We start from the raw sequence: 72,089 nt of genomic DNA, 5'->3' as shown, positions 1-72,089 counted from the left end.
GCACAGTTGTTACAAAGAAAAGTTAAAAAAGAGCACTCTTGGAATAAGTAATTGATTCTACTAGATTCCATGGTAATTTTAACATTTTCTTTTTATGAAACAATAACTATATATGAAAGCAGAAAAAAAATTACTTGCCCGAACTTGCCCCAATTTAATATAGGACTTTTTAACTTTTTTTTTTTTTTGTTTCGAAAATTTTTAAAATTTTTGTATAAAATAAAAAACAAGAGCTCATTGCTTATACTCATCATGAAAAGAATACATTTAACTCATATCATTCAAAAACTCATGCTCAAACAAGTAGTGCTAATTATAAAACCTAAAAAACCAAAATATGCATGGTTTTACAGCATATTGCATGAATTAAAAATGCAAATTCTAATAAAGTTAAAAGGATGGAGGTAAGTTTTCCAATAAAAATGAAAACCGAAGATGCTTTGAGCTTAAAAAGTTAGTGTGATATTTCTAATGAATAGTATCAAATTATTAAAAAACCATCCATATTACAGAATGCAGATACTTATTCTTCACTTCATAAAATAAAGAATGAAAGACAAAAACTTTAACATCTGCTTTAACTCCTCTACAGGGTACGTTTAATTATACTTTGTCAAAGGTACTAACTTTAACTGAATGTCAAGACTCTATGAGAATATTAGCTGAAAGTGGGGGAAAGTTTAAAGGAGTGCCTCACTTTATAAATGATTTTGATGTGCCTTCAGTCAAAGTGTGTATAAGCAAAAATATACTTAAGCAAATATTGGCGAGTCCCAAGTTAACGAGCACAAACAGCTATTGTTCTACTTGCATTAACTACCATGAAGGAAGAAGTATTATTAAATAAGAAGCCCTCTAGTGCACATAAATGTAGATCCAAACAAGTTATAAGTAGTAGAAAGCAAACCTGAAATGACTATCACATTTAAGTCAAACTAAATTTAACCATATTTGATGGTAAAGCGGTAAATGCTCTCACTAACATTCTGTCCTTCCAACCATGTAATGTTTATGGGGCTAAGCCCAGTGAGCTTTAATAATCCAACATTGGTCAGATCTAAACCAGTCAATAAAAAAGCTTTATCTTTGGGACTTTTTACGCTGCATTTCTGCTTCAGATCTTTTGAGTATATTTATATTTAGGATACATGAGGGTGATTTCAACTCTTCAATTCTTATTTCACATTTTGCACCCTGGTGCAAAATGTGAAATAAGAATTAAAGAGTGTCTGGTTAAAAAAGTATTAGATACCTGGTGTGGAGCAGGTTTTCAAAAAGACTTCAAAGTCTTTTTAAAAACCTGCTTCGCACTAGGTATCTAGTACTTTTTTCATCAAGATCTAAAAGATAAAAAGTTGGACCACCAGAGATAAGATTGAAAGGGTAAACAAAAAATGGAGAAAGCAAATAGACATTAAAATAAAAGCGACAAGTGAGATCACTGCTAGATTTCATCTTGATGTGAGGACAGCAAACCTTCAATTCTAAAGAAAATCTTAAAATAAAATTTCTTAGACACGCGATACTTGTTTGAAGATGTTGTTATTGTGTCATACACTGATACAGAAACTTGTTAAGTATCCCTATCCTGCGGATATTTCTTACTTTGAAATAAAGATATAAAGGTGGGAAAAGGAGAGCCTTTAACCCAATAGCCACGGCACTGCCTGGCAGACAGTCATATTGAAAACCAGAAATTTGATTATTAAAACAGCATCATGTATACCACTACTTTCATTCCCAAAAAAATTAAATCGCCTACCATACCTTTTATGTCAGTTTTGATAACTTTTTAGACTATCTATATTTAGAAATTTACATAGCAACGCCCTTATTTACGGTTCAAAATGATTATGGTCTAATATAATCTCTTCATGTAGTTCTTTTAACTCTTTTTTTTTTCCAGGTAAAACATCCACTTTGCTCTACTAAAATATAGTTCTAAAAAGTATATTTTAAAACTACAAACAACATGTGGAAGTTATATCGAAATTCATTACATAGTAGTTATACTTTTATAGCTTCATATATATGTTTACTATTTTATTTGGTGCATCCTTTACGTATTTATTAGTATATGCATGTGTGCCTTTATACATATAGATAATATTTTTTAGATTTTAAATAATAATAGAATGCCAAATAAACAAAATTCCATAGTTAAAAAAAAGAGAAAGTGGAATGGTGCAATTGCAAATAAAAAAAATATTGCGGATTTATCCGTTCTTGGTACTTGTTCAAGTCAAAGGAAATTAAATATGAATAATGAAATGTCTGCATCTATAGTAAAAAATCCTCTTGATAATGACTATTTTATGTTGGTACATTTTGCAATGCTTCAAATATATTTTGTGAATTAATGTGTCCGAATTGTGGTAGTAACATCATATTATATGACGAAAACTTAAAATGGCGAGGGTATTCACACTTTATTAGTGCCAAATGTTCCAATTGTGACTGGATTAAAGCCTCATATACATCTCCTGAAACAAAACCAAAGGAAATTAAAATGATTCAAGGTCGCAAAGCCTTTGACATAAATGTACGAGCTGCTGTTGCATTTCGTGAAGTTGGATGTGGTTTTAGTGCTATGGATACCTTTTCTTCGGTAATGAACTTAAAATGTTTAACTTAAGGTCCGTTCATCCAACTTTATAAAGTTTTTAAAGATTGTTACAAAAAAGTAGCTGAGTTTAGTGTGAAAACTGCTGCTGGAGAAGTTGTCCATATTGACATTGTTAGTGATATATCATGAACTCGTATTTCTGTTGATGGGACGTGGCAGAAACGCGGCCATTCTTCACCACACGGACTAGTAACAGCCATTTCAGGTGACAAGTGTCTAGATGTGGAAATAAATTCAAGGCATTGCTTTGGTTGCAAAATGTGGGAAAACAAACATGGTACCTCTGATTACCAAATTTGGAAACTTAACCACATATGCAAAATTAGTCATACAAAATCCTCAGGTGCAATGGAATCAGTTGGTGCTGTTGACATTTTTTCCCGATCATTACTAAATTATGGCCTGATTTATAAACAATACTTGGGAGATGGAGACACCAGTTCGTTTAATGATGTTTTAAAATCTAATCCATATAAAGATCATAATGTAACCCCAATCAAGCTCGAGTGTATTGGTCACGAACAGAAGCGCCTTGGGACTCCTTTGCGCAATCTTGTGAAATCATATAAAAACACTAAAACACCTATATCTGGTAAGGGAAAACTTACCAACAAGTGCATTGGCTCTATGCAAAATTATTATGGTCTGGCCATTCGTAATAATATTGGAAATTTCTATGCTATGAAGAAGGCAATATTATCGATCCTTTTTCATTTCACTGACCTACCAGATCCTTTCAATTGTCATAAGTTTTGCCCACGAGATGCTGGAAGTTGGCGCAAGTATTGGTCAAAAGAAAATAAGTCATATAGGTCACTAAATTCAATTCCTATGTGGATAAAAAATCTCATCTTTCTAACTTTTAAGGCTTTAATGGAAGATGAGCTATTGGAAAAGTGTATGCATGGCAAAACACAAAATGAAAACGAGGCTTTGAATGCAATCATATGGTCTCGTGTACCAAAATCTATATTTGTTGGAAGAATAACCATAGAAATGGGTACCTATTCAGCTGTCATACATTTTAATAATGGCAGGAACGGAATCATTGGCATATTAAAATATTTCGGAATGACAGGAATAGTTTCGCACCAAATTGCAAAGAAACTTGATATATTACGTGAAAAATGCATGTTCAAAAAAACAACTGACAATGTAAAAAAGCGAAAAAAATCCATCAGAGCAAAGCAGAAGGGTGACTGTGACATTTTAAAAGAAAAAGAACCCATAGACTCTTATGCAACAGGAAATTATTAAGATTTAAAAAAATATTTGTTGAGATTTTTACTTTTCAAACTTTCTTTTGTATTTTTCTCAGCTTCGCATTTTGAATGTTTCTTGAAAACTTAAAAGATGATAACTTATTATTGGATAGAGTATTTGCTTCAAATTTTAAGGATATGTTCACAACATATATACACTCCATTTAACCGTCAGAATTTTTATGAATCACTCTAAATATTGATTTATAGACCTAAACGTTTCAAATCATACCACAAAACTATTGAAAATCGATAGGTTCATCCAAAAAAGTTAATAACTTTTTTAATATGCTGATTTAGGAAAAATCTGACGGTTAAATGGAGCATCTAGGTGTACTGCAAAATGTTTTAGAATTTATTTGAAAACAGATAAAGACAAACTGACTTCGAGCATTTTGAATAGTGATCAATTTCGCTGATTTTATGACACTTATTCCCCCATTATGGATCAACCAAATGTAATTTTTTGTTTGTTTTTGTTTTGAATCAACTCAATTCTCTCCAAGAAACTCTTTAAACACTTAAATATGGTAGATTTCATTTTATTTGTCAAAATCACCTTTTTTATAGGGCTACCACCTTAACTGCCATCTTTACTATTCAGAAACTCCCAACATAAATAGCGGTTGTTTACAAAAGTTGATAGTAGGTCGGAAGTAAACTTGTTTTGATCGTAAAAAAATAATTTTTCTATATCTCAAAACTACACTTGTAAAGCTGTGTCTCTATATTGGAAAGGGGCGCAGGCGCTGGCAAGGGCCGTAACCGCACCCGCAAATTCCTCACAAACTGCGATCGCTAATTTTAAACTACAACGAAAACCCGCTTCGGTGTTAAAAGATCACACATCGTGTAGTGGAAAGGCTTCTTCGCACATGGACGGCAAAGCTGTTTCCGAAAAAATATCTGTACTTATTCAGAATTTGCATATTTAAAATCGCCAATAAAATCCGTCTGAAACCAAGAAATATTTTTTGTCTCGATTGTTTATTCATTTTATACTTAATTATAAGATGGCTTCGGGAAAAGAATTAGTTATATCTGATGATTGGGATGATGTACTTGGGGCTGAACCTGAAGACGTTGTTAAATCAAAAGAAGATATTCATAAAAATTCGTTCGGAGAGGAAAATGAGGATGATGACTGGGGAGATGCTATTGCAATTGAAGTTCTTGCAAATTACTGTTGTACCTTGATGAAGCAAATGGAGTTTTTTCGTAAACAAGGAATAATGTGCGATGGAACCATAGTTGTAGATGATATGGAATTGCCTGTGCATAAAAATATACTTTCTGCAACAAGCCCGTTTTTTAAAAATATTTTTTCTCAGTTAACAAACCCTGATGACAGTAAAATTACTTTAAGAAATTTAACCGGACAAATCATGGATGATATTTTACATTTTGCCTATACTGGTGAGATATGTATCCATGATGGCAATGTTCGCCAGCTTGTTGCAACAGCCAATTTTTTACAACTGCAAAGTTTGAAAGATATGACAGTTAATTATTTAGAACAAAAATTAAGTCCAGCAAGTGCCGCAGAAATATTAATTTTAGCTGATAAACACAATTGCAAAACATTAATTCAATCAGCCGAAAAGTTGATAATGGACAATTTTGTTATTGTTTCAAAAACTAGTGGCTTTAAAAATCTTTCATTTGAAATTGTACATCAGTTGGTTAAAAGTGAAGATATAAGGGTAATAAAAGAAGAAGAGGTTCTTGAAGCTGTACTGACTTGGGTTAAATCTGATAAAGGGAATGAAAAAGAAAAAGAAAGCCATTTAGCTAATCTACTGCATGAAATACGTTTTCTTTTAATTTCACCATCTTATCTCTCAGAGACAGAAAAAGATGAATTTGTTAGTAAAAGTTCATTATGCCTAAATATTATTAAAGAAGGAATAAATTATCACCTGTCTAATTCGAAACACAGCATTATAGATCCAAAACTAGCACATCCAAGAAAATTCATGGGAGTTGTTTGTGGTATTGTGTGTGTAGGTGGTTGGCAGGGTGATAAGCCAACCAAAGATGTCTTTGCTTATATTACTTCAAATTATAAATGGTTTCCATTAGCTCCATTACCAAAAGCAAGATATGGTCACTCTGTGGTATCTTGTAAAGAGTTTCTTTATGTAATTGGGGGTCGTAACGAATCTACTTTACTGCTATCATCAGTTTTAAAGTTTGATCCCACTTACAACACATGGGAAGAAGTTGCTCCACTTCCTTATCAAGTTACATCTTTAGGAGTTTGTATTTTTGAAGATCAGCTTTATTGTGTGGGTGGCTTATCGAGTGTTGGATCAATTGACATTGTTCTTAGATATAGCTCTTGTAATAATGTTTGGCAACGACTTGCAAGTCTTAATTGCCCCAGAGGGGCATTATCAGTAGTTGCTAGTGAAAAATATATGTTTGCGATTGGTGGAATACGAAAATCAGGTTCTGGTGTTAATACTCAGTGGGAATATCTTAATACCATGGAAATTTATCAGCGAGAATCTAACTTATGGGAATACAGTACAGAGTTATTAACAAAAAGAGCACATGCTTCTGCAGTGTATCTTAATCATATTATTTATTTAGTTGGTGGACAAAGTGAGTTATTAGGAGTAAGTAGAGGTATGGATTTATATAACACAGTTGCAAAAGAATGGTCGTCTGTTCAATATTCTGGTACCCCACGCACAATGAGTGGTATTGCTGTAAGTGAAACACGTTTCTATGTTGTTGGAGGCATGAGTAAAGAAGGCGAGTGTTTAAACACTTCTGAGGTTTATGATACAACCAAGGACCGCTGGACTAAAATTAGTCCTTTGCCAGTATCTACAAGTTCAATGCAATGTTGTGCAATAAATTTGCGTCTTGCAGTTTTGCAAGGTATGACAGCCTCTTTCTCTGAATAGGATAAAGATTTTGAATTAGATAAAGAGAATGAAAAAAACATTTTGTAGATTTCTTATAAATTCTTTTCTGATTTTTGTATTTTAACATTTGTACTTAGATGCCATTATCTTAAATTCTGCAATTATTAACTCAAAAAAATAAATTTTTTGAATTATCAAAAAAAAAAAAAAAAAAACTGAATATTAATTTTCAAGGAAAAAAAACTTTTTTTGTACTTTTTTCTATTCATTGTTTATATGATATTAGAGAAATTAAAGTATTAACCATACGTGGTGAATTATTTATACTATATATATATAAATATATTAAACATATTTTTTTTTATTTTTGTAGAATTTTTTATATTAGTTTTCACTTGTACAGTGTTTTTATTTTTTATTTAATTCTTTGGTAAGAATGGAGAAGTTATTATTGGCATTGGAGTTAATAGTTTTTTTTTTCATGATTAGTAAAAAAATCAAATATTTCCACTTGTGTTAATCTTTTAATCTGATTGCTCATTTAACAAACGAACAAATGAGCCAAACCTCATTTTAAAATTTAAAATGAGGTTTGGCTCTTAAATCTTATTATATAAAAAAAACATTTGCTTTGAATATGGCAATATGCCGAATATGGCAATATTGCCATATACTGCTTGCGCAATAAAAAATTACTTAGGGGTCATCCATAAATTGCATCACGCAGTTTCGACCGTTTTTACCCTTCTCGTCAAAACATCGTAACTCTTTAGTAACAACGCTTTTGTTCGAATCCGTCGCCAAACCACTAACCTCTTCACTAGAGTCTGACGTAATGGTGTGGCGGAATAGCGTCGCAAACTTTTTATTGTCGCAAATTAGTCGAAAATGTAAAAAAGGAATAGTGTCGCAAATTGTCGCATTATTGATTGTAGAATAACAGAATAAGAAATAAATGAATTTCTGAATAGTGTCACAAATGAATTTAATAAATAGTGTCGAAAATAAAAAAAAAGAATAATGTCGCAAATGAATTTAATGAATAGTGTCGAAAATAGAAAAAAGGAATATTGTTTTAAAGTTTAATGAAAAGTAACAAAAATGAAAAAATAATATCTATAAATGATAACATTAGATAACATGTCTGATGTCATACTAAAATAGCCTGCTGCCGGGGGCTTCAGTAAATATACTACAGCAGGTTATAATGTAACCACAGATAAATTAATCAAGAAACACTTTTTTTCTAATTTACTTTTATACTTTATATGAAAACTGTTATAAATGATTAATATATACTTTCTTAAAACTTTTTAAATGTGACTGCCGTTTTTTCCGGTGTACTCTTCATATATATATATATATATATATATATATATATATTATATATATATATATATATATATATATATATATATATATATATATATATACAGTATCAGACAAAACGAGTGCAACCAAATAATGCTAATTTAGTTTCTTTATATAAAAGTGCTGCATTTTTTCAATTTAGAGAAATAACTATGTAACTGTTTAGAGACAAAGTTCTTCAAGCTTTATTCATCACAAAGTTCATTATTTGTACACGAAAATTAATAAATTAGTCAAAAGTATTTAAAAAGTTGATTTCCATCTGGACAAAACAAGTGCAACTCGACAAAATGTTGACCAAGCTGTATTTTGCTATCAATATTTCGTGGCGAATCCTTTGTTGTCGATCACAGCCTTGCATCTTCGAGGCATAGATTTGATCAGGTGATCAATGAAACTTTGTGGAATCGCTACCCAGGCCTTTTGGATTGGTTCAAACAGTTGATACTTATTACGAACACCTTCACGATTAATTCTGCGGTTGACGATCTCCCACAGATTCTCGATAGGGTTGAGATCCGGAGATTGAGGCGGCCAATCCATCACCGATAGGTGGTTGTCTTGAAACCACTGCTTGACTACTTTTGCAGTGTGTTTCGGATTGTTGTCTTGCTGAAAAACCTATTTTATTGGCATATTCCATTCAACATGAGGTAACTTAACATCTTTCAGGATATTTTATACATGAAACAGTCCATTATTCCATCGTTTTGATGTATTAGACCTAGACCGTTAGCAGAAAAGCACCCCCAGACCATTACATTGCCTCCACCATGCCTCACGGTCTTATGGCAGTAACGTAAATCGAGGCGTTTTCCGGCCGGTCGACGTACACGGCATATGCCATCGCTCCCAATGACGTTGAACTTCGATTCATCACTGAACAGGACAGTTCGCCATTTCTGCACATTCCAGTCAATATGAGATGTAGCAAACAGGATTCTTTTCTTCTTGTTTTTTAGTGAAATCAGCGGTTTCTTTGCAGGGCGTCGAGAAAACAATCCGGCTTCAACAGCACGTCGTCTGATTGTTCGGTCCCATACAGGCAACTCTAATTGCTTTTGCATCTTGACTGACGATATTCAATAATCCTTCTTGACGGATCTAACGATCATAGAATCCTCTCTAGAAGTGGTGGAACGCGGTCTTCCACCTTTGTTATCTGCTGCCAACTTTCCCGTAGAACGTTATTTAGAACATAGTCTTGATACGGTCCAATTTTTCACGCGATATTTATCACAAATACTTTTTTGTGACATTCCACTTACGTAATCGCCAATAATTTTCTTTCTTAGTTCCAATCCAAAACTGTCGGGAGCCATTTTTGCACTTGAAGTCATAAAAATAATAAAAATAAATAATCACGCTTCTCAAGGCTTACCGTGTTACATTTACCTTGTGATGATACAATAATGCTCTTTGGAACACAACGTCTTGGTTGGATGTGGACTGTATTGATGTAATGAAACACTTGTTGTATTTGACTTCTTGTATTGATGTTCTTTGATAAAACACTTTGATAAAACTCACTTCAATAAACTGTCTTGATAATACTGACTGATTGACTTCCATATACTGACTGAATTACATGTCGATTTACATGTCTCTTATATAGTAAAATGAACCTGTGTGAACCTGTTCTGGAAGATTCTAGATGCTTCTTTTCGATGCTTCTGGAAGCTTCTGGATGCGTCTGGATGCTTCTGAATGTTTCTGGATACTTCTGGATGCTACTGGATGCTTCCAGATGCTTCTTCTGGAAACTTCTGGAAGCTTCTGCATGCTTCTGGAAACTTCTTGAAACTTCTGGATACTTCCTTTAATTATTAAAAAACTTCCGTGACGTTGATAAGGACCAGACTTAAGAAAATGAAACAAACCAAAAAAGTTACACTTGTTTTGTCCGCTGCAAAATGGCACTTGTCAACGAAATTCTGCCTGTGTGCTGTCAGCTGATTGCTCATGTCATGGCATGCTATGACTCCAGACTCCTGAACTGTTTGCTGTGGTAGTATAGTTGGTTTTGTTTTTAAGACATGTAAAATTAGTAACACTTTTTAGCATTGTCGATGTTGGTTGCAAATGTTTTGTCCAATACTGTATATATATATATATATATATATATATATATATATATATATATATATATATATATATATATATATATATATATATATATATATATATATATATATATATATATATATATAGTTCTATAATATATAGTTCTCACTATAAAGTTCTGAGTGCAAGCTATTCATAGTTTTAAAACCATTATATATACGCGTGATTAAAAAACCATTATATACGCGTGATTAAAAAACCATTATATATACGCGTGATTAAAAAACCATTATATGTACGCATGATTAAAAAGGAGAATAAGTTATAAAACCATTATATATACGCGTGATTAAAAAACCATTATATATATGTGTGATTAAAAAACCATTATATATATGCGTGATTAAAAAACCATTATATACATGTGTGATTAAAAAACCATTATATATACGCGTGATTAAAAAACCATTATATATACGCGTGATTAAAAAACCATTATATATACGCGTGATTAAAAAGGAGAATAGGTTTTCGAGTCAACAAATATGTACTATTATAATCGATTAAGACGTACGACCCTAAAAAGTTGTTAAAATTCATTTCAGAATTGCATAATAGAGCTAAAGTTGCATAAACATGTATTATTATCAAATTTTGATTTGTGCTGTTTTCAATGTTTTGAATGTTTACAAGATGTCTCAGTATACAAGTGCGTACAAGGAGTAGGAGGTCCTAAATCAGTGGTTTTATGCGTAGTTTAGCATACTTTATGAACAAATACCATACGAGCTAAAAAAGCAAAATATCAAAATTTAAAAATCAAGGAATTCGCAAATTTACTTTTTATGTTAAGTATTAGGTCAAAATAAATTTTTTTTATAGATACATAAGGAAAATTTTAATACTCACAACTTTTTAAAAAAATAAACAGACACACTAAAACAAAGCAAAGTACTTGGATGAGGCTATTTTATATTTTCTCATAAAATTCTTTTTACAACATGGCCACGTATCTGTATTTTTACAACAGTTTAACAAAAGTTATTAAGTATCTTTGAAATTGATCGAGTCAAAAAAAGAGTTACTATATAAAAAGCAGGAATATTAGAGAATTTTCATCTTGCTTTTTAAATTACCTGAAGCTTATAATAATTACTTCAACTATCATTGGTGAAGTAGAAATGACGTAAATTATTCACTTTTCTTAATTAGTTATAAATATAATTTAAATGTTAATATACCTTAAATAAATGCTTATTGAGACAATAAACAGGCAAACAAGTTTAGACCACCATGTTTAATTGTGTCAAGGATATTGCTTGCTTTATTAGCTTTATATGAATTACAAACTAAAAAATCGACTAATTTCAAGACTATTTCAAATGTTTTGCACATTAATTGCTACTACCACCATGGCTGCTATCACCATCTAGTTGAAACGGTTGATAGAAGTACCCGTGTATTCACTAGTTGAACAATTGTTGAGCATGTTGCTAATTTACAGTTGGTACCAAAAACCGTTATCTGATTATTTATAGTAATTATATACAGAACTTGCTCTCAAAATAATAAAACATTGATCATTTTTACAAAAAAAAACTTGGAACAAAAGTTGTTTAAACAGGTCTCAAAATAAAGAATTAAAAAAAAAAATTACTTTATCTTTTATTAAAGACAATGCTAATTGAAAAGTGTTTTTCTAAAAGTCGCTAAGTCACATTTTTATTATTTTAAGAAAAACACAAAACACTAATTGTCCGGCAAAGATTTTTCTAATACCTATAAATTTGTAATCGTAAATAAAGATGATCAACACATTTTTTATTGATACTAGCATCGTTAGAGTTGTACGTTTATTAATAAAAAATTCAAACGTTGAAAAAACTTAATTTAAAAAAAAAATGGACTTTGCGCCTTTTAGAAAAACGCTCTTCAATTGTGATCATGTACGCACAAGCTGGTATCTTTACTCACAAAAGATATTCCATATTCAGAATACTTACTACTAATTCTTCGCAATTTATAAGTATGCCATTGGTTTATTCTAAGAGAAAACTTTTTGTTTACATTTTTCGTAAATTTATCATTAAAGTTTTTTGGAATCAAGCTGTTGTTGCATTTATACATAAAAATTAACACTACGGAAATTTGTTTTTAAAAGTTACGTTTCAAATGTCTTTTAAACGTTTTTTAAACGTCTTTTAAACGTTCGTTACGGAAGAATGTCTAGAAAACGTTTAAAACACACTTAAAATACATTTAGAACGTAACTTTTAAAAACAAATGCCCGCTGGGAAGTATTGATTTCATATTTTTTTCGGCAAACATGGCGGCTGTAGAAGGTATGCTCTAGTTTTGCGAACGTTCTCATATATATCCATTTATATCTTTATAATATCTTTAAAATTTTTAAAATAAACCTACTTTAAAATAATGGGAAACAGATTCTCCGTCAAGTAAAGGATTTATTTGAAATTCATGAAAATACGATAATAAAAATCTTAAATGATCAAAAATTAGAAAATTAGAAAATTACAAAAATTAGAAAGCGAACTGATTATTATAAAAGATGAAAACAAAGAATTAAAACGTGAACTTAATGAGACAAATAAAACTATCTAGTTTGTTAGTAAACAATACGAAACAATAAAAGAAACATTAAATAATACTAAAAAAAATGCACAGTGTCAACTAAATCAAAAATATTTAAATGAAGAAAATGAACCACTAAAGAATAAAATTGCTAAGTTAGAAGATCGAAGTAGGAGAAATAACATAGGATTTGAGGGTATTGAGGAAACCGAAGGCGAAACATGGGAGAAAAGTGAAAAACTGATTAAGAATCTACTGAGATAAAAACTGGATATTAAAGAAGGTATACAAATTGAAAGAGCGAATCGTGCTAGAAGAAGACGAAGAAGGTAAGCGTAGAAAGCGAGCTAATATTGTCAAGTTTCTCAATTTTAAAGATTGTGAAAACATTCTTAAAAAACACAAAAAAATGAAATAGTGGAAGGAAAACATGTATATAAACGAAGATTTCAGCGAGCGGACAAGTATTATTCGCAAACAACTTTTCCGACAAGCAAAAGATCTATGAGCAGGAGGTAAATTCGCTAAAGTTATGTACAATAAAATAATTACTAAGCCATCTTAAAACAAAGTATATTCAGATTATTTATAACAGAATAAAAAATATAAATAATAATAAAAAATAAATTCGAAAAATAATAATAATTTTGAAAATGCTCTTAAATTTTTTTCAAACTAATGATTTTAAATCGAATGAAGAATCTGATCCAGATATAAATTACTTTAACGAAATTAATTTGCCTGAATTAGTATGCTCTTATTTTCAACCAATTTTTTTCGCGTATGATTTAATAAATAGTTAAGCTTTATCTCAGGTAGATCTTAACTCTGGTGAATGGGGTGTAAGACTTTAACTCTGGTGAATAGGGTGTAACTGAAAAAACTTTTTCTACTTGTCAACACAATCAAAAACATTAGTTTTAACTGATTTTAAGTTTATAAGAAAACCTAAAGATTTTTATTCACAATTAAAGTACATTTTTTTGCGTACAACACCTTAACCTTTACAAACTTGGAGAGATGATTATAGGTTAATTTGTTTCATTAATATATCATATATTACAATAGTTAATATGACATATTTATTAATAAATAGAGTAAATTTTTTAAACTTATTTTATTCAAAAGATGTTTTGTTTTGTCCTTAACCCACAGAGTTTTTGAAATCTTATTTTTAACTGACTTCATGTTTATTATTTGCTTTTACGCAGGTTACATGTTTATTTTCATAATAATGTAAAGAAAATAAACGCGTAAGCTACATTAAGAATACTTTAAATTGTGTAAATTGTATTATTCTTATAAAACAATATACAGTCTTTATTATATATGAAATACTATGTTAGATATTTCAAAAAATAAAAACAGTTGCACCAAAACTAAACCCGATTAAAATTACTGAAAGATGGGCAGATTAATCTGATCAGATTAATCTGCCCATCTTTCAGTAATTTTTATCAAAAGATACACATCTACACGTAAAAATAGCCGATTAGATAAAATACAATGGGGTATACCAAGATAAACACCATGGAAAGGACGAAAATTACATTTTAATTTAAAAAACTATATCCCACTAAAACTACCTAAACCCAGTAACGCTATAAAAACATTAGATTTCCGACTTAGTGACCCATCATTTATGAGTTCTCCTACAATTTTAAAATATAAACGAGAATATAATTACTTCAGAATTAAATGGGTTCACTTTAAATTATGGCGAACAAATGGACCACTATGGGCGCCACAATCATCTGATAAAACATCAAAAACAGTATACGAATACGCTTACAATGTTCCATCCGATTTAGAAAATGCTCAAGAATCACGTACTAATCAAACTTTTAACTATGGCGACGCAACACCAACTAAATTCACAGAATTTAAAAATTTAATTAGAACAAGAAGTTATGTTACATATGGTGACAAAGTAATATATATTTATTACAAATTCCCACTATATGTTCAAGACGAAGAATATAACAACAAAGAAACACCATGGATAAATTTACAAAATAGTGACGATTCACGTTTTAAACCTTTAAGTACTGGTTTATATATGATACAAAATGTAACAAGCAATAAAATTGTATATTTAGGGCCAACATTATGGTTTGACACAGACACTGAAGATAATTGGGATAGCGAAAGAACAGTGGGATTTGAGTTTAGTGGACCAAATATAATTGTAAAATAAAAACAAAAATTGTATAAATATATATTTAGGTAAAATATATATTCTTTACATTATTAATAAATGTTTCTTTATTTATCGTATCAACATGATCATTTATAGGATACTCAATTCCATCACGCATTGTACCATAATCTAAATCTATATACTTGATTATATCACCGTCAAATGATGATATAGCCATGTTATATTCCAATCGCCTTTCCAATGGAATACCCTAATCACCTGAATATAAATTCCATGACTTTTTATTACTAGTAAATATAATAACTTTAGAAACAAAATTAACAAAACCTCCTTTAACTTGAATACGATACTGATAACGATCACAAAGCTTTAACAATTCTTGAACTTCATAACAATCACCTCTAAAATCATCCCATACAACACAATCATTGCCAACATATCCATCCCACCAAATACTCTTAGTCTTGTAAAATGGTTCTAGACCGGGAAACAGCATATTACATATAACTGAAGCTAACCATGACTTACCAACACCCGGTGGACCATATAAATAAAAACATAAAGATTTAAAATTACGACTTCTCTGTTTAATACACATAAACTGGTTAAAAGCACGATTATAGGTACACCAAACACCAAATGTATCTTCATTATTCATAACATCAACTATAGACTTACCAGAGTCTAACATACGTTTAACAATTACCAGTTTTGGAACCTTAACAGGTTGAATCTCATCTTGTATATTGGTGCAATAAGTTTCAGATATACGACTTTCAGATTTACAACAACACTGCATAGCATTACGTCATCTCCTAGCCAATTGAACATGTGGATGAAAACCAATATTATTAACAAATATATCGATTAACTGACGCATATATATATATACGCTCGGTACGCAAAAATATTTGAAAATGTTCAGTACCGTTCTCTCCTCGCTCCAATTGAAATACATATTTCCATTTATTATTAGAAAAACACAACTCCAAATCATGCCCAGTAAATATAGGATTATTATATGTTAATAACCAATTAAAACCTCTAACACTAGCTCCAGCCATATCAATAGGCCATATCAATGTTTATACAGTTGTGTAAATATAATATATATTTAATTGATATATTTGTTTTGTTTGTACAGGTGTTTGTTTTAATATAAAGCCGCCTCAGTATTACATGCGGCTTCATTTATTTGTGCCTATTGATAGACAAGCTTCATAATAACGGTAAGGAGCGTCCTTTCAAATGCTCTTCCGCGGTGCTCTATGATAAAACCGTAAGGATATAAGTTTAAAAAAAATTGACTCATAGTAGTATTTGCATATAAGTGTACATCTTTATACTTGTTACATATTTATTTTAAATTTAAATGGCTGTACACTTATAACATATTTAAAAAAAAAACAAAAAACATATTCTAAATTTATTTTGTAATGAAAATTAACAGCTGTAACTTTAGAGCAACCGTAGTGCATCGGTTAGCGCGCGCCTAAAAAGCTAGAGATCCCTGGTTTAACTTCACCTCTAGACAAGTTTTATAAAAAGCTAGAGATCCTGGTTCAAGTTTTATAACATTGGTATGGAAGGAGGCGTGAACTTCCTTTCAAATGCTCTTCCGCGGTGCTCTGTGAACGTAAGAACTTTTTTGGGGCAATTAAAATACAAAAAAAAAAAAGTTGAGTAGATAAAAAATTAAAAAAAAATACATTATATGTAAATATTCATTATATAATTATCTAAATCTCTTTTTTATATTTTACCATTCATTACATATGCTAAATATAGAGGAAAGGGGGTAATTAGTACGCTGTGCAATTCGTACCAGCGTCATTGTTCTTTTTCTGATTCGTTGAAATTGGCGGAAACACGATAAAATCAAGCCAGCAAATGAAATATGGATAGTGACCAAAAATGGCGGAATCGAACGTTAAAGAAAGGAGGTAAGCCTGTTTCCCTTTTTTTACACTATTTGATGTAATAGTTACATTGTCCTACTAGTCGTACCTTGCAGGCGTGGATATACGTAACTTATTTATATTTTTTTATGGTGTTAGCCCATCCATTCTTCTTCATTAATAAATACGTTTTTTTCCGATTCCCTTTGCCCATTAAAACACTGAAGTAGAAAACTATGTTTAGTCATAGTCGGGTAAACCGTACCTGTGGTACTAATTACCCCAACCTCTAAAGATAACAAAGGGCAGCGTTGGTACTGCTTCATGTGTGATGAGGACATTGAGGAGGATATGATCCAGTGTTTAATTTGTGGATCATGGTTACATGTTGCATGCTCATCATCCAAGTCTCAAAATGGGTCACATGATAGTTATATATGTGAATTATGTCAATAAATATATTTTACAAGTGTAGAATGAACCAGTTATTGTTTTATTTATTACTTATTATTAGTGCTGAGCTTTTTTTTCTTCATACCCTTTGGTATTTATTAGCCTCACTAGTGGTACTGTTTGAACCTTCTTGTAGTTAATTAGTACCACCTTGTTTATTTTTAGTTTTTATTAGTGTGCTCTTTATTTTAATATTTACATCTTGAAATCATGATTGTTTGTTTTAGTTTCATCAATGCTTGTTTCTATCTAAAAATAAACTTTTTTCTACATTTAGTTTTATTTTTATTAATTTTTTTCCTTAGGGGGTATATTTAGCCCCCTTTCCCCTACAATAATTTATTGTTTACATTTTAAACAAGTTTGATAAAATGCTATACAAGACGGGGATTAACAAATGTCTCTAACTTTTTGTGTTCACAAAACTGAAGCACTGTCTTGATTTGTAAAAAACTATATTTTATCTACATAAATAATATAATTATAACATCAAAATGTATCACATCACTTTATAATAACATCAAAATGTCATTCAAATAGTTGCTGGTTGCTTTCAACTCCTCTATCAATAAATTTTAGTTTGAGTTTTACTTCCTTAAAACGCATCAAAAAACATAAACCCTGATATATTTTGATATTTAGGAATATATCATTTATTACGTGGGATCTCTTACAAACTTACTCCATTAATTCGATCATTTTTTCTGTTAAAAGATCATTTAAGCTAATACAATTTTTCATTAAAAAAAAAAACTATAGGTGAGCCACCATACCATTTTTTTTATCATTTTCTATTTCATTTTCTTATTTCTGTCAGGCTAGAAAGTAAATGTTTTTTTATAAACTTTCATTCCTAAATTCTTTTTTAACCAAACTTTTGATGGTTTTGGGATTGGTTCCAATCCCAAAATCCTTTAGCAATTCATCTTCATGATTAAACTAGATTCAATCTAATTTTTTCTAAAATGACCATTATGAGGTTTATGGTACCATTCACTCTTTTTTTCCCCTGGTCAGTTTCATTAAAACGTTTTATAATATAAAATATCAACCACTAGTTGATATATAAATATATCAACTTGCGACCACATCCATGGTATTTTAAATGATCAACAACTTCAATTTGTGCGAATTTTTTTTTATATAGACCAATGATCTCTTTTCTCATGAGTTCTGACTCTGAATTTTTTTTTGGTGCAATTATGAGTTTTTCGAAAAAAAAAATTGTGTGTTTCTGAAAACTGCTAAATACAGTTATTAGAAATGCAAAAAGAAGTTTTATAGTAATAGAGGTTTATTAATACAAATCTCTAAAAGAAGGGGATATTTGTAAATCCCCACCCTTTGATTGGTATAAACTAGTTTAGTGCAGTATAGTTGAATGGCAGGCATGACGCAGTAATTAGAGTTTTAAGACGTCCGAGGTTCAGTGCCAGCTGTGGTCACATTTGCAGCATTATTAGTGGCTTGAACTAGTTAAATGCTCTATAGCTAAAGTCCTAGTTAATTGCTCTTCCGCGTTGTATATATATAAGCTCTGTGATAAGACCTGTGATAAGACCAAAAATAGGCTCTGTGAAATAGCCAAAAACTTCTTGGAACTACAAAAAAAAAAAAATAAAAAAAAAAATAAAAAAAACATTTTTTAATTTTTATTCAATATTTTATTTTATTTTAAATTTAATTTTTGTTACTAAATATTACACCTTTGTGATTACATAAAAAAGATTCGTTAACAACAAATAAACATGCAAAAACAAAAAATCCCAAAAGAGATTTTACATAAATAATAAATAAACTTCCGTAACACTATAAAAAAAGGTGGGAAACTCGCAGAAGACCAAATGTTCATCATGATCAAGAACCGCTTTACATTGTCATAAATATAAAGGCGATATTTCATATGTTTATTCAAGTTTAGATTTTTGTCAATAAAAACACCTAAAAATTAAGAAGCACTGTCCCTACTTATTTTTTTATTTTTGATAAACAATTTCTTAGAAGAAGATTGAACTTCAAGAATGAAATTAAGAAAACTTCGTTTTATTTGAGATAATAGAGAGTTTATCTGCACTAAATTATTCGGAAATTTTTTTCTAACTCTGGATTCATATCTACGCATAGTTCGTTTATAAATTTTTACGGAGATGAAAAAATTGCTATCGTCAGTAATCATTATAGTTAAAATTCTTCTTGATGCCATACAGAGATTGTTTATATAGATTAAAAAAGCAAAAGGGCAAGTTTCGATATCTGAGGGACACTAAATTTTATTAAAAACGGATTAGAGAGTTTGTTGTCTCCATTATTTACATATTGCACACGTTTATCTAAATAGTTTTTCACATGTTTGAACTATCCCTTATGTCATACATGTTAAGATTTGATAACAATAGTGCAACCACAGGTGAAAAAGAGTAATATAAATCTCTGCATTAATGATCATACAAGTTACAGCTTGTTTGTAGCTTATCATTTTTTGCTTGCATATTAGTTGATGTTGCCCGAAATAACAATCAAACGTTGTTAACTTTTTGTAGAATTTTTTTGTGGTTGTTTATGGCGAGCCAGTAATTATGTAGTGAGGATTTCGTCGCAAGGAACATCAGATGGATCACTCTTTCAATTGTTATTCATCAAAATGTTTCTTTAAAACTTTAGCTTTGGTTCATTTAGTAAAAAACTCTGGTGCAACTTCTCGAATTGGTAAAAACTGAATTAAGAGCCCAACTATTAACTTTCATATATACTCTAATTTAGGCAAGTCATTTCCACGTCATTCCTATATTCGAAGAAACTTGCAGTGAATCTTGTTTGACATCGTCATATGATGGAGGCAATGCTATAAAATAAGTTTGTTAAAAAACAGAAATTTGCAATAAATATAGTAAAAATTTAATTCCTGAGTTCATTCAGCAATCATTTGTGAGAGAAGCACCATACAAAGTAATTAGAAAATGCTCTTCTTCTAAAGCAATGACTTTTTCTGAGGATCATTGATAATTAAATAAATCAACACTTATAAGCTATAAGTTGTGCCGAGTTTTTCAGTAATTTCAATATTTTCTTCTGGGTAATATTGCAACCAGTGACTGGACGAATAAAAAATTTTTTTTTTAGATTTCTAAAGTTTAAAAAGAAACAGTAAATTTTGGGTTTAACGTTATTACGTCTAGGGATTAGAAACATTTCTTTGTCTTGTTTGGGAAGAGAAAAGAAAAATAAATTAACGTTAATTCAAACTACAAACAAATCTTAATATGGATATAAGCGCATTGTATTAATTGCAACTGTTACCATTGATCTATAAGCATTACTATGATGACAGGTTTTATTCATAGTTTTCAAATAAGATTTTGTACAAATGATTTATTTGCAAGCGATACAATATTTCTTCAATTTTTATAATCCGAATTAATGAACAATCATTACCACAACTACCGCATTAGCACCGTATGTTTGCTAAACGTTTAAAACATATGTTTGGTACAAATTTATTACAACACAAGACAAGAAGATTTGGCAGATGCCAGTTGATACGATGCATTGATTCAATGTCTAATTCGCAGTTTACAGTAATTATCTTCTTTAATAATGTTCTTAATCAACTGATTTTTTCAAATATCTTTGTAACAACTAGGTTTTGAAAGAATTCTAGTAACAGTTTTTTATTAAACTTGTATTCTTTTTATAAAAGGTTGATTTTATCGCCTAATTTAACTGGGTCTGGTTAAATTAGGCGATCCAAAAAGGGAGCAAGGGAAACCAAAAGAGAGTGATGCTACAGCCTTACTCTAAACGACCCAATCTCTTCTAACTTTTTCTGCGTTTTTTTGTTCCTCTATGAAGATTTAACTAGAGAATTTACGTTTTTTTTATCTCTTAGAAAATTGCTAGGATTTGAAGGTCCCATCAAAATTATGGTCTTTCGATTTCCATTGTGCAGGATCGTTAGAGAATGGTCTAATTTGCATAGGAAGATCACTTTAAATTTTTGTTGATCATTGTGACAATCAACTACAAAATCCAACTGATCTTTTTTTTGAAGTGATAACGTTTTTTTGGACTCATCGATCTTATCCTCAAGAAAAGGTTTTTTCGGCAACTCATTAGAGTCATTGATACCGATCTCTATATCATAGAACTATAAAGAAATATTGATAAACAGAACTATTTTCATTATTCTTTCATGGATGCCACAAGATTTAAAAATGATTGAACTATTTGTTTGCATTTATCTTTTTTTTTGTCCAACGAAAGCAATCTAAAAGCGTTCGTTTGTTTATGTTTTCGTTTTCTTTCCTAATCATCGCTCTTTTTCTTCCAGCAGCTCTAGACAACTGGTTCAATCGTAGAAGTCTTTGATTATTCATACCATAACTTATGACGATGCAAAAAAAGTTAACTTTTTAAATTTTAGAAATTTAATAATTATTTTGGTGTTATCAATCGCAGAGCAGAAGTAAGTATTTACAATTAAAATATCCACTGAAGATAAATTTCTTGTCGAAATATAGTCGAAATGTATTTTATTTATTTGTTTACTTCGTTATCAAAATATTGTCGGAACAAAATGCAGGCGAGTCAAAAACATACAAACGCACAAAAATATCCACAAAGATGCAAAGTTTCCACAGAGATGCACAAAAATGTCCACAAAGATGCAAAGTTTAAGCAAAAATAAGTTAAATAACTAGATTTTTACAAACCGTTAAATAAGATTTTTTTACATGGAACTGATATGATAGACACTGGTATGTAATTAGTGGCATCAAGACGACTTCCTTTTTTAAACAACGGTGTGACGTGTGACTGTTTTCAAGCTGTAGGTGTTGAGACTTCGGACAATGCTTCATTGTTAAGTAAAGTAAGAGGGTAAGTCATTTGAGCTGCGCATTCTTTAAGTACCTTTGGACTAATGTTATCAGCACCAATAGATTTATTCAGGTTCAAACCTTTCAAATAAGCTAGTGTCGTTTCAAAATTAATAGTTGTATCGCATAAGTCCTCTTGATCATGCCTTCTCTCAAAAATAGGTAACTGACTACTTTTACTATCATCAACAAAAACTGATTTGAAGTGTTCGTTAAGTCTGTTTGCAACATGTATTCTCTCTGTTAACACTTCGCCTTTTGTATTAGATATAGCACTAATAGATACATAAACATTCTGTTGCGCCTTGCGGTAAGCGTACATCCTTTTAGGATTACTTTTATCTGATGCTAGTTGTGCTTCAAATACTCGAACATCGACGTTTACATGCTTTCTGCACTTGGCTTCTTAGTTTCCTATATTCACGAATCAGTGTTGCTGATCGCCAGTTAGTCACAGATATGTAATTGCCCAGTTGTTTTTTTTGCTTTGTCATAGCTAGTACCTCCTTATTCATCCATGGCACATTACGAGTGGTATGAACTTTTTTTAAAGGAATAAATTGCTTGCTGAGTTTATCATATTTATTGCAGAAAAGTTCATAGCTCTCATTAGTGTTTTTATTTTCAAATAATTGCTTCCAGTTAGTTTCCATAATCTTTTTACCGAAATTTATATAGTCACCTTTATTAAAGTCATATATTTTGCTTGAGAAATTAGTCTCATTTTTAGAAAGGATGACATAATCGCAACTCAATATGCAAAGACCTTGCGACGAATTACCTAACGGCAGAGAACTAGATAAGTTGATTACTCTAGTTGAAGAGTCTGTAATAATTAAATCCAAAATGTTTTTTGCTTTACCATTAGATGCTTCAAATGTTGTGAAATCAACTAATTGTTCTAGGTTATGACTAGCCAAAGTAGCAATAAAAACACTTGCCGCACTACTTTGACCACTTAGTAATTCGATCCTGTCATCATCGTGCTATTTGATATCCGTAAAGTTGAAATCACCTGCTAGTAACATACAACTATACGCTTTTCTATCAACAGCTTGCTTAGTCAATATAATTGTTATATTTATATCATTTATATGTGATAAAGGTGGTCTATAGACACAACCAATAAGAACAATTTTGTTACCGATTTTAATTTCACACCATATTTGCTCGGAGTTGCTATTGTTCAAGATCTCCCTTAGATGACGATTGGATACCTCATTCACGACTTGATCACACTTGATGTAGATAGCTACACCTCCACTGTGACCAATTCAATTTTTCTTTACTAGTGAGTAGTTGTTCAATTGAGATGCAAATATTTCAGTAAACCATGTCTTAAAAATAAAGATTAAATCATACATGTTTATGTCACAGAGTGCAGATAGTTTGTTCATTTTATCCGGATTAAGAGAAGTTGCGTTAGTATAAAAACATTTTAAAATTATAATTTTAGGGTTAGATTTTATTTTTGTATTTAATGCATTTAAGGTGGTACTAAAGCATTAAAATCATAAAAAAAGCGATTTTAGTATTTTTATTTCAATACATATAGAATTCAATTCTGGTTTCAAATATGTATAACTTTAATATGTTTTTTTAATAATATTAAGAGATAAAAGGTTTTTAATAAACCAGGTATAATTTTATTCGCTTAGCAACGCCTTAGCAACGCCAAGCAAAATTTGAATTTGCCCCAAAATCTAGTATTATAACCATGTTTTTAAACAGGGGGTCACATTAAATCTTGCAATTAAGTTTTTTTGATAAAATGTCTTAAATCCATAAGCTAAAACCACATTATTTTCATTAAATCACGACTGCAAGTTTCAAGTTCCTAAGTGAAAGAGACATTTAACTACAAATAAAATAATTGATTGTTCGCTGCTGTTCCATATTTATTTGTTTTATTTAGAATTATAAAAACATTTATTAAGTATGTTAGTTGGTTTTTAAAGATGCCAATGTCTTTAAAAGCAAAGAAAAAGATGAAGTTTAAAGGTAACAGATTCACAAAAAACAACAAGCTTGATGATAAAACCATGCAATTCGATAAACCTTGTTCAAGTGAAAGAAAACTTAAAAACAAAAAATGCAGTAGTTCATTTAGTAACAACGATGATTATAACATTCTTATAAACTTTTCGATTCTTCAGAATGAGCTTGTAAAATTTGTTTTTTGTCCTATATGTAGGAAAACAGTAGCTTTATCAAATAATTTCCAAAAAAGAAAGGGATTTTCGTATCTTCTATGTTTGAATTGCACAAATTGTGACTGGAAATATGAATTTGAAAGCTCACAGAAAACAAATAAACTTACTTTAGAACTCCTGCATATGAATATAATGAATATATCCTGAAAATTTCATTGTAATTGCACCTTTAGATCTTAAGATATTTAATTCTGCGTAATCGTGTATATTGAAAGTTTTCAAATGTAAAAAACACGTTTTAAAAACAATAAACTTTCCCAGTCAACTACCAACCACCAATAGAATAAGCTGGTTATTTTTCTGATTCATTTTCAATGTCTAAGTAACCTTTTCTTATATTTTTAAGAATTTTTCTTTGTTGTATTCCTTTTTTTGATAATTTTCTTCTCATATTTCTGATTCGTTCATTGTTTTTTTTAATAAATCTATTGTTCATAAATTGTCCGACAGGAATTTTTAAACGTTCAAAAACTTTGCAAATACCAGCAGCACCTTCATTAAACTGTAGTATTGCAGATGAAACTCTAATCTCCAAAACCTTTTTCCAACAAAAATATTTTTGGGGCATTTTTTCCATATTATAGAATTTAAAGCTTCATTAATGTTTTGGGTTTGTCCGTGTAAACATTTGGAAAGTGTTGGCCACGTTCAGAAGCGATTAGGTACACGATGCCGCAGTTTGCTTCAAAGTATGAAAGGAAAAACATTCAACTCTAACTATATTCACTGATTTACTTAAGGATGCCATAACCTTTTTGAATTCCGCGGTGTCGTCTTTAGCTATATCGCTTGGTTGAGTTTTTACAGATTCAGGTAGACCAAACACAACAATTCTCTTCTCTCTATTAGTCACGTCCCTATTATGTTTATTGAGCGAGCTCACTGCAGCTACGTTTGCTAATGTACCGGGTTTGCTGACTTGTTCAACTAATTTAGATAACAAAGGTTTTTCACCATTTTTGCTATCTTTCAGGGACTTTATTTCAACATCCTGCAAATCAATCATATTCGTAAGTTCGTCAATTCTGGCAGTAAGTGTTTTAATTACATGAAGAGCTGGTTTAAGCTCTTCTTTGGCAACTTTATCAGCGTATTCCAGAGCGTCTTTAAGCTGTTTTTGTGTTACCATTTTTTGCAATTACCAGAGGAAGCGATTTTAAGGTGTATATATATATATATATGAATTGCTTTTAACTCGACAAATACTCTTTGATATGGTTTACATCCGTGAAGTTTTAATTTTGGAAACTTTTTATTTATTTTTTTAATTCTTTTTTTTTTTTACGCAATTGTATTTTTTTTACGCAATTGTAAAGTTTAAATTTTTTTTTTTTTTTTGTATTCTTTTTTTTTTTTTTACATAATAATATTATTTTTTTTGTGTTATAACAATTTATTTATAATAGTAATAATTAGTTTTTTCTGAAAAAAATAAAAAAAAAAATAAATTATGAAGTATGTTTTTAAATATGTAATATATGAAGTATGTTTTTAAATTGTCAAAAGTGCAAAAGAGAAAGGAATAAGATATTAAAACGATCTGAAAAACTAATGTTCAAAATTATGAATAAACAAACAGATTAAAAATCAGGTGCAACGCAACTATTGATGGTAAGTTAAAAACTACTTGAAAAGAAAATATTTAAAATATTAGGTAACCAAAAAAGTTCGTGCGGTTTTTGGTAATTGAATTGTTTTTAGCATTTTTTTACAACACCCACATCGCACAAGGCAAGTAGCTTTGTTGCGTAATAGAACGCGTGTGTCACGCGCAGTTGCTGCATATATAGTGTAGGCTTGTAACGAGCTTACAGGAAAGGTTTTGTGTAAAGAAAGGATGGCAACCCAACCAACGATTATTCGATCTTGCTTACTTTACGAGTTCAAACTTGGAAGGAATGCAACACAAGCGGCCAAAAACATCTGCACAGCATTTGGAGAAGGTACAGTAAGTGAACGCACAGCACAGAGGTGGTTTCAGCGATTCTTTTCGGGAGATGAGTCCATCGAAGACCTGCCGCGTTCTGCCCAGTGAAAAAAAAAACGTCGTCCCACATGGGTTCCGCGTGGGTTCCGTGTGGGATTGATGGGATTTACGTGGGACGTATTTTCCCATGTGGTATCCGTATGGAAATTTGTCACCTTAAACCCATGTGGGTAATCCCACGTGGGTTACATGTGGGAACCATATGGTATTTACACACATGGGAAATCCCACGTGGGTTTCCTGTGGGATTTGCATGGGAATTAATTTGAAAGCTGGAAACTAAAAAAAAACTTTAAAATAAAAACTAAAAAAAATTTTTTTAAATTGCATTTGCGTTACGTTTACATTGTGTGAAAATATTTTATATTAGTATAGAGAATGACTAGCAAGTATGTAAGTACCACGAATAATGTTTATCTTTCTTTATAGAAATAAGATTAAGATTTGTGCAAATAGACGTATTATTAGGATAATATAATAGTTATTTGAATATAGATCTTGAGTAAATTATTTGCAAACAATTAACTGATGCAAGTTGAAATGTTGTCAAAAACCAATCTTGCATGCATGGGACATTGCAGTGTCCCACAAAGAAATGGAGGTTTGAAAGTCAAAGAAATTCCCAATTTTCTTTATTAAAAAAAGAAAAAAATAGAATGGAGATGGGTTTCTGTAACTTTTTTGATGCTCCAAAACTTTTAACTGTAGATATAATAAGGTCCTTAAGACTTAAGGGACTTACGAACTACATTGAGGAACAAAAACAGCATATTTACAGAAACTTTTCAATTTTTAATCTGGAGTACCACAGTGTAATTGGGAATAAAGTCTCTGGGTCTAGTATTCAAAGTAATATGATCTAAAGTAATATATAAATTAAATAAAATGCTTTAAAATGCATGCAGTTATACATATAACTCCTGATAGTTAACTGTATGTATAACTAGCTATACATAAAATTTATTATATGAACTTATTTTTTAAGGTTATGCTTGAACAAATTAGTACTAATTAATTCAAATTCAAGATTTAGTTCAAGTTCTTATTTGTTATTGTTTTTTCACTATTTTATATTTATTTGTGCAAATTTGTTAACTAGTACTAATTCTTACTACAGTAAGAATATTTATCATTGTTGAACATGATTTTATTAGTAACTTAATTTTACTTTTAACATATTTTGACAACACCCTTTACATTTTAAATGATGACGGCTTTACTTTTCTATTGATGTTAAACTTATTATGTTTCAATAACTCAGATTGGATTTTAACTAAATTATTGTAAGCTTTGTTAAGGTTAGTTGTATATCAAATGGTGTTGTAAATAAAGTAAAAATAATATATATATATATATATATATATATATATATATATATATATATATATATATATATATATATATTATTTTTACTTTATTTACAACACCATTTGATATACAACAAACCTTGTACAAAGCTTACAATAATTCAGTTAAGATTCAATCTGAGTTATTGAAACGTAATAAATTTAACATCAATAGAAAAATAAAACTGTCATCATTTAAAATATAAAGGGTGTTGTCAAAATATGTTGAAAATAAAATTAAGTTACTAATAAAATCACGTTCAACAATGATAAACATTCTTACTGTAGTAAAAAATAGTACTAACTGATAAATTTGAACAAATAAATATAAAATTACCAAAAATAATGAATAAATAAGAACTTGAACTTGAACACTAACTAAATCTTGAATTTGAATTAATTGGTGCTAATTTGTTCAAGCATAACCTTAAAAAATAAGCTTATATAACAAATTTTATGTATAACTAGTTATACATATAGTTAACTATCAGGAGTTATTTGTATAACTGCATGCATTTTAAAGCATTTTATTTAATTTATATATTACTTTAGATCATATTACTTTGAATACTAGACCCAGAGAACCTTATTGTATATAAAGTTAAAAGTTTTGGAGCCTAAAAAAAGTTACAGAAACCTCCATATCTCCCCCCTATTTTAATATTTTTTTTAATAAAGAAAATTTGACTTTTAAACCAGCATTTCTTTTTCATATAATAAATTTTATGTATAGCTAGTTATACATATAGTTAACTATCAGGAGTTATATGTATAAGTGCATGCATTTTAAAGCATTTTATTTAATTTATATATTACTTTAGATCACATTACTTTGAATACTGGACCCAGAGACTTTATTCCCAATTACACTGTGGTACTCCAGATTAAAAATTGAAAAGTTTCTGTAAATATCCTGTTTTTGTTCCTCAATGTACTTCGTAAGTCCCTTAAGTTTTATGAACCTCATTATATATAAAGTTAAAAGTTTTGAAGCCTAAAAAAAGTTGCAGAAACCTCCCTATCTCCCCCCTATTTTAATATTTTTTTTTAATAAAGAAAATTTGACTTTTAAACCAGCATTTCTTTGTAGGACACTGCAGTGTCCCATGCATGCATGCTTGGTTTTTGACAACATTTGAACTTGCATCAGTCAATTGTTTGCAGATAGTATACTCACGAACTATATTCAAATATCATATGAACATGTTAGAGAATGTTCATATGATATTTGAAATCACAAATTTAATAATATTGTTGTGATATGTTATTTAAATAATACCATAATAGATTATGATATGAAAATAAGATAGGATATGAAGGCAATGATCAAAGAATAAATTTTCTTATAGATATTTAGATGTTTGTTTATTAGTTTCAGAATATTATATTATGTGTGACAGCGACCTTCTATAATAACAGGCCTTGACATCGCACAACAAAGTTGTTAAACTGAAGGCCTATTCCTAATACTGTGTTTACATTTTCATCTTTTAAAATTAGACGAAAGTTTGTGTTTGCGCTTTTTTAATAAATCTTTAAAATTTAATTGGTTTATAAATTAGATAGCGCAACTTAAAGACAATAACATTGTAAGGTTCAAGGCATTACATTGTAAGATAATAATATTGTCAATCTAACGATAAGTTTTTTTAATAATTAAAATGCCTTTAAAATGCTGCGTATCTTTTTGCAAGTCTTCAACTACAACAAAAATATCAATACTCAACTACAACAAAAATATTAATTTATAATTTCCCGAAGAATCTAGAGGAGAGAAAAAGATGTAGTGAAGCTATCCCAAGAACTGGTTTTATTGTTACAGACTATACAGCAGTATGTCAACTTCATTGGCCAAATGAAGCACCTTTTGAAAGCAAATATGGGAAGCGACAACCTTTAAACCCACCGTCTGTTTTTAAAAATAATCCGCCTAGTTGTTTAGCCACACCAGCAAGTAAAGTTGAAAAAACTGTAACTTCAAGCGGTTTTCGAAGCATTTTACCAGATGAGTTAAAAGATTTTCTAAAAGAGGATGAACTTATATTTGACGATATTCAATCTTTGTTAAGTGATAATAACGATGTTATTGTTTTCCAGCTTAATAAAAAAAGTTTACACATACAATCAAAAATGTACGAACTTGGTGTTCCATTATTTATTTTAGTAATTTTCAATGATTATTCATTTGTAGCTAACCATAATGGCACAACTTGTAATATTTCATCTTTAGCTGTAAACAAATTAAAGTTAATAAAAACAAAATCAACTTTATTTGAAGCAGTTAGATTTTTAAAAAATAAAGAAAGTTCGCTTCAGTTAAATATTCTATTCGAACACCTTAATGCTGTGAGAAAAGTTAATGTTGGTGAAGTTTTATATACTTCAGATATTATATGTAGAGCATATGAGTATTTTGCTATGCGACGAAGTTTATATGATTGTTTGTGTATTGACTACAAGTTGCCAAGTATAAGGACTTTAACACGATTGACTTCAAAAATAAACTCAATGGAGGACCTAAGTTTCATAAATAGTATTTTTATGAATTTAAATCCATTGAAAAGAACTTCCATACTACTAATTGATGAGGTCTATGTCAAAGCTTTATTACTTTACCAAAGAGGTGCTTTGTTTGGTCAAGCAGTAAACTACCCTGAAAAGTTAGCTAAAATTTTATCATTTATGATTAAATGTCTTTTTGGAGGTCCAAAATTTATATGTAGAGCTCAACCTGTTGCAAATCTTTCCCCTGAATTTTAGTTTGCTCAAGTCAACAAACTGTTGATACGATAAATAATATTGAAAATAGTAAGACACTGGTAATATACATGCTCTTGAAAGCTCAGTTAATAAATCTACATTAGTGGCTATAGTTTACATAGCTAGCTATGTGCAAAAAAGCGAAATAAAAATTTATGATGATACCAATTATTATTATAAATATGAAAGTTATCTGCATAGCCTAAACAGAGGCAGACTTGAAATTCCTTCTGATACTCTTGTTTAATGGTCAATATTTTGCTTTTTTTTTCAAGGTGCTACTGACCCTTTATGCAGAACATTTTGTGTTACTTAGTTTCAGTTCATTGCTGCTAAATATAAATTTAAAATCACAAAAAAACAATGCAGAGTATATTCTAATATTCTGCTAAAGATTTACTCACTAATTACCACTCCCAAAATACTAAAGCTATCATAATTTGTGTGAAAATTAGTTTTGTAATTAATTATGCTATTTACTTGTTATGTTTTTTATTATCTCATTAGCCTATATGTCTCTCAATATGTTTGGATTTGTAAATATTTATCCTGTTGAGATATATTGATAAAACTTTTTTTTGCTTGAGTCAACTTTTGTTGGTGTTTTTTATTGTTGGGGATTTTATCGTTACCATTTTTAGCAAAAAAAAATTAAAAATACAGTTATCTTTCTAATATATAGATATATACTTTGTTATGGTTCTGCTTGTTATTGATACTATTTAATATTACATAAATATTCTTAATGAAATTTGAAGTACGAAAAATAAGATTATCTTTTAACCATTTTTTGGTTTTCTTTTTATATTTCCGTCTTTACTAGAGATTATTATTAGAAAGCATAGACTGCCATTACACCCTACCTAATATAAAAATATATCAATATAAGTAAAAGTGAAAGTTTAATCGGCCTTCAGTTTTTACGGCATTTTGCGCGATGTCAAGGCCTGTTATTATAGAAGGCCGTGTGTGTGATGAAAAAGTAAAGATACTTTTGCATCCAGTGGCTATTGCACCCAACGTCTACATCATTGAAAAAGTAGGTTTTTACATTTTTGTTTTTGTTTTTCTGTTTAACTACTTATCCTAATTGATCACTTTTTTTCAGGATTCTCCTCATGGGTTCAAGCTCCTTACGCATAATATGTGTTTAATTACCCATAATACGTTAGTCATTGTAAGTAATAAATTAGGAAATAATTTTTTGTGAAATATTGTAGTCATTAATGACTTCAACCTGGCTAATAATTAAATTGCTCGACTAATAAGGTTCCTTATTAAAATTGCTCTCTCTCTCTCTCTCTCTCTCTCTCTCTCTCTCTCTCTCTCTCTCTCTCTCTCTCTCTCTCTCTCTCTCTCTCTCTCTCTCTCTCTCTCTGTGTCTCTCTCTGTCTTTCTCTCTCTCTCTCTCTCTCTCTCTCTATATATATATATATTTTTATTTATATATATTTGTATTATTTTTTTTTTTAGAAAATGTTTGAAGAAAGTTAGAAGATACTAAAAACCTTGGTATTATGCAAGCCGAAGCGATTTAGTTAATTCAATCGACAAAAAAACGGCGTGTAAATCGCAAAAGAAAAAAAATAATATTTTTAATATTCATTTTTTATGTATTGATTAATAGCATTTATTTTTAAATAAATTCATTTTGCAACACGTTTTTTAATTTTATAAAATTTCGTCATAATAGTTTGAGGTAAATCCCACATAGGTTATAGGTGGAAAACATCACATGTAAAAGATCAAAAATGCTACACATTTTGAATACCAAATGGGATAAAGTAGCAAATACCAGATTAAGTTAAGCCTCTCTGAAAGCTTTAATGATTAATTTTAAATTACTATTTAAGTAAATTTTAAATTAAAAGAATTTTAAAAATTATCATAGAAGCATTCGGACTTTCATTTGTCTAGTATTGACTACTTTTATACCATTTGAATTAAAATATGTGGCATTTAAGATCTATAACATGTAGTATTTTCCACCTATATCCCATGTAGGATTTACCACATAAAACCCATGTGGGATTTACCATATGAAACCCACATGGGACAAAATAATAATCCCCATATGGGTTACATATGGTAAAAACCCACGCGTATCCCATATGGGATTTACCATATGGAATCCATGTGGGATTTGCCATATGAAACCCACATGGGACAAAATAATAATCCCCACATGGGTTACATGTGGAAAAAATCCACGCGTATCCCATGTGCGCTTTTTCACTGGGTGGACGCCCATTGTTGGTTGATGAGGATGAACTGAAGGACGCTGTCGAGTCTGACTCCAGCCAAACTTGCCAAGAACTTGCAGTGAGGTTTGCTGTGAGTGTTGAAACCATCCGCCTGCATCTGCATGCGATTGGGAAAGCGTGGAAGCTGAGTCGGTGGGTTCCGCACAAATTGTCGATCGACAACAAGAAGCAACGGCTTACGATCTGCACATCACTCTTATCAGGCCACAATGTTGAGCCTTTTCTTGATCGTTTATTGACATGCGACGAAAAAAGGATTGTGTACAACAATACCAAGCGTTGCTACCATTGGTTGTCCCCCGATGACCCCATCCCGAAGACACCCAAGCCCAATCTCCACGAGCGGAAGGTTTTGCTCTGCATTTGGTGGACTACAGCTGGTGTGGTGCATTACGAGCTGCTCCCAACAGGCCAAACCATTACTGGACTGGTCTACTCAGCACAGCTGCAACGAGTTCACGAACTGTTGCTTGTAAAGCAGCCTGCACTGGTGCATAGGAGAGGAGTTCTGCTTCTCCACGACAACGCGAGACCGCACACCGCTCGCGTGACTCAGGACAACCCAGTGAAAAATAAAACCGCGTCCCACATGGGTTACGCGTGGGTTCCGTGTGGGATTGATGGGATTTACGTGGGACGGTTTTCCCCATGTGGTATCCGTATGGAAATTTGTCACCTTAAACCCATGTGGGTAATCCCACATGGGTTACATTTGGGAACCATATGGTATTTACACATATGGGAAATCCCACGTGGGTTTCATGTGGGATCTGCATGGGAATTAATTTGAAAGCTGGAAACTAAAAAAAAAAACTTTTTAAAAAAAACTAAATAAAAATTTTTAAATCGACATTGCATTGCGTTACGTTTATATTGTGTGAAAATATTTTATATTAATATAGAGAATGGCAAGCAAGTATGTAAGTACCACCAAAAATTTTTATCTTTCTTTATAGAAGTAAAATAAAGATTTGTGCAAATAGACGTATTATTAGGATAATCTAATAGTTATTTGAATTTAAATTTTGAGTAAATTATTTGCAAACAATCAACTGATGCAAGTTGAAATGTTGTCAAAAACCAATCTTGCATGCATGGGACACTGCAGTGTCCCTCAAAGAAATGCAGGTTTGAAAGTCAAAGAATTCCCAATTTTTTTTATAAAAAAAAGAAAAAAATAGGATGGAGATGGGTTTCTGTAACTTTTTTTATGCTCCAAAACTTTTAACTTTAGATATAATAAGGTCCTTAAGACTTAAGGGACTTACGAACTACATTGAGGAACAAAATCAGGATATTTACAGAAACTTTTCAATTTTTAATTTGGAGTACCAGTGTTATTGGGAATAAAGCCTCTGGGTCCAGTTTTCAAAGTAATATGATCTAAAGTGATGTTTAAATAAAATAATATGCTTTAAAATGCATATAGTTATACATATAACTCCTGATAGTTAACTATATGTATAACTAGTTATACATATAATTTGTTATAAAAACTTATTTTTTAAGGTTATGCTTAAACAAATTAGTACCAATCAATTAAAATTCAAGATTCAGTTAAAGTTCAAGTTAAAGTTCTTATTTATTCATTGTTTTTGTTAATTTTATATTTATTTGTTCAAATTTAGCAGTTAGTACTATTTTTTACTACAGTAAGAATGTTTATCATTGTTGAACGTGATTTTATTAGTAACTTAATTTTATTTTCAACATATTTTGACAACACCCTTTATATTTTAAATGATGACAGCTTTACTTTTCTAATGATAATAAATTTATTATGTTTCAATAACTCAGATTGAATCTTAACTGAATTAAATCTTAACTGTTAGCTTTGTAGGGGTTTGTTGTATATCAAATGGTGTTGTAAATAAAGTAAAAATAATATATATATAATATATATATATATATATATATATATATATATATATATATATATATATATATATATATATATAAATATATATTTATATATATAACATTAAAACAATAAAATTGTTACAAAATTTCACTTTAAAACGAATACCATTAACATTGTGATGATAATAGCATTAGGAAACTAGTATTTATGTATTATTGTTATACTATAAATAAATAGTTTTTTAATTCATTTTATAAAATAGAGACTGACAACTGATAATTAATGGAAATAAATTCAAGTTATAAAAATCATCTAAACTTCATTTATTATTTCTAAATACTATATTAATGTTAGTCTACAAAGTTAAAATCAATTTAGAGCATTGTTATTTGTTCTTTTGCGAATCGCACTTCCACTTCTGTCTCTCAAATTTATTAAATAGGTGGTCAAAGCTTGCTCAATAGGTAGGTTCTCAGCATAACAATGCTTTTTTCTTACACTTTTTAAAGAGAAATAAGGCAAATTGATTACTTATTTTACCTAAATCGTAGGGTCATCTATGCATAATGATGTCAGATGATGACCTGTTTATTGAACACCTTCACCCTTAATCAAACTCAGTCAATTTTTTGCCATTTCTATTGAAAATGATGTCAGTTTTTGTTATCATATTATGATGGTATATCTGAATTGTTAATATAATATAAAAAATGCATATACCACCAATTTTTTTCTTGTTCAATTTTAGATTTATTCTCAACAGTACTAAAAGTAATGAAAAAAAAAAACATAAATTGTTCTTTCAGATAAGCAAGCTAATTTCTGAATTTAAATTGTTTTTCCTAGATCCTCTACAGTTTTAAGCAACAAAAGCAAGAAGTTTTTAGACTACATTGTTGGTGTAAATACCTCTAAAACCTGCTCATAGCTAGCATAAATTGTTTTACTTTTTTTTTAAATAAAATATGTTACTTTTTTTTTCAATTCAATTTTTTAATTGACATTATTTTGGTCTCAACATCCCCTCCCCATTGTCAATTATTGTTAAACTCACACTGCCCCTCTATCTACTGCATCATTTATGGATGATCCCATAGCCTAAATACTATATATATATATATATATATATATATATATATATATATATATATATATATATATATATATATTATTTTTACTTTATTTACAACACCTTTTTATATACAACAAACCCTTACAAAGCTTACAATAATTCAGTTAAAATTCAATCTGAGTTATTGAAATGTAATAAATTTAACATCAATAGAAAAGTAAAGCCGTCATCATTTAAAATGTAAAAGGTGTTGTCAAAATATGTTGAAAGTAAAATTAAGTTACTAATAAAATCATGTTCAACAATGATGAATATTCTTACTGTAGTTAGAATTAGTACTAGTTAACAAATTTGAACAAATAAATATAAAATTGTGAAAAACAATGAACAAATAAGAACTCGAACTTGAACTAAATCTTGAATTTGAATTAATTGGTACTAATTTGTTCAAGCATAAACTTAAAAAATAAGTTTATATAATAAATTTTATGTATAACTAGTTATACATATAGTTAACTATCAGGAGTTATATGTATAACTGCATGCATTTTAAAGCATTTAATTTAATTTATATATTACTTTAGATCATATTACTTTGAATACTGGGCCCAGAGACTTTTTTCCCAATTACACTGTGGTACTCCAGATTAAAAATTGAAAAGTTTCTGTAAATATCCTGTTTTTGTTCCTCAATGTAGTTCGTAAGTCCCTTGAGTTTTATGAACCTTATTATATATAAAGTTAAAAGTTTTGGAGCCTAAAAAAAGTTACAGAAACCTCCCTATCTTCCCCCTATTTTAATATTTTTTTTAATAAAGAAAATTTGACTTTTAAACCAGCATTTCTTTGTGGGACACTGCAGTGTCCCATGCATGCATGCTTGGTTTTTGACAACATTTGAACTTGCATCAGTCAATTGTTTGCAGATAATATTCTCAAGAACTATATTCAAATATTATATGAACATGTTAGAGAATGTTCATATGATATTTGAACATCACAAGTTTAATAATATTGTTGTGATATGTTATATAAATAATACCATAATAGATTATGATATGAAAATAAGATAGGATATGAAGGCAATGATCAAAGAATAAATTTACTTATAGAAATTTAGATGTTTGTTTATTAGTTTCAGAATATTGTATTATGTGTGACCACGGCCTTCTATAATAACAGGCCTTGACATCGCGCAACAAAGTTGTTAAACTGAAGGCCAATTCCTAATACTGTGTTTACATTTTCATCTTTTATTATTAGACGAAAGTTTGTGTTCACGCTTTTTAAATAAATCTTTAAAATTTGATTGGTTTATAAATTAGATAGCGCAACTTTAAGACGATAACGTTGTAAGGTTTAAGGCGTTACATTGTAAGGTAATAATATTGTCAAACTAACGGTAAGTTTTTTTAATAATTAAAATGCCTTTAAAATGCTGTGTATCTCTTTGCAAGTCGAACTATCTCAACTACAACAAAAATATCAATTTATACAACTACAATATCAATTACAACTACAACAAAAATATCAATACTCAACTACAACAAAAATATCAATTTATAAGTTCCCGAAGAATCTAGAGGAGAGAAAAAGATGTAGTGAAGCTATCCCAAGAACTGGTTTTATTGTTACAGACTATACAGCAGTATGTCAACTTCATTGGCCAAATGAAGCACCTTTTGAAAGCAAGTATGGTAAGCAATGACCTTTAAACCCACCATCTGTTTTTAAAAATCATTCCGCCTAGTTGTTTAACCACACCAGCAAGTAAAGTTAGAAAAACTGTAACTTCAAGCGGTTTTCGAAGCATTTTACCAAATGATTTTCTAAAAGAGGATGAACTTATATTTGTTGATATTCAATCTTTGTTAAGTGATAATAACGATGTTATTGTTTTCCAGCTTAATAAAAAAAGTTTACACATACAATCAAAAATGTACAAACTTGGTGTTCCATTATTTATTCGAACACCTTAATGCTATGAGAAAAGTTAATGTTGGTGAATTTTTATATACTTCAGATATTATATGTAGAGCATATGAGTATTTTGCTATGCAACGAAGTTTATATGATTGTTTGTGTATTGACTACAAGTTGCCAAGTATAAGGACTTTAACACGATTGACTTCAAAAATAAGCTCAATGGAGGACCTAAGTTTCATAAATAGTATTTTTATGAATTTAAATCCATTGAAAAGAACTTCCATTATACTAATTGATGAGATCTATGTCAAAGCTTCATTACTTAACCAAAGAGGTGCTTTGTTTGGTCAAGCAGTAAAATACCCTGAAAAGTTAGCTAAAACAATTTTATCATTTATGATTAAATGTCTTTTTGGAGGTCCATAATTTATATGTAGAGCTCAACCTGTTGCAAATTGTTCCTCTGAATTTCAGTTTGCTCAATGTCAACAAATTGTTGATATGATAATTAATATTGAAAATAGTAAGACACTGGTAATAATTACTGATGGTAACCGTGTAAATCAAAGATTTTTTGGAATGTTTAAAACAGTTGATAGTAAACCATGGTTAACAACATCAGGTATATATTTATTGTATGATTATGTGCATCTCTTAAAATCTATACGAAACAATTGGTTTACAGAAAAGACTGACGAACTTCAATTTCTGAACAATAAATAACTGGCTTTGGCTAAGTGGAGTGATTTAGAAACTTTATATAAAACTGAGTGCAATAGTCTTTTTAAACTCTCTAAACTTACAGCTAAATCAGTTTATCCAAAACCAATAGAAAGACAATCTGTAAAGTTTTGTTTGTCTGTTTTTTGCGAAGAAACAGTAGCTGCATTAAGAACGCATCCAGAGATTGAAAATAAAGCATTTGAAGGTACTGCTGTATTTATTGAAAAAATAACTTTTTTTCGAATGTTGTTAATGTCAAAGCACCTGGTGCTGGCATTCCCTTTAGAAATGAATTATGCGGAGAAATCAACTCAGTTGGTTATCAACAGTTACAACTGCTACAAGATATTGCTGAACTGTCAAATTTTATGAAACCTACAGGTAAGCGTGTAAAACAGCTTACGCTAGATACTAGCAATGCAATAGCGCATTCATGTTATGACTTTATTGATCTCGTAGAAACTTTGTTGAGTAATGAAGCAAAGTATGTCTTAATAGGTTGGTTTTCAACAGATCCACTTGAAAAAGCTTTTTCTAAGCTTTGACAGGGATCTGGAGGTACTTACTTTATAAACGCTAAATCTGTAATTGAAAAAATTAATATTCGACATACTAAATTGATATTACAACTTGACATTCCTGTTGATGGTATCGATGGTCATACTTGTGACATATGTTTTAGAGATATTTCTACTGATGAAAAAGAACTTCTGGATAATATACATGATCTTGAAAGCTCATTTAATAAATCTACATTAGTGGCTATAGTTTACATAGCTGGCTTTGTGCAAAAAAGCGAAATAAAAATTTATGATGATTCTACCAATTATTATTATAAATATGGAAGTATATTCTAATATTCTGCTAAAGAATTACTCACTAATTATCACTCCCAAAATACTAAAGCTATCATAATTTATGTGAAAATTAGTTTTGTAAATTATTATGCTATTTACTTGTTATGTTTTTTATTTTCTCATTAGCCTATATGTCTCTCAATATGTTTGGATTTTTAAATATTTCTCCTGTTGAGATATATTGATAAAAATTTTTTTTTGCTTGAATCAACTTTTGTTGGTGTTTTTTATTGTTGGTGATTTTTATTGTTACCATTTTTAGCAAAAAAAACTGAAAATACAGTTATCTTTCTAATATATAGATATATACTTTGTTATAGTTCTGCTTGTTATTGATACTATTTAATATTACATAAATATTCTTAATGAAATTTGAAATACGAAAAATATGATTATCTTTTAACAATTTTTTGGTTTTCTTTTTATATTTCCGTCTTTACTAGAGATTATTATTAGAAACCATAGACTGCCATTACACCCTACCTAATATAAAAATATATCAATATAAGTAAAAGTGAAAGTTAAATCGGCCTTCAGTTTTTACGGCATTTTGCGCGATGTCAAGGCCTGTTATCATAGAAGGCCGTGTGTGTGACGAAAAAGTAAAAATACTTTTGCATCCAACGTCTACATCATTGAAAAAGTCGGTTTTTACATTTTTGTTTTTGTTTTTTTGTTTAACTACTTATCCTAATTGATCACTTTTTTTCAGAATTCTCCTCATGGGTTCAAGCTCATTACGCATAATATGTGTTCAATTAACCATAATACGTTAGTCATTGTAAGTAATAAATTAGGAAATAATTATTTGTGAAATATTGTAGTCATTAATGACTTCAACCTGGTTAATAATTAAAATTGCTCGACTAACAAGGTTCCTTATTAAAATTGCTCTCTCTCTCTCTCTCTCTCTCTCTCTCTCTCTCTCTCTCTCTCTCTCTCTCTCTCTCTCTCTCTCTCTCTCTCTCTCTCTCTCTCTGTCTCTCTGTCTCTCTGTCTGTCTCTCTCTCTCTCTCTTTCTCTCTCTCTCTGTCTCTCTCTCTCTATATATATATATATATATAAATATATATATATATATATATATATATATATATATATATATATATATATATATATATATATATTTATATTTATGTATATTTGTATTTATTTATTTTTTTTAGAAAATGTTTGAAGAAAGTTAGAAGATACTAAAAACCTTGGTATTATGCAAGCCGAAGCGATTTAATTAATTCAATCGACAAAAAACGGCGCGTAAATCGCAAAAGAAAAAATAATATTTTTAATATTCATTTTGGATGTATTGATTAATAGCATTTATTTTAAAATAAATTCATTTTGCAAAAGGTTTTTAATTTTATAAAATTTCGTCATAATAGTTTAAGGTAAATCCCACATAGGTTATAGGTGGAAAACATCACATGTTAAAGATCAAAAATGCTACACATTTTGAATACCAAATGGGATAAAGTAGCAAATACCAGATTAAATTAGGCCTCTCTGAAAGCTTCGATGATTAATTTTAAATTACTATTTAAGTAATTTTTAAATTAAAAGAATTTTAAAAATTATCATAGAAGCATTCGGACTTTCATTTGTCTAGTATTGACTACTTTTATACCATTTGGATTAAAATACGTGGCATTTAAGATCTATAACATGTAGTATTTTCCACCTATATCCCATGTAGGATTTACCACATAAAACCCATGTGGGATTTACCATATGAAACCCACATGGGACAAAATAATAATCCCCATATGGGTTACATATGGTAGAATCCCACGCGTATCCCATATGGGATTTACCATATGGGATCCATGTGGGATTTACCATATGAAACCCACATGGGACAAAATAATAATCCCCACATGGGTTACATATGGAAAAAACCCACGCGTATCCCATGTGCGCTTTTTCACTGGGAAGCTCCAAAGCCTTGGTTGGGAGAGTTTGCCTCATCCACCGTACTCGCCAGACCTCTCCCCTACTGATTTCCATTTTTTCCTTTCCCTGGGAAATCATTTAAAAGGACAGCAGTTCCGAGACCAGGACGCGGTTGAAATGGAGTTGAAAGCTTTTATAGACTCAAAGGACCGAGAATTTTTTAGAAGTGGAATAAATAAGCTTGTTTTACGTTGGGAAAAGGTTTTAGATGCTAATGGTGACTATTTTGATGAATAAATGAACTTACTTTTGTCGTTTTGTGTGTTTTTATTATATACGGAAAAACCGCACGAACTTTTTTGGTTACCTGATAACTCGTTTGAAAAGATTTTAAAACTTGTCAAAACTCTATAAAAATATAAGCGAACTGAAGCATAAATATGTGCTTATTTATATATTTTATAATAATAGTAATTTATAATGTTATATAGTTATAATAATTTATAAAGTTAATATATAAAAATAATATATAAATAATAATATATAAATATGCATATATAGTTAAAACAAACAAACTATATTTGAATAAATTAAGACACGCCGAATCGGATAAAATAATATATGTATTATAATTAATTTTAAAGTAGAAAAGTAAAGGATAGTAAATAACCTTATAAGATGAAGCGAATTGTAGTAGAAAGTATATGTAGATAATAAAATAAATGGAATAAACGGAAAAAAAACTACGAAAAAAATCACGGAAAAATTACGCTTTTATAAACACGTCTTATCTACTCAAAAGCACGACTCAAAAAAAAAAAAAAAATGATAAAATAAAAAAAAGAAAAGAAAATTTCACTAATATTAGAAATTTTTGAAGTAATTTGAGTGAGCATTAAAATAGACGGAAGTTAATAATCGTTTCTTAAGTGATTATATAATGCCTTTGATGTAGAAAAATATTTAAAAGAGCGTATAACTATTTCAGGTGTATAAATCTCCGATTGCTTTTTGTCCCATAACTGAAATATGTTGTATAATTACTTTTTTTTTTATTGCCCATTTTCAAGGAGCCTAAAAACGAAGTATCTCTTCAAACTTAAACCAGGTGTCAACAGTTATGATTCGATTTACTGTAAAGCTAGAAATGTGACACTTAATCCCATAATGAAATGTTTCAAAGGTAAGATTTTTATAAATTTTAAGTACAAAAAAAAGGTATTCCACTAAAAAATGCAAATATTGTATAACAACATAGCCATCAACCATAAACGATATAATTAGATATTGGTGATCACTGTTATTGATAAACTTGTTTTTAATGTCACAAAAAGTAGCTTTATTCTTTTTAAGAAATATGTCTAGCTCTTCATCTAATATACTTCTAATACCACTTAAAGATCTTTTGGTAGTTATTTCAGTTGGATTAGCAGTTGGAATCTGAGATAAAGGTATTCCCAGCCAAACAGATGGAAGATTTTTTGATCGACGTATTCCTCTACACACTATAACTGTATCAAAATTTGGAAGTCAGTGTAACTCACAGATAACAGTATACTTGGTAACAACCAAATTGGAGTTTGGAAATGCTTTTATTCATTTTTCTTGCTCAACGTTATCACTTGGAAATGATACACTGATATTTTATTAACACACGATATTTTGTTTTTTCACTTTGATAGTTGGTGTGACAAGCACCCACACAACATTTATTTGGCGTAATAATGTAATCTAAATCTTATAAATATATTATTCGCTTTGAATTAAATCTGAAACTCCATGTTTAAATTATACAAGTTTACTAACATTGTATTATACTCCATTATTTTATTATATATCATAAATGACATGACATTTTATCTGGTCTGAACGTGGAGAAAAAATTTTTTTTACCGTAAAAAAGTAGGCCCCACAAAAAAATCCCGTTGGGCGACGCGTAGGCCTGTAGTAGAGAACTATGTTTATTATGCAAACAAAAGGCCAATGAAAACGCGTGCGTTCAAATGGAAAATGAAAACCTTGTAAAGTATCAATTATCTTATTTTAAATGTAAACAAAGTTTAAAAGGAGAACGAAGATAATACACAAAAATTGCTTAATCTTTAAGTATGTTATCAGCTAAATTTTTTATCACTACAATAATTTTTTTAAGGCATATGTGATGCCCCATAGACTGTGATGTCCGGAGCAAACTACTTCAATTTAAGCACAAGCGTTACCGCAATTCGATAAATTTCGGTAATGAGGTAAATTGCGATAATTAGATAAGAAATCGGGGGCGCTCAGTTACAAATACGATATTTAGTAAGGTAACCGCGGTGCTATCATTTTTCTTCTAACTGCTTACGCGGTAACGCCAGTTCTTACTTCTTTTGCCTCCCCCTTCCCTCTTGGCGGCCCTGGTCGCCAAGAGAGAAAGGTATATACGTATACTTTATTGCCTGGTATACGTATATTTTAGTGTTGTTATTGACTTTGACATAATCGACTAAAAATCGACTAGTCTAACTAATCGATTTAGTCGAGTGAAAATTCTAAAAACCTATTATCTTTTTATTCGATTTAGCTTTCCGATCTTTTATTTTTGTTTTTTCTTTTAAAAACAAAAGTTTGTACTACTGTAACTAGATATGTCATGAATAGTGGTTTGCCGAATACAAAATATTCGGCTGTCGAATATTCGGTGACACTTTCTTATTTTGAGGGTTCGACCTGGTTCATTAAAGTGCATATCGTGGGTATACTGGCAAAGACGTTACAGACAGTTTTGACTTAATGATGCAGTATTGTAAAGCTTACAACGTTTTACAAACTACACAAAGTACAAAGTACACAAAGTCGAATAAAACATATTTTCTCTGGTTATAAAAATACATTTGACGTCAAAACAAGTGTTGTATTTAGGTTAAAAGCTTTTAATCTAAAAAAAATAATAAAAACTAAAAATATTTTCTTAAATGAACATTTAACATTATGGTGAATTTAAATGTCAACACCAAATGCAGTTTAATATGATTATAAAAGTTTCAAGTTGGAAGAAAACTTAAATGATTGGTTTCTCTTAACAGGGATTTTTCAGTTAACGTTTTAGGCCAGAATACCTACAAAATGTTGTTTAATTTATGACTTGTCTGTGCAATAGCACACATTATTTGTTGACTGTTACATCAATTTTTTTAACCATAGTTTTGTATAAACGTATCATACTCTTCAAACCACTCAAAAAGATTATAAAAACAACCCGCTCTGGTATTTGCATTTCAGAAGTTGATAAAGATAGATCTTCACTACAACTTGAACTTAAAACATGGTTTAACTTTAATGGCAATGTCAATTATACGGTTGCGATAAAACAATGCGATAAATCCTTTTTAGTGAAAGGCTGCTAGACACCGATGAACCATCACCGGTAACTAGTAGTACCGGTGATGATTCTGCTCTACTTCGTAAAAAAAAGATCTCTCATCTTCACACATATGAAGGTGTGAGAAAAAATAATTTTAATTATTTTTTCTCACATCTTCATATGTGTGAAGATATTCGTTTTTACATGAAACCGTTCGTTTAAATTGAACAACAAACCCTTACAAGTGTTGGTCAACAAGCGCAAATTATTATCCTAACAGAACTTGCTAAAAATAAATGATAATTTTATTATTTGCCGGTGGCAGTGTACATAGTAAATGACTATTTTAGGAAGTATAACATCTCTAATTATAACTATTACCTATTTTTTGTTTACTCTCTTAAAGTTTTATCTATTTCATAGCATTATTTAGGCTTATTCCGGTGCTTTGTAATAAGATCCGTAAAGACTTCTAGGAGCACCTTAGAAAGCTTTTTAATACCTTATTATCGTATAAACCTTATTAGGCACCTTATTAGGCTTAATAACGACAAAAAAGAATAAAAATGTATACCTTATTAAACTATCAGTTATGTATTTCATTTTCTTTTTCTTTTATTTACTCGATGCTTTTGGTTTTCATAAAATACTTTCATACAGGGCCGCTTCAAGGCTCGGGGCCCTGGAGCAAAATTAAGTTGTGAAATTCCAAAATCTAAATGTCATCTATATGATCACATTGTAAATGTGATTGTAAAGACTTTGATATATAGCAAGTATTTAAAGTAGCTCCTAAATCATTGTGGTCTGGGAGTAAATTGTTCAGTTGTTGGAGCCGTCGTTCTCTCATATTTTTTTTTGCTCCTTTAACATTTAAATGATATGATGTTAAAAAATAGAAATCGAAAATAAATTACTTTATTATTTTTATGACAATTTATTTGAGTAAAATAAATTATTATGAAGAAAATAAATTATTAATTAGTTGATTTCAAAAATGCATCAGTCGATTTTAGTCGACTATAGGAAAAATATTAGTCGATTTAGTCGACAGTCGAGTTCTTTAATAGTCGTAACAACACCAGTATATTTAGTATAGTAAATATAATAGACCAGTGACGGATCCAAGCGTTACATATAATAGGAAATACTTATATATAATATACAATAAGTATTTTCTACATTATGTAAAGCAAACTCGAACTTGGGATTCATCCGGTTAATGAAGTAACTCGGGTTTCTCAAACGAGATCCCGGGATCCCGGAGGTAAAAAACCATCCCGTTATCCCAGGATTTCAATGAATTTCCCCGGAAAACCCGGTAATATTTTTAAACATATTTAAATATTTGTGAAGGTATTAATACCTTCACAAATGTTTAAAAAATGTTTAAAAAAATTACCGGATTTTCCGGGGAAATTCATTGAAATCCTGGGATAACGGGATGGTTTTTTACCTCCGGGATCCCGGGATCTCGTTTGAGAAACCCTAGTTACTTCATTAACCAATATTTTGCAGTTTTGGTTTGTGTCTAAGATAGATAAAATATTATTATTGAATTTGATTTATAAATAGATTTAATTTACTTATCTAAATTTTATATGTTGTAATTTACAGTTTATAAAGCTTATATAAACAAACCAAATCAATTTATAAATCAAATTCAATAATAATATTTTATCTATCTTAGACGCAAACCTAAACTGCAAAAAATTGGTGACTAATCTAATAAATAATTACAATTACAAGAAATTACAATGAATAAAGGGTAGTCCCTGATATGTTAAATATAAAACCACGGACAAAATACAATCACTTGTAGGTGCAAAAACAGTAATTAGTTACGCATGAAAGTTGGTAGTTAGTAAGTAAAGTAATTGATTACGTTAAAAAAGTATGTGGAAAGTAAAATAAGTGAAAAACCACTTAAGTGAAGTATAAAATTTATGTTTAATAATTACAACTAATTTAAAATAATTTATGTAAATCTACTATTCGCACACTATTTCGGGATTTAATTGAAGGTAATAAAGTTTTATATTTATATTTTAGTATATTTTAATCTATTTAATTAATAGGATAAATATACCGCATCATGTCAAATGATCTAAGGCATGGCAAAATTTTACAAAAGAAAAAAATACAGAATCTGCCACTTGTAATACATGTAAAACAACAATAATGTGTAAAGGATTTTCAACAAGTGGTCTTCTTCGTCATTCAAAAAATCTTTGCAAGAAAGTCGAAATTGAAGTAACGAAAAAAAGGCCAAACGAAGACACAAACTTTAAAGTTAGAAATGCTCAACCTAAAATTACATCATTTATAAAAAAGGAATCTATAGAAGAAATTGTTTCAAAATTGGCGGCTGTAGATGGCTTTTCTATTAATGCCATTGCAAAATCTGAATTTATAAGAAAATCTTTATCTGATAAAGGAATGATATTGCCAAAAAACCCTTAACATGTAATGAATTTGGTAAAAATTCAATACCATCTAACAAAACAAGGAGTGGTTAGGGAAATGGTTATGCAAATAAAAAAAAGGTAGCTTATGATTCGCTATTTCAATGGAAGAATGCACATCTTTGAAAAAAATTCGCTATTTGAATTTAAATGTGATTTCATTAACTAGGCTTTGGAACTTGGACATGATTCGAATAGTCGGGTCGCTTCCAGCTGAAAAAATTATTTATATGGTTGAAAATAAATTATCCGAACTTAATTTATCTACAAAGAAGCATATAATTTCTAGTGTAACTGACGGTGCATCAGTTATGAAAAAATATGGAAGATTAAGCGGGATGGAACATTAGCTTTGTTATGCACATGGGCTACATTTAGCAGTTTGTGATGTTCTCTACAAAAGTCAGAATTCTGATAAAAACAATAGTGAAGATGACGAACCTAAAGAAATCGATTTTACAACTTTAGTAGATTTACAGTCAAGCCAAAACAACGATTTAATAAATTTACGAGACGTTGAGATCACTGACGAATTATTATAAGTATTGCACAAACAACTCAAAATGTCCGGAGATTTGTTCGAATGTTTCGTGAATCACTACTCAAAAATGAAATTTTACAAAAATACATAAAAATTACATACAATAAAGAACTCAAGTTAATACTGGATGTAAAGACAAAGTGGAATAGTCTTTTTGCAATGTTGGAGCGATTTATTGCATTAAAAACATGTATATTAAAAGCATTAATAGATTTTAAACACAACAATATTAACAATATTTCGGAGGATAAATATTTAGTGGTGCAGACTGTAGTAACGGCATTACAACAAATTACATTGGGAATTTAAAGACTTGGCCGACGCAACGCGTCCCTACTTGATGCAGAATGTGTATTAGTGTTTATATTAGATGTTTTGCGCAAAAATAAAAATTGTTTTTTAGTTAAAATGCTGCAGTATATGCAACAGAGAATTGTTGAAAGACGGAATAAAAATTTAGTTGGTTTGCCAAAACATTTAAATAATCCATCAAATTATAAACAAGAATCGGACATGGATTCTGTATTATTATTACCTTCCAAATCAGTCCTTCAAGCTACGGCTAAAAAATTATTTTCTAAGCTTTTTGTTGAGGATATTGATGGTGGTGGAAATTCAACTGAAATTGAAGAATTAGATTTCAGTAATGGTGAGACTGAAACGTCATTTATAACCGAATCAAGTTTGAAGGCAACATCTGAACTAATACTGCATCGAAAATTGGATGCTGCTATTACGAACGTTAGTCGAATTGAGAGTCCAGAAGATGTATTATATGACGTTAAAAATATGTGACGTTAAAAATTTGTGCGGCCGTGGCGCAGTGGTTCGAGCGCTTGCTTTATAAGCAGGAGATCCTGGTTCGAAACGAGCTCAGGACATATTTTCGTCTCACGGTAAGCAAGGAGGCGTGAACTTCCTGGTTAAATGCACCTCCGCTGTAACAAGACTTCTTGGGGCACCTAAAAAACAAAAAACAAAAATATATATATATTACGAAAGAAATGAATATTTTTGATGCAACGAAAAAAGCGTACAAATAATTTAGAAAAATTATATAGGGTAGATTAGGGTAATATGAGCACCTTAAGCAAAAATTGAAATAATTTCAAAAATAATTAAGCTGGATCCAAAATTTTTGCGAATAAACAATATTTAGGGATCTCTTCTCATGACCCACTTAGATGTTTGGGCATCCGAAATTTTTTCTTAAAAACATAGAGGTTTTAAAAAAGTAACAAAAATGCTCATATTACCCAGACCACTTGGTAATATGAGCACCTTAAATTAGCTCACAAAAAACCATCAATTTTGTAAAAAAAATACCAACCTGACTATTAGAACTAATTTTTGGAATATAATGATTCGTTATTAACAAAACTTTTCATTAAAAGATCAAATTTTAAGCCACTATTTGTTGAAACAATACTACTATGTTTTCCGCAAGAAAAAAGAAAAAAAATTAGTTCGTTATTTTTTCAATTTTATGAACTCAAACCTTTGAACTATAAAAATTCAATTTTTTTGAATTTAAATTACAGAAAAGTATTTAGTATTGATAAAATATTAAGGTGGTAGGCCTATGAAAAACATTTTTCAAGCATCAAAGTTATATTTACAAAAAAACTAAGCAGTTGTTAACAATAATTATGAAACTAAACATAAAATCAAAAAATATATTAAAAAAGTGCCTCGCTTGCCTCGAAATTTTATTAAAAAGTGTGAAAAAAACGAAAACTTCAAAACACAATTTCTTAAAAATGACAATAAATCAAAACTCCAAATTTGGTATGGTAGTTCAACATATGTATAAAATTCATTTGTAATAGGGTTTTTAAATTTGCCTCCCTAGTCCAGATTATATTGACTTTTAAACTTGAATATATATTTTTATGAAAAAACTCTGGCAGATATAGCCACATTGTAGCGCCCCAAAATAAGAAATTTTAAAAATCTTATGACAAATGAATTCTTCATGTATGAAGAACATATCCTGAAAATTTCAGCTTAATTGCTGAATTTAAACTGGAGATATCATGTTTTAAAATTAAAAAAAAAACTAAAAATCTCAAAATGAGAAAAATCAAGTCAAAAATTAAAAATCAAAATTTATGTCTATAAACACTCCTTAAAAGCTACCAGAGCTATATGAATCTGTTTTTTCAGTATCTAAGTATCCCTTATGAAGAGATCTAAGTTTTTTATTTTTGCTTTTTGCATATTGAAGTTGATTTACGACTCTTGTTTACAATTCTCTTTTGGTCCTGGAATAGTCACTGATCATAACAATCCGAAGTAACTTAAAACAGATTTTACCCCATCTCCACCATCATTATAATGAACTATTGCAGAGTTTATACAAAGTTCAAATGTTCTTCTACTTACAAAAATGTTTTTAGGACAACGACTTCATAAAATTGAATGAAATGCTTCATTTGAATATTTGGGTTTGACCATGTAAACATTTTCTAATCAAATCGTCATCAGATAAATCTTTAAAAATAGGTTTTATTATATTATGAATAAAGATAGGTAAGTTAATTTTGTTAGTGTGAGTATTTGTACCTTTAAGCTTGTCTAGTTGCCACTTGCACCAGGAATATTCATCCCTAGGACACATAGAATGACGAATGCTATTATCACTGAAATTTGAGCTGTGCCACAAAACTACTCCTACTGCTTTTTTGATTGCATAAATGTTGTTAGTGTTATTTCTAATTGCAATACCATAATAATTCTGCATTGAGTTAATTGCACTATTAGTCAAATTTCTTTTTCCGTGTGGGGGTTTTTCTGTTCCTAAGTTGCTTCTGCACATGCCTAATGCATTCTAATTTGATTGGTTGAATATTATAATTTTTATATGGATTAGATTCTTCAACTTCTTTAAAAGAGGAAGTATCACCATCCTCTAGGTATTCATGATAAATCAAATTGTATTCTTCAACTGATTGAGAAAAGATTTCCAATGCACCAGCTGCTTCCATTGCACCAGATGACTTTGTATGGTTAATGTGACATGTGTGACCTCCTTTCCATCTGTTGTGGGCTGGTGATCCTCTATATTTTTTCCACATTGAACAACTTTTACAATGCTTAGAAAAAGCTTTAGTATCTATAGTTTTGTTATTGACGATAGCGGTTACAACACCATTTAGTGATGTGAAACCCTGCTTTTGCCAAGATCCATCAATTGTTACTCTTTGTTTTGTTGGAATATTTAATGTTTTGTCTTGAGCTTCTTCAGCAGCTTTTTTCATACTACTAAAAGCAGCCTTCTCATATGCTGTATAAATTTCATTGTCATTAAGGTTAGAGAATGGTGTTCTAGATAAAGAAAACATATTCATGCATTGGGAAAATGTTTCCATTGCAGTAAAACCTTTACCGATTTCACGAAAACCAATTACTGCTCTTGCATTCGCTTCGTAGATTTTAGAACCTTGACCATGGTTTTGTTTAATACGTTCTTTTGATGTATAAATAGATTTATACCATTCGCATGACTCGCATAAAAGTTCTAAATTATGGGCGAATTCCTTTCTCTTCTTTCTATTATCACTGACAGTTATTTTTTTATGGCCACATTCAGGACATACTAACAAAGGTTGAAATAAACTCTTAAGTTAGGTATGTTACATCCCGCGTTTTACGGAACCGATTTTTGTGCTAAAAAACTGTTCCCCGTTTTTAAAACTTGGCGTTTAGGCAGTATGGTAGGATCATGTTTTGTAGCATATTTTTTTAGAATTTTATATTAACTTAGAAGTTTTTTTAAAAGTAGAATGGTTGAACTTTTTTAAAGAGTATTTTTTTATTATATTAACGAAAGTTAAAGTGTTATTTATTGATATCAAAAAGTGTGTTGTACTTCTTGTGCTTAGTAAATGTTGAAGATATTATCTTTTTTTTTTCTATCCTATTCTTTTTTTTAAGTTTATACGTTTTCTATGCACATGCCAAATTTTAAGAATTTATTTTAACTAGCAGATACCCTATTTTTACCCTCACTTTTGGTACCTAAATTTTGTTTTTCCGTCTTTCTTCTGGGGGAGAAGGGGGGGTACTGAAGGATATTGAATATTCCTTTTTAAAAGCCAATAATAAAAATTATTAAAAAAATTTATGTGATTTTTCTATAAAGTGATTTTGTGATATAAGTACTAATATTACATTTATAAAGTATCACTGTCAAAATAGCATTTATTATATATTAAATCAATAATACATGTTTTTTACTCAGTCCAATCATACATTTTTAAAAAGCTTTATATCATATAATAATATAATATATTGCTTTTTTACGTATTTAGAATATATCATATATTAGTAATATACTAATATTTGTCTAAAAATATATAGACATATATAATATATTTATTGTATATTAAATTTAATATACTATTTATAGTATATTATATTTATACTATATTATATACTTAATATATACTATAATATAGTATATATTAAAAATATACTATAATATAATATATATATATAATTAATACATACTATATCAATAATAATTATGAATGATATGATTCCGATAGAGCAATGACAGTCTTGCACAATAGCAGAATACTAAAACTTAAAAAAAAACATAGAAAGGCTATTACTATTTCTTACTGGACTAGAAAAGAAAATGATTCTGAAGCTGTTGATTATTATATGAAAAAGTTCCAGCTGGTTGCTGACATTGTAGTTGATGTTTTCATTGAGTTGATGTTTCCTAATGTGAATATGTTGCCATTATTTTTTGATAATTGGACATGCATTTTATTATCTTACTACATGATTTTACTATTTTTCGACTATATATATATATATATATATATATATATATATATATATATATATATATATATATATATATATATATATATATATATATATATATATATATATATATATATAAATATATATATATATATATATATATATATATATATATATATATATAAAATATATATATATATATATATATATATATATATATATATATATATATATATATATATATATATATATATATATGTATGTAAATTATGTTAGTGTATTTTACAAATAGAGTGCTCAATGTTCTTAAAGAGCAGAGCAATAATAAATTAGTAAAAAATACTTGTCTAAATTTTTCTTCAACTTGAAGTTTCACCATTGCTGGATCATCAGGAAGAGTTCTCAGGAACTCCTCCTGATGATCCAGCAATGGTGAAACTTCAAGTTGAAGAAAAAGTTAGATAAGTGTTTTTTACTAATTTATATATATATATATATATATATATATATATATATATATATATATATATATATATATATATATATATATATATATATATATATATATATATATATATATATATATATATATATATATATATATATATATAGTATGCAGCAAGTAGTGGAACTTGCAAAAAAAATATACAGCGAGTAGTCAAACTTGCAAAAAATATGTACAGCGACTCGTGGAACTAGCAAAAAAATTTTACAGCGACTCGTGGAACTAGCACAAAAAAAATTACTGCGAGTAGTGGAACTTGTAAAAATATAAAGTGAGTAGTGGAACTTTTTTTTGATAGATGGATCTAGCTTACATTCACGTCGTGTCTATTGTTAACAATGATTATTATATAGTTTCATTAATGGAATTTAATATCTTAATCATTAACTAAAAGCCAAGATGTAAACTAATTAAAATAATATTATAAAACATTTTTTAATTTTCAAAATTTTTTCAGGTCAGAGGGGGAACCATCTATAACTATCACTAAGCATTATGTGATGTATTTTGAATTTTGGTAAAAGATGTTTTTATATTAAAGTTTATTATTTTAATTACATTTAAATATTTTTTCGAATCTCATTAAAAATATAATTTTTTTTTAGCTTGTAAAAGAGGGGGGGGGGGGGGGGGGCGATGATACGCCCCTTCCCCATCTACACCCCTTGAAACAAAGGGTGCACTGCTAGTGATGTGAAGTAGTAAAATATAATTTTTGATTTGATACTAGATTTCTTTTTAATTATAAAGATTAATATTTATTAAAAAATTCATTTTTGACAATAGGGTGTTTGAAACCATCACCCTTACATCCACCCAAAGACAATGATAAAACTTCTATATTTGACTGTGGTCGGATAGCTAATTACAAAACATCTTGTATATAAAAATTTATATTTTCATTAAAAAAAAACCACTTTTTTACGAATACTGTTAGTCTTTATTGCCGGTATTGATGATGGTTTTGTGCCCCCTCTTGCCCCCGTAATCTAGAAACCTTTATAAATTTGTAGATAACTCTTGTATCCATCTTTTGATACCAAGATGTAAACTTTTGGATAAGAATTGATTAAGTTATAATAGTTTTAGTTAATAAAAACTTTATTTTGACCACAGTTTCTTCAACAAATCCCCAGTGAAAAAGCGCACATGGGATACGCGTGGATTTTTTCCATATGTAACCCATGTGGGGATTATTATTTTGTCCCATGTGGGTTTCATATGGTAAATCCCACATGGGTTTTATGTGGTAAATCCTACATGGGATATAGGTAGAAAATACTACATGTTATAGATCTTAAATGCCACATATTTTAATCCAAATGGTATAAAAGTAGTCAATACTAGACAAATGAAAGTCCGAATGCTTCTATGATTAAAATTCTTTTGATTTAAAAATTACTTAACTAGTAATTTAAAATTAATCATCGAAGCTTTCAGAGAGGTTTAACTTAATCTGGTATTTGCTACTTTATCCCATTTGGTATTCAAAATGTGTAGCATTTTTGATCTTTTACATGTGATGTTTTTCACATATAACCTATGTGGGATTTACATAAACTATTATGACGAAATTTTATAAAATTAAAAAACGTGTTGCAAAATGAATTTATTTTAAAATAAATGCTATTAATCAATACATCCAAAATGAATATTACAAAAATTATTTTTCTTTTGCGATTTACACGCCGTTTTTTGTCGATTGAATTAATTAAATCGCTTCGGCTTGCATAATACCAAGGTTTTTAGTATCTTCTAACTTTCTTCAAACATTTTCTAAAAAAAAAAAAATAAATACAAATATATATATATATATATATATATATATATATATATATATATATATATATATATATATATATAAATTTATATATATATATATATATATATATATATATATATATATATATATATATATGAGAGAGAGAGAGAGAGAGAGAGAGAGAGAGAGAGAGAGAGAGAGAGAGATTTTAATAATGAAAAATATTAGTCTAGCAATTTTAATTATTATACAGGTTTAAGTCATTAATGACAACAATATATAACAAATAATTATTTCCTAATTTATTACTTACAATGACTAACGTATTATGGGTAATTTTACACATATTATGCGTAATGAGCTTGAACCCATGAGGAGAATCCTGAAAAAAAGTGATCAATTAGGATAAGTAGTTAAACAAAAAAACAAAAACAAAAATGTAAAAACCTACTTTTTCAATGATGTAGACGTTGGGTGCAATAGCCACTGGATGCAAAAGTATCTTTACTTTTTCGTCACACAGACGGCCTTCTATAATAACAGGCCTTGACATCGCGCAAAATGCCGTAAAAACTGAAGGCCGATTAAACTTTCACTTTTACTTATATTGATATATTTTTATATTAGGTAGGGTGTAATGGCAGTCTATTTTTTCTAATAATAATCTCTAGTAAAGACGGAAATATAAAAAGAAAACCAAAAAGATGTTAAAAGATAATCATATTTTTCGTATTTCAAATTTCATTAAGAATATTTATGTAATATTAAATAGTATCAATAACAAGCAGAACCATAACAAAGTATATATCTATATATTAAAAAGATAACTATTTTTAATTTTTTTTGCTAAAAATGGTAACAATAAAAATCACCAACAATAAAAAACACCAACAAAAGTTGATTCAAGCAAAAAAAAAGTTTTATCAATATATCTCAACAGGGTAAATATTTACAAATCCAAACATATTGAAAGACATATAGGCTAATGAGAAAATAAAAACATAACAAGTAAATAGCATAATTAATTACAAAACTAATTTTCACATAAATTATGATAGCTTTAGTATTTTGGGAGTGGTAATTAGTGAGTAATTCTTTAGCAGAATATTAGAATATACTCTGCATTGTTTTTTTGTGATTTTAAATTAATATTTAGCAGCAATGAACTAAAACTGAGTAACACAAAATGTTCTGTATAAAGGGTCAGTAGCACCTTGAAAAAAAAAAGCAAAATAAAGACCATTAGAAAAGAGCATCAGAAGGAATTTCAAGTCTGCCTCTGTTAAGGCTATACAGATAACTTCCATATTTATAATAATAATTGGTAGAATCATCATAAATTTTTATTTCGCTTTTTTGCACATAGCCAGCTATGTAAACTATAGCCACTAATGTAGATTTATTAACTGAGCTTTCAAGTTCATGTATATTATCCAGAAGTTCTTTTTCATCAGTAGAAATATCTCTAAAACATTTGTCACGAGTATGACCATCGATACCATCAACAGGAATGTCAAGTTGTAATATCAATTTAGTATGTTGAATATCAATTTTTTCAATTACAGATTTAGCGTTTATAAAGTAAGTACCTCCAGATCCCTGTCGAAGCTTAGAAAAAGCTTTTTCAAGTGGATCTGTTGAAAACCAACCTAATAAGACATACTTTGCTCCATTACTCAACAAAGTTTCTACAAGATCAATAAAGCCATAACATAAATGCGCTATTGCATTGCTAGTATCTAGCGTAAGCTGTTTTACACGCTTACCTGTAGGTTTCATAAAATTTGACAGTTCAGCAATATCTGGTAGCAGTTGTAACTGTTGATCACCAACTGAGTGGATTTCTTTGCATAATTCATTTCTAAACCGAATGCCAGCACCAGGTGCTTTGACATTAACAACATTCGAAAAAAAATTATTTTTTCAATAAATACAGCAGTACCTTCAAATGCTTTATTTTCAATCTCTGGATGCGTTCTTAATACAGCTACTGTTTCTTCACAAAAAACAGACAAACAAAACTTTACAGATTGTCTCTCTATTGGTTTTGGATAAACTGATTTAGCTGTAAGTTTAGAGAGTTTAAAAAGACTATTACACTCAGTTTTTAAATTAAAGTTTTAGATTAAAAGAACTGGCTTTGGCTAAGTGGAGTGATTTAGAAAAGTTTATAAATTACTCCACTTAGCCAAAGCCAGTTCTTTATTGTTCAAAAATTGAAGTTCCCCAGTCTTTTCTGTCAACCAATTGTTTCGTATAGATTTTAAGTAGATGCACATAATCATACAATAAATATATACCTGATCTTGTTAACCATGGTTTACCATCAACTGTTTTAAACATTCCAAAAAGTCTTTGATTTACACGGTTACCACCAGTAATTATTACCAGTGTCTTACTATTTTCAATATTATTTATCGTATGAGACAATTTGTCGACATTGAGCAAACTGAAATTCAGAGGAACAGATTTGCAACAGGTTCAGCTCTACATATAAATTCTGGACCTCCAAAAAGACATTTAATCATAAATGATAAAATTGTTTTAGCTAACTTTTCAGGGTAATTTACTGCTTGACCAAACAAAGCACCTCTTTAGTAAAGTAATGAAGCTTTTACATAGACCTCATCATTTAGTAGTATGGAAGTTCTTTTCAATGGATTTAAATTCATAAAAATACTATTTATGAAACTTAGGTCCTCCATTGAGCTTATTTTTGAAGTCAATCTTGTTAAAGTCCTTATACTTGACAACTTGTAGTCAATACACAAACAATCATATAAACTTCGTCGCATAGCAAAATACTCATATGCTCTACATATAATATCTAGAGTATATAAAACTTCACCAACATTAACTTTTCTCATAGCATTAAGGTGTTCGAATAGAACATTTAACTGAAGCGAACTTTCTTTATTTTTTAAAAATCTAACTGCTTCAAATAAAGCTGATTTTGTTTTTATTAACTTTAATTTGTTTACAGCTAAAGACGAAATATTACAAGTTGTGCCATTATGGTTAATTACAAATGAATAATCATTGAAAATTACTAAAATAAATAATGGAACACCAAGTTTGTACATTTTTGATTGCATGTGTAAACTTTTTTTATTAAGCTGGAAAACAATAACATCGTTATTATCACTTAACAAAGATTAAATCGTCAAATATAAGTTCATCCTCTTATAGAAAATCGTTTAACTCATTTGGTAAAATGCTTCGAAAACCGCTTGTTACAAAAGTTACAGTTTTTCTAACTTAACTTGCTGGTGTGGCTAAACAACTAGGCGTAAAATTTTAAAAACAGATGGTGGGTTTAAAGGTCGCTGCTTCCCATATTTGCTTTCAAAAGGTGCTTCATTTGGCCAATGAAGTTGACATACTGCTGTATAGTCTGTAACAATAAAACCAGTTCTTGGGATAGCTTCACTACATCTTTTTCTCTCCTCTAGATTCTTCGGGACATTATAAATTGATATTTTGTTGTAGTTGAGTATTGATATTGTAGTTGTATAAATTGATATTTTTGTTGTAGTTGAGATAGTTCGACTTGCAAAGAGATACACAGCATTTTAAAGGCATTTTAATTATTAAAAAAACTTACCGTTAGTTTGACAATACTATTATCTTACAATGTAACGCCTTGAACCTTACAACATTATCGTCTTGAAGTTGCAATATCTAATTTATAAACCAATCAAATTTTAAAGATTTATTAAAAAAGCATGAACACAAACTTTCGTCTAATGTTAAAAGATGAAAATGTAAACACAGTTTTAGGAATTGGCCTTCAATTTAACAACTTTGTTGCGCGATGTCAAGGCCTGTTATTATAGAAGGCTGTGGTCACACATAATATAATATTCTGAAACTAATAAACAAACATCTAAATTTCTATAAGTAAATTTATTCTTTGATCATTGCCTTCATATCCTATCTTATTTTCATATCATAATCTATTATGGTATTATTTATATAACATATCACAACAATGTTATTAAATTTGTGATGTTCAAATATCGTATGAACATTCTCTAACATGTTCATATGATATTTGAATATAGTTCTTGAGTATATTATCTGCAAACAATTGACTGATGCAAGTTCAAATGTTGTCAAAAACCAAGCATGCATGCATGGGACACTGCAGTGTCCTACAAAGAAATGCTGGTTTGAAAGTCAAATTTTCTTTATTAAAAAAAAAAAAAAAAATAGGAAGGACATATGGAGGTTTCTGTAACTTTTTATGCTCCAAAACTTTTAACTTTATATATAATAAAGTTCATAAAACTTTAGGGACTTACGAAGTGCATTGAGGAACAAAAACAGGATATTTACAGAAACTTTTCCATTTTTAATCTGGAGTACCACAGTGTAATTGGGAATAAAGTCTCTGGGTCCAGTATTCAAAGTAATACGATCTAAAGTAATATATAAATTAAATTAAATGCTTTAAAATTCATGCAGTTATACATATAACTCCTGATAGTTAACTATATGTATAACTAGTTATACATAATATTTATTATATAAACTTATTTTTTAAGGTTATGCTTGAACAAACTAGTACCAATTAATTCAAATTCAAGATTTAGTTCAAGTTCAGGTTCTTATTTGTTCATTGTTTTTTCACTATTTTATATTTATTTGTTCAGATTTGTTAACTAGTACTTATTCTTACTACAGTAAGAATGTTTATCATTGTTGAACGTGATATGATTAGTAACTTAATTTTACTTTCAACATATTTTGACAACACCCTTTACATTTTAAATGATGACAGTTTTACTTTTCTATTGATGTTAAATTTATTACGTTTCAATAACTCAGATTGAATTTTAACTGAATTATTGTAAGCTTTGTAGGGGTTTGTTGTATATCAAATGGTGTTGTAAATAAAGTAAAAAGAATATGTATATATATATATATATATATATATATATATATATATATATATATATATATATATATATATATATATATATATATATATATATATATAGTATTTAGGCTATGGGATCATCCATAAATGATGCCAGTAGATAGAGGGGCAGTGTGAGTTTAACAATAATTGACAATGGGGAGGGGAAGTTGAGACCAAAATAATGTCAATTAAAAAATTGAATTAAAAAAAAAAGTAACATATTTAATTTAAAAAAAAAGTAAAACAATATATGCTAGATATGAGAAGGTTTTAGAGGTATTTACACCAACAAGTGGTCTAAAAACTTCTTGCTTTTGTTGCTTAAAACTGTAGTACTGTTGAGAATAAATGTATAATTGAACCAGAAAAAAATTGATGGTATATGCATTTTTTATATTATATTAACAATTCAGATATACCATCATAATATGATAACAAAAACTGACATCATTTTCAATGGGAGATGGCAAAAAATTGACTGAGTTTGATAAAGGGTGAAGGTGTTCAATAAACGGGTCATCATCTGACATCATTATGCATAGATGACCCTATGATTTAGGTAAAATAAGTAATCAATTTGCCATATTTCTCTTAAAAAAGTGTAAGAAAAAAGCATTGTTATGCTGATAACCTACCTATTGAGCAAGCTTTGACCACCTATTTTATAAATTTGAGAGACAGAAGTGGAAGTGCGAATCGCAAAAGAACTAATAACAATGCTCTAAATTGATTTTAACTTTGTCGACTAACATTAATATAGTATTTAAAAATAATAAATGAAGTTTACATGATTTTTATAATTTGTATTTACATCCATTAATTATCAGTTGTCAGTCTCTATTTTATAAAATGAATTATATATATATTTGTATATATATATATATATATAAATATAAATATATATATATATATATATATATATATAAATATATAAATATATATATATATATATATAAATATATATATATATAAATATATATATATATATTTGATATATATATATATATATATATATATATACATATGTATATATGTATATATATGTATATATATGTATATATAAATATATATATATATATATATATATATTATTTTTACTTTATTTACAACACGATTTGATATACAACAAACCCCTACAAAGCTTACAATAATTCAGTTAAGATTCAATCTGAGTTATTGAAACGTAATAAATTTAACATCAATAGAAAAGTAAAGCTGTCATCATTTAAAATGTAAAGGGTGTTGTCAAAATATATTGAAAATAAAATTAAGTTACTAATAAAATCACATTCAACAATGATAAACATTCTTACTGTAGTAAAAAATAGTACTAACTGATAAATTTGAACAAATAAATATAAAATTAACAAAAACAATGAATAAATAAAAACTTTAACTTGAACTTTAACTAAATCTTGAATTTGAATTAATTGGTACTAATTTGTTCAAGCATAACCTTAAAAAATAAGTTTTTATAACAAATTATATGTATATCTAGTTATACATATAGTTAACTATCAGGAGTTGTATGTATAACTATATGCATTTTAAAGCATATTATTTTATTTAAACATTACTTTAGATCATATTACTTTGAAAACTGGAGCCAGAGGCTTTATTCCCAATAACACTGTGGTACTCCAAACTAAAAATTGAAAAGTTTCTGTAAATATTCTGTTTTTGTTCCTCAATGTAGTTCGTAAGTCCTTTAAGTCTTAAGGACCTTATTATATCTAAAATTAAAAGTTTTGGAGCATAAAAAAAGTTACAGAAACCCATCTCCATCCTACTTTTTTTTTTTAATAAAGAAAATTGGGAATTCTTCGAGTTTCAAACCTGCATTTCTTTGTGGGACACTGCAGTGTCCCATGCATGCAAGATTGGTTTTTGACAACATTTCAACTTGCATCAGTTAATTGTTTGCAAATAACTAACTCAAAATCTAAATTCAAATAACTATTATATTATCCTAATAATACGTCTATTTGCAAATATCTTAATCTTTTTTCTATAAAGAAAGATAAACATTATTCGTGGTACTTACATACTTGCTTGCCATTCTCTCTATTAATATAAAATATTTTCACACAATATAAACGTAACGCAATGCAATGTCGATTTAAAAATCTTATTTTTTAGTTTTTTTTTTAGTTACCAGCTTTTTAATTAATTCCCATACAAATCCCACAGGAAACCCACGTGGGATTTCCCATGTGTGTAAATACTATATGGTTCCCACATGTAACCCATGTGGGATTACCCACATGGGTTTAAGGTGACAAATTTCCATACGGATACCACATGGGAAAATCCGTCCCACGTAAATCCCATCAATCCCACACGGAACCCACGCGTAACCCATGTGGGACGCGGTTTTATTTTTCACTGGGTCCTAATATAAAAAAATCGGTACTTAAAACGTCATAACTTTTTGTAGGGTGGTTCGATTTTGAAAATTTTTTCACTTTTGGAATAATGAAATAAAGCTCTTTTTAATGATATATAACAACCTAGAACTTGATGAATTTAAAAATTTCATGTAACATACCTACTTAAGTATTGAGAAATTAATAAATAAAAAGTAATCATCTTCCTGCCTTATTACTTCACTATTGGTATTGAGATTAGTTTGATCTATAATTAGCCTCTTTTTACTTATGCTAGATGTAACTTTTTCTGGTGAAATATTTGAAAGATTTATTCTTGAATATTTGTATACAGGAGGCTTCTTCTTTTTTTTTCGTGAAAAATTTTGCTTGTTGCTTTTTCCAGAAGACATTCCAATTATACACAAGTACAACTTGTTTGATTTAAATCAAGAATTGAAAGATTCATAAATAATGATTTTATACCACAACCAATAATAAACATTTTAATGTGACAATTATTATAAGAAAATGTGACTTAAAAGCATGACCAAAAACACCGCAGATCAATATTGTATAGGTAAAAGAAGCTTTACAAGATTAGTCATTTTGGTCATCTAATTTGGGTAAAAAAAGGTCTCAACTTTTCGTTGTTATGGCGTTGCTAAGGCAAATAAATAAACTAGCTAATTAAATATGTTAATTTAAACCCTTTGAGTTTGATCAAACCTAAACAAGTCATGTATCAGCAGATAGAGGATAAATTTTTATATAAAAACAATAAATTACCTATTTTTTCAATTTTTGATCAAAAATCTCTATTTTTCATAGGTCTAACTCCTTAAAAAGTTTTATTATATTTTATTTTTATTCAAAAAACCAATTAAAACCACTACTTTTTTAGGACTTTAAACTAGGTGATTTCAATGAAAATCACTGGGTAATTTGAGCATGCTCATATTACACAAAAATAGCATCTTTAAATAAAGTCAAAACTAAATAGTTCTATGCGTTGTTTTTCAAGCCAAAAATGATTGGATTTTTAGCTAACATACTTATCTTTATGAAAAAGTTAATTTCATTATTTTAGCATCAAAATTTCGCGCCGCAGATTTATTCATGCGTGATGATATTATTTTAAAAACGCAAAAAATTTAACAGCGTTTTAATTAGATGATACCCGCTAATTATTGCATATAGATTTACGCTAATTGTACTGATTCCTGTAATCACCGCATAAAGTCGATTCAAAAAATACATAGCAACTTTAATTTCACTGCTTACATCTAAGAAATCTTTAAGTATGCTCATATTACCAAGGTGCTCATATTACCCTAATCTACCCTAATGCTATATTAACTATCCTACCGACGACTTTTTCGGCGACAGGTCTTTTTGTTACAAAAATTCGGTCATCGTCAAGTGGTAGCGCTATTGACAATTTATGTTTTTTAAAAACTAATATATATAAAATATATGGTTATTGAAGTTTATAACTGTTTTATTTTGAGAGTCTTAGCTTCTAAGAATTATTTTATACTTATTTTTTTATTTGAATTTACACATTTCCCCCACCTTATTGGATAAATTCTTGCTTTTTACCTGATCCCGGAATTTCCCAAGGTCCCGGGAAATAATTCATTTATGTCCCGGAATCCCGGGAATTAGATTTTTACGGGAAATGAGAACCCCAAGAAGTAACCTCAACTTACAATAACAGTAATAGCTCACTATTAACACTACCTTCTCTCTTTAAAAAACAACCGGGTTTTCTTTTAAAATGGAACGCATTTACAAACTAAAAGGTGATAACGGTATGTATATCCTGGAAAATTAGTTGTATTTCATAAAAATCACTATAGCCTTTATAAAACTAATAGCACTGTAATTGTTAGTCACAATAGTTAATAATATATTACGATAAAAGTAATATATCGTGATTATTATTTCTGTTGATAAAAAATAATAATATTTTGATTCCCTCGTTCTAATTAAAACGGAAACAAATGATAATAAATTGTTAATTTGCTAAAGACCTATAGACACTCTAATAGAAATAAATTGCTATTTTGCTAAAGACGTTTTACTAATACAAATCAGTCCTTTGAAAAAATAAATCAACTGTTTGCAATTTTTTTTTGTTTTAATTAAAATAGTTGAACTAAAAAACAATAATAGAGTCATCACAGTGATGAATGGTTGCTTAACAAAATAAAGAAAAAAGATACTTATAAGATTTTTGCTCTGTCTTTAAGTTGCTATAATATCAAATTTGTACCCAAAATTCTTTTGTCGTTAGTTTTTTGTTGAAATAAGAGGATGTATATATATAAAAAACTCATTCATGGATACAGTTTAAAATGCATACTTATACTTTAATATTATATTGATTCATATAATTCATACTTTAAATTCAGTTATATAAATAATAAAAATCTTCTGGAGCTGTACACAAGTTTCCTAAAAGATAATAAAAAAATTCATAGAAGCACCGCATGAATTCTTGGGAGCTACACATAGATTTTATTAAAAACACTTCATTATATTTTTAGTAAACATTTTTAACATTCTTTGATTTAAATATCATGGATCAAGTTATCATACGAGAAAATATAACAAGCTTAACATAAATATAAAAAATAGTATAGGATTTTTTTATAATTTAATTCATATTAAATTTGTATAAGTAAAGAGTAAATATTTTAAATTTCAACATTGACAAGAAAAGAAAATTAAAAAAATCAAGTATTGCTTTTTTTTTAGTAAGCAATATATTATATAATATATTACAATATATTATTATAGATAAGTTTTGCTGTTTCTGTTCTTATTTAAGTTTTTTTTTCCAATATAGGAATACATTATTCATAATATACATGATATTATAGAAAAGTCTAGTTTTTATCTTTTATTTTTACACAAGATTAAATTAAAAAAAACAAACAAACATATTTTAGATGAATATTTGAACTGTGTTGTTGAAAAAGCTATTTGCTCATTAAATAATGATCAAGTTATTGCAGTTCCTACAGATACTATCTATGGAGTTGCTGCTCTAGCCCAATCTAAGGCTGGTGTTGAGAAATTGTATAGCATTAAAAACAGACAAAAAGAAAAAGCAATTGCTATATGTGTTGGGTCAATTGAAGATGTTAAAAGGTTAGTATTTGGTAGTAAAATATTATATATCTTGTAAAATCATAATGTTGAATCATAAGGTTGTGCTCAATAACATATTAGAGTGTATAGACTATATTAGTAAAATATAGTCTATATTCTTTGACTCATATAACATAGCATAGACTATATTATACATGAGTCAAAGCCTAATATATAAAATATTATCTCATTTAGATTTTTTTAATTAAATTTTATATTAATTATTCTAAAATATCATGCCTAATGTATTAAGGTACTGTTTGCAAAAAGTAGCTCTTTTTAACTACTCCAGCTAGGAGACTGTGCTACAACTATGAATAAGTCAAGTTTTCTTTACACTTGAATCATGCTATAAGTAACCCAAAATATTAGACATAAAAAACCATCCCCACCACCTAACTGTTTTAATACATCTTTTACAAGTATTCTGGTCTGCAAACTAACCTTCCATCATTTGAATCTTACTTCTTGCAAAATTCACCAGACTTGCTTGCTTTTAGTAAGACTAATCTAAATTCTGTTATTTCTTTAGATGTCAATGTTGATGGGTACTATCTTTTGATTCACAAATACTTCAATAGTCACATACTTGGCTTGGGGGTATACATGTGTATCAATTCACCTATTCGTATTGAAATTAGGTTCGAATCCTTTGGCCATTCATGTGCTTCCACTTAGCACTTCGTTGCTCTATCACATTTCTCTTTCTTGTTTATCTTGTTTATCATTCTCCTTTTCCCCAAGACTGCACTCTTTTAGATGTAATTTCTGATCAAATTGACCATGGTTTTTAATTACATTATAAATAAATAACTTCGACATGTTTATCTTTTAAATAAAGTTGCTAATGATTTTAATGTATCAATAAAAGTTGCATAAATTTTTATTTATATTATTTAAATATATATAAGATTTTATTATAATAAATGTAATTAAAAAAAAAAGTTTAAAATTTATAAGCGACAACTTTAAACAACGATTGTCTCTTTGATAAACTTTATATAAGAATCATTAAAGTTTATACACTCAAAAAGAAGAAAGAATTTGTTGAGAAGAAAAAAAAAGATTTTTTTTTGCTGTTTGAATTAAATAATTTTAATCTTTACTTATGTTTTTATAGTATTGAAACACATTTAAATAATGTAACAAATCACTGCTAATGATTTTTTATATAAAGTATTAATGAAAATCATAGATATTTTTTTATATTTATATAAGTATGCATTTTTTATTATGTCTTTAAATAAAAAAAATTTCATATAATATTATATTATAAAAACATTAGTAAAGATAAATGGTTCAAAGTTATTTATTCCAAACATAATTTAAATAATCTTATCATTATAGTGTATTATTTATTTTAGTTAAATTTTAATTTTATTTTTTTGATTTTAGTTTTTGTTAAGTTATTTTTATTTTATTTTTTGTTATTTTTTTTTACAAAGATTTATTTGCTTCTTTTAGGATAAGTTTTTTTTAAGTTTCTTTAAAGTTAAGTGGTCAGTTTTTCAAAATCAAATAGTATTTACCTGGTCAAATTATGGCTTAAAATCCAACTCCTTTTTAGCCAAGCCTGCTACTCTAAAGCTGACTGAGATTCTTTTTGTAAATTTCATGGCAGTCCTTGGGCTGATGTCTTTTCTTTCTCAGCTGATAAATACGCCTCCTACATAACCTCCTAGAGTCAAGTAAAAATGGAAGCTTTTATTCCTTCTTGTTTGTTCAAAGTCAAGCCTCATTCTACTCCATGGTTTTCACTTTCTTGTGCAGCTGCTATATCTAATCATAATCATTTTTTCATCTTTTTCGAAAGAACAACTCTTGAGAACAAAAGCTATTAATTATTGTAAGAAATCGATGTAAAAAAGTGCTATCTGATGCTAAGCTTACATCAAAAGTAGCTTTTACTCAAAAAGTTGTCTCTCTTTGATCGCTTAGAACAAGCAGCTGATCTTGAGTCTGATCTTACTTCTGAATCTCACTTCTGATTGGGGCTCACAATGGCTTGTAAACTTCAACTCAACAAAACTCAGTTGTTTACTGCAAACAACTATTGCAATACTGTCAACACTACCATATTAATGAATGGCAACCCTCTCACTGTGTCCTCTTCTTTACGTCTTCTTGGATTATCGTTTACTACTGAATTTCATTGAAACTATATATAAAATCAATTGCTAAATTAACATCCGTTAATGTCACTTCTCTTTATCATGCTTGCCATTTTCTTATTTTTTATTCCATTCCCTATCTCTACAAATCTCTTATTAGTCCTTGTATGGAATACTTTTATCATATTTGGGCTGGTACTTCTAATGATGCTCTTTTTTTTCTAGACAAGAATGCAGTTGGACCCACTTTATCTGCTAAGCTTGAGATTCTTTCCTATTGTCATAAAGTTGCATCTCTTTCTCTTTTCTACCAATCTTATCATGGTTGCTGCTCAAAGGAGCTATCATCTCTAGTTCCATCAACTAAAACTCATTCTTGCTTGACTCCCCATTCATTCTTCCCCATTCTTCAACCCTTTGGAACTCTCTCTCTTCTTCATGTTTTCTGACTCATACAACCTACAATTTTATAAGTCTTCTGACAACTGTTTCCTTGCTCTATAACTCTATTCTTTATTTTCTTGTAATTCCCAACTTAGTAGTGGTTTCTTGCAGCCATGTTAATAGTGAATCAGAATATTAAAAAAAAAAAATTGCTATTAGAAAATTTAATTCTAGTGGTGTTTTTACAAAAAAATGTTTATCTACTGAGTAAGGTACTACTGGGTAATTAGATTCAGAATTTCAGTTTTATTAAAAAATTGAAATATTTTTTTATAAAAATGTAATTCTGAATCCCATTATCTAGTAATTTAATATATGCAGGTAATTTGATGTTTTAATCAAAGAATGTTAAAAATGTTAGAATACTAAAAATATAGTGAAGTCTTTTTAATAAAATGTATTTGTAGCTAGTAAGTGACCGGGGCCCCGGCCCCAGCTAAAAATGAGACTTATCAGTTTTGATAGCGGGGGCTTGAAAAAAATTTATAATACTTTATATATTATAATTTTATGCTTACATTTATTATTTCTTAAATACTGGCATAGACTTATATATTTTTAAAATCTAATTTACTTTAAACAAGATTGGAAGCAACTACTATAAAGTTATGAGTTACTTTAAAATAGAGAACAAGTTAAAATACTAGGAAATGTATAACTGAAGACTTAAAAAGTTGTAAGTTGTATAAAAAATGAAGATGGGTAGGAGTTATAAGGTATTTTTTGATGTTCAAGGAAAAAAAATTAATTAATAAAAGTTTTATAGCATGAAGGGACAGATACAGTAAAAGGATGCAACTTGTTGAATAAAAAGTCTAGCAAGAATGAGTTTTGGTTTATCATTATAGAGATGGTAGCTTGTTTGAGCATTGACCATGATAGTATTTGTAGAAAAAAAAGAAAGAAATGCAACCTTACAAAAATGGGAGAGTGGCTCAAGTTTGACAGATAAAGCAGGTTTAATTACATTTACAATGTGCTTTTAGACAAAGTCTAAAAGACTATCTTTCAGACAAAGTCTAAAAGACTTTGTCTGAGAGTAAGAGGGTTGTTATTTGTCAATATAGGAATGCCAACAAGGTTGCAATATTTTTTTGCAGTAGATAAATGAGTTTTGTTGTCTAACAAAAGTTGTGGATTATTAAGTCAAGAATTTAAACCCATAAGCCACTGCAAGCCTTAGGCTGTTACAGAAGAGAGATCAGATTTGAAATTGGCTGCTTGTTCTTAGCAATTAAAAAGTGAAGATTTTTCCTCAAGACAAGAGTATAAAGTTGAGTTGTCAGCAAATAGAACTTTAGAGTTCATGAAGATTGTTATTGTAGGTAAGAAACAACACAGGAGCAAAGATAAAACCTTGTGGTACCCTTAAATTTACTTGAAATAAAGAAGAGGGTAGGCCTTTAAGAATAACTTTACTACTGCAGTTAGAAAAAAATAATTTAATAACCTCAAAACCTTAATATAAAGAAACTAGGAACAGAAGAAGACTAATGGAAGGATAGTTGGAGAGGTCAAAGTGTTTTCTAGAGTTTTGAAAAATTGGAACCACTTATTTAGCACTTTTTAAAAGTTTAGCAAAAATTGAAGAGAGTTCTGGAGAACACTTTTTTAAGACTATGATGGAAATCATATCTGGAGCACAAACTGTAGAAGTGTTTATTTGAAAATTAATTTTACCGTTGTATTTTAATAATGGGTTAATTTGTTTAACATGCAGGAAGAGCATGGCCGATATATTCAAGTGTCTAATTAGATTAAGATTTCTTTGCAAATAACTCTGGGGAGAAGTAAAAAGATCAGACCCATGAATTAGAGATAAAATGTTAGACTTACTTTAGTTAATGACACTGTTGAAAATTAACCAAAAGTCTTTAGAATCTTACATCTGAGATATGATACAAGATTTAGTAAACTGAGAATAACAGAGCTTAATATCAGACAAAACTTTTTTACATTGGCTTTTTACAGTGATAAAAGAATATTTGTTCTTAAGAGAAATGTTCTTATAAAAAAGATTTTAAAAATGATTTATGTTTAATAAAGCAACTGCTCAAGATGGTGAAAAATGTGGAGTAGAATGAGGCTTTTTAGTTCTCTTAAATTGAAAATTTAAGAGAATTAATAAAAGCTTCCGAACTTTTAATCCATAAGGAATAAAAGCTTCCAAGATGAACTTTATGCATACATATTATGGATAAAAATATATATGTTTCAGGCTTGGTCGGGAAGCGGGAGCAATTGCTCTCATTAAGTGATCACAAAAATAGTATTTAGTTGCGAAAAACTGGCCAGACTTTTTAGTCGTTTTGAGAACATTTCAAAAAAGAAAACAAAAAAAGCGCAAAAAAGATTAATTGGACCAATGAGAGACAATTACAATAAAAAAATAAACTAGGAAAAGAAAATAACTATTAACAAGAAAAAACTTAAAACAAAATAAATTACGTTTAGAACAAATATTTTTGAAACATCGCTCTTATAATTTTTTTATAAAAATTATAAAAGTTAGGGTCCCCAAAATAGTCAAGAAGATCTTTTCTTTAGTCATTTTTACGCTGTGGCACTTAAAAAGGCCTCTAAAATAAAAATAGCCCCTAGCCCCGAAAAGTCTAACAAGATTCTAATAAAACTAACACTAGCTTTAGTTTTATTTAAGCTAAATTATTTTATAAACAAAAATGTTAATTTTTTTAATAACTATTTTAAGTTTCGCGTAGTTTGAAAATTTTAACATATTTGAAACAATTCTTCTTAGTAAGATAAACAAATAAAATAATTAAATCAGTGGGTTACTGTAGAAATTAACTAGACAGAAATCAACTAAAAAGGTTAAAAATACTTAATGAAGAGGAAGCGAAACTGCTTCACAATATCGCTGATGATGTTTAGTGAGTGGGCTTTTTAATTAGTATTTAAAACAAAAAAAAGGAACTTTAAGTATAATGAGTTTGTAAGAACGGCAACTGTAATAACTGTAAAAGTAATTAGAGTTAGTAAACCAATATCTAAGAACTTAAAAACTTTTCTTTATATCTAATAACTTTCTATATATATATATATATATGTATATATATTGTTAATTCACATCCTCAAAGCCAAGAGGGCCACTACAGATGAGGAGGCTACTTATTTGTGGTATAACCCTCTCTCAACTCTATAACTCTGAAACACGAACCTTGATGAACAAGGCCACTGCGCCAAGAGTTTAGCGCGGTACTACCAGGGGCGTGGTGGGGATCGAACTCGGAACCTCTCGCTTATGAAGCAAGCGCTCTACCACTACACCACTACCACATGTATATATATACATATATATGTATATACATATATATATTTGTATGTGTATATATATATATATATATATGTATATATAAATATATACATGTATATATATATATATATATTATATATATATATATATATATATATATATATACATATATATATATACATATATATATATATATATATATATATATATATATATATATATATATATATATATATATATATATATATATATATATATATAATATATATATATATATATGTATGTATATGTATATATTAGGGTGGCTCTTAAAACAACATTTTTGAAAAAAACCTGTTCCTACCCCTTTACTTTGTTCTATATAATACTAAAACACTAGGTTTAAAATTTTTTTGAACAAAAAATTATTTTAGGGGTAGCTCAAGACCCTTAAAAATTTGATTGGTCCCTAAAATTTTGAAAATAAAAGTTCTTCTAAAGTATGTCAACCTGGTACTCAAAAGAAGCGAAATTATATAAAAACTTCAAAAACAGTAATCACTTTACAAAAAAAGCATGTTTAAAAAAACTATTTTTTCAAAACTTGAAAATAATGACTTTTTTTATTTTCAGCTTAAAAACAATAGTTTTTATGCATTTATTTAACAAAAAAGTTATTTTTTTGTAAATTGATATATATATATATATATATATATATATATATATATATATATATATATATATATATATATATATATATATATATGTGTATATATATATGTATATATACATACATATATATATGTATATATATATATATATATATATATATTTATATATATATATATATATATATATATATATATATATATATATATATATATATCTATATATATGTAAATATACATATATACACACACACTTTGTATGGATGTTTGTGCTTAGTAACCAGAAACTTCTTGTATGTTTATTTCATAATTAGTTTTATTAACTTTAATGGTTACTGACAATTTCATTGAAAATGCTATTATTGTTGAAAGTCTTTTTGTTTATAAAATAAATCATAAAAATTGCTTTGAAAGGTTACATTAGAATAAAAAACAGATACACAAAATTACATTTGCATAAAAATATATACTTTTTAAATAAAAAATAAGAATATACTAATAAAATCAATAATATATAATAAACTTTCAAAATTTTGACAATTTAAAAAATATATTTAAAACAATTATTTTTGTAAACAAATAATAGTTTAAAAGGTTTACGTCTTCGCAGATATGGCTCCAAGAATGAGCCATAGTATTAAAGTAATAGTTCGTTTGATAGTATATTCTTAAAACAATTTATGCTTGAAATCT

The 72,089-nt window shown here is 28.8% G+C and overlaps 4 protein-coding genes and 2 long non-coding RNA genes across 7 annotated transcripts in view; 4 read left to right on the top strand and 2 right to left on the bottom strand.

Annotated features, from left to right (window-relative positions):
- Positions 1 to 4,690: 4,690 nt before the first annotated feature.
- On the top strand, positions 4,691 to 7,221 carry LOC100197445 (kelch-like protein diablo). The gene has a single exon (XM_065793735.1). The coding sequence runs from the start codon at positions 4,902 to 4,904 to the stop codon at positions 6,801 to 6,803; it is 1,902 nt and encodes a 633-aa protein (XP_065649807.1). The 5' UTR covers positions 4,691 to 4,901; the 3' UTR covers positions 6,804 to 7,221.
- A 3,351-nt stretch (positions 7,222 to 10,572) lies between these two features.
- Positions 10,573 to 11,747, bottom strand: LOC136077781 (uncharacterized). Its single transcript, XR_010637273.1, has 2 exons — positions 11,441 to 11,747; positions 10,573 to 10,988 (listed from the first exon to the last, which is right to left on the bottom strand). It is a non-coding gene; the product is annotated as an uncharacterized LOC136077781 (long non-coding RNA).
- Positions 11,748 to 15,202: 3,455 nt separating this feature from the next.
- Positions 15,203 to 15,751, bottom strand: LOC136078778 (uncharacterized). Its single transcript, XM_065794583.1, has one exon. The coding sequence runs from the start codon at positions 15,749 to 15,751 to the stop codon at positions 15,203 to 15,205; it is 549 nt and encodes a 182-aa protein (XP_065650655.1).
- Positions 15,752 to 29,395: 13,644 nt separating this feature from the next.
- On the top strand, positions 29,396 to 32,140 carry LOC136078280 (uncharacterized). The gene is made up of 2 exons (XM_065793734.1): positions 29,396 to 31,660; positions 31,957 to 32,140. Exon 1 carries the CDS (start codon positions 29,854 to 29,856, stop codon positions 30,481 to 30,483), a length of 630 nt encoding a protein of 209 aa, XP_065649806.1. The 5' UTR covers positions 29,396 to 29,853; the 3' UTR covers positions 30,484 to 31,660; positions 31,957 to 32,140.
- A 4,107-nt stretch (positions 32,141 to 36,247) lies between these two features.
- On the top strand, positions 36,248 to 40,535 carry LOC136078278 (uncharacterized). The gene is made up of 2 exons (XR_010637688.1): positions 36,248 to 39,967; positions 40,353 to 40,535. It is a non-coding gene; the product is annotated as an uncharacterized LOC136078278 (long non-coding RNA).
- A 22,890-nt stretch (positions 40,536 to 63,425) lies between these two features.
- LOC100201449 (threonylcarbamoyl-AMP synthase) overlaps positions 63,426 to 72,089 on the top strand; it is a 28,101-nt gene continuing 19,437 nt past the window's right edge. Inside the window, exons 1-2 of one of the 2 annotated variants that reach the window (XM_065793732.1) lie at positions 63,426 to 63,575; positions 64,719 to 64,920. In XM_065793732.1, the coding sequence (XP_065649804.1) occupies positions 63,542 to 63,575; positions 64,719 to 64,920 (236 nt within the window). In that variant the 5' untranslated portion in view covers positions 63,426 to 63,541. The remainder of the gene's footprint in view (positions 63,576 to 64,718; positions 64,921 to 72,089) is intronic. The other variant, XM_065793733.1, reaches the window with a different exon arrangement.

Source organism: Hydra vulgaris, chromosome 03, assembly GCF_038396675.1.
Source record: "Hydra vulgaris chromosome 03, alternate assembly HydraT2T_AEP".
Taxonomy (NCBI): Eukaryota; Metazoa; Cnidaria; class Hydrozoa; order Anthoathecata; family Hydridae; genus Hydra; species Hydra vulgaris.
This window is presented reverse-complemented; position numbering and strand designations above follow the sequence as displayed.

What these genes read in the sequence shown, in the direction of transcription:
- LOC100197445 (XM_065793735.1), top strand. Translation starts at nt 4,902, where the DNA reads ATGGCTTCGGGAAAAGAATTAGTTATATCTGATGATTGGGATGATGTA.
- LOC136078280 (XM_065793734.1), top strand. Translation starts at nt 29,854, where the DNA reads ATGTACGAACTTGGTGTTCCATTATTTATTTTAGTAATTTTCAATGAT.
- LOC136078778 (XM_065794583.1), bottom strand. Translation starts at nt 15,751, where the DNA reads ATGCAGTGTTGTTGTAAATCTGAAAGTCGTATATCTGAAACTTATTGC.